General features: G+C 51.1%; 2 protein-coding genes across 2 annotated transcripts; both read right to left on the bottom strand.

The window, feature by feature from the left end:
* Positions 1-1,600: 1,600 nt before the first annotated feature.
* AATF (apoptosis antagonizing transcription factor) lies at positions 1,601-38,409 on the bottom strand. Its single transcript, XM_054287458.1, has 12 exons — positions 38,319-38,409; positions 36,795-36,983; positions 36,163-36,606; positions 35,474-35,611; positions 25,309-25,423; positions 24,809-25,013; positions 23,996-24,160; positions 22,811-22,894; positions 15,933-16,000; positions 14,776-14,856; positions 11,589-11,660; positions 1,601-2,600 (listed from the first exon to the last, which is right to left on the bottom strand). The coding sequence occupies exons 1-12, from the start codon at positions 38,401-38,403 to the stop codon at positions 2,537-2,539; spliced, it is 1,710 nt and encodes a 569-aa protein (XP_054143433.1). The 5' UTR covers positions 38,404-38,409; the 3' UTR covers positions 1,601-2,536.
* A 9,247-nt stretch (positions 38,410-47,656) lies between these two features.
* Positions 47,657-51,360, bottom strand: LHX1 (LIM homeobox 1). The gene is made up of 5 exons (XM_054287365.1): positions 51,191-51,360; positions 49,748-49,974; positions 49,141-49,418; positions 48,353-48,518; positions 47,657-48,036 (listed from the first exon to the last, which is right to left on the bottom strand). Exons 1-5 carry the CDS (start codon positions 51,358-51,360, stop codon positions 47,657-47,659), a joined length of 1,221 nt encoding a protein of 406 aa, XP_054143340.1.
* Between the last annotated feature and the right edge of the window lie 9,588 nt (positions 51,361-60,948).

Below are 60,948 nucleotides of genomic sequence, written 5' to 3'. Positions count from 1 at the left end.
ATGCCAAGAAAAGACATACCAAAGCTGTAAGCTCTCCAAAGCCCAAGATCAAAGTGCCATCATCTTTTAATGTAAACCTTTTGTTGCATCAACAGTCTTAAGAGGGATGAGAGACATCAAAATAAAAACTGAGACAAACTGGGGCTTTGTAGCTGTTTTTTGTTTTAGTCTCTTCTCTCAATTTGGGCCATGAAATAGGTCAGCTCCATTACTGATCAGCCTTCCCACAAATATTTAAAACAAATTGAATTGCACACCCAATACCCATCACAATTACGCCAGGCACAATAACTAAATTAGCAATTCAACAAAATAATTGGAAATGCGATTCTCTCCATTCCAGAGCCTCCCCCGGGGCCCTGGCCGATCTATGGGGGGAAAACTCTGCTTTACTAATTCTGCAGCTAATTAGAGACACACTTGTAAATGAAGTTGTTTGTCTGAAAGTTGAAATTCTTCGCTGTGGCGGGGTTGGGGGGAGAGGATTAACACAACCCTCTGTCCCTCCCTGTGCACAGCCCATCCCCAAAACACCTCCAGTGCTCTGCCAAGGTGCAATGCCCGTTTGTGGAGGTACTAATTAGCAGCTGGATCATGAATTAATAAAGAATTATTATTCTTTTTGGGGGGGGGGGGGGGGGGAAGAAGGGAAGATCTCACTTGCTGTTAATTGGCAGCTTTAGGAAAACTTGGTGGGAATCACCCTGGTCCTTTCTGTGTGCCCAGGGAGCTGTGCCCGTGCTGGACACCATCACCATCACCTGGGGACACTGGGGGTAAAGCAGCTCCAAAAATATCTGTTGGAGTTTTTGGGGAGGCCCTGTGCCCTCTGCTCCCGCTGTGCCACCATGCCAGAGCCCCTTGGGGCTGCCCTTTGCCAGCAGCACCTCCACACCAGGCACTGTGGGAATCCCTTTTCCAGCCCTTTTCCTGCAGCACTCCCACCCCAGGCACTGTGGGAATCCCTTTTCCGGTCATTTCCTGCCCTTTTCCTGCAGCATCTCCACACCAGGCACTGTGTGAATCCCTTTTCCAGCCCTTTTCCTGCAGCATTTCCACACCAGGCAGTGTGTGAATCCCTTTCCCTGTTCTTTTCCTGCACACCAGGCAGTGTGTGAATCCCTTTTCCTGCCCTTTTCCTGCACACCAGGCACTGTGTGAATCCCTTTTCCTGCCCTTTTCCTGCAGCACTCCCACCCCAGGCACTGTGGGAATCCCTTTCCCTGCCCTTTTCCTGCAGCATTTCCACCCCAGGCACTGTGGGAATCCTTTTACCTGTCATTTCCTGCAGCATTTCCACCCCAGGCACTGTGTGAATCCCTTTCCCTGTTCTTTTCCTGCACACCAGGCACTGTGTGAATCCCTTTCCCTGCCCTTTTCCTCCAGGCAGTGTGTGAATCCCTTTTCCTGCCCTTTTCCTGCAGCACTGCACACCAGGCACTGTGTGAATCCCTTTCCCTGCCCTTTTCCTGCACACCAGGCACTGTGTGAATCCCTTTTCCTGCCCAACCAGAGCTGCCCCTGCAGCAAGGTCAGCGCTGCAGCAGGGCCGTCTGTCCCCCTCTGTCCCTGCCTGTCCCCTCTGTCCCCGTGTCCCCAGGCTGTCCCCGTGTCCCCAGCCCAGGTGGAGGCAGGGCAGGGATGGCAGAGGCTGCTGGAACGCTGATAAGTGAATTCCAAAGCGCTGCTCAGCGCCGCTCGCGCTCTTATCTGCTCCAACAACACCGAGAAGTTATCACTGGGAGAGTGCTTCTGTTCCCCTTTAACACCACAGCCAGAAAGGGAAGGGAAAACCTCCTTCAGAGGGGTTCTAGGGACACAGCAGAGAATGCAGAGAGCTGGCTCTGCTCCTGGGCTGCCCAGGACCCCTCTGCCTTTGATTCTGACCCATGGAGCAAATCACCAGCTCTGTACAAGTCAGGAGAGTTTAAGCAGAATAATAATTAGTTGTCACTAACTATTAATTCTACTAAAAAAATAGAATTTTGGGGTTTTTAGAATGGGGGCTCTGAGTCCCAAGATGGAGGAATTTGGGTGTGTTTTGTCCTTCTTGCTCCTTCTTCCTGGCCTCCATGTTCTGGGTGATGGTGGCACTTTTGGATTGGTTTAAGGTAGGAACACACTGTCTAACACAGGTGATAGGTATTGGGAAATTACTGTAAATAATGTTATTGGAAAATTATTGTAAATAAAATACACACAGTTTTTAGTATAAAAGACAACACTGCCTCTGAGGGCAGTCAATGTGCCTCTGTCTGACCTGCTGGACAGACCTCAGCAGCCAGGGAAAGAATTTTATAGATAACAGAAAATAAACAACCTTAAAAACCAGAACAGAAGAATTCTGACTCCTCCTTTGACTGCCAGGCTGGGAAAAGAGACTTTCTAAGGCATCTTGGGGTCGTTCTGACCACAGAGATTCTGCTCCTGGGCAGCCTGAGGGAGCAGCTGAGGGCGGGAGAACACAGGGGCTCAATCCAGCCCCTAATTCTGCTCTGCTTCTTCTCCTTTGTGACACCAGGAGCTCCATCCAGCTCTAATTCTGCTCTGCTTCTTCTCCCTTTGTGACTTTTCCAAACAGAGACCGGTACAGCTCCGTCCTGTGGAAAAAAGGGAGAGGGAAAAGTCACTTTCCAAGGTCAAAATGGAACCAAAAAGCTGCCACAAACCCTCCACTCCTTCAACAGCAAAGGAATGGTGTAATTAAAAATGCATTTGAAAATCCTTATTAATAAATACAGGCAGAGGTGTGAGCCCAATCCCAGGCAGGGCAGAAATATGGAAATATTGCAGTGTGCCTGGATATTGGATCTCCAGAGAATGAGGGTTTCTATAAGTTTGCCCTTTACAGACAGGCTCTTCAAGTAAGAAAACAAGATTGAATATTTTAATAGGATGTTGGGGCCGTGAGGAGGATTCAATCACACAGCCAACGTGGGGCTGTAATTTAGTTTTCATACATTTTCTTGGACAGTACTTGAAAAACAATGAAAATGACCCAGCAACAAGATTCCAATTAATATCCCATGTGCAGCAATTCTGATAACAGGAGCAAATTTCCCTTAAAAAAAATTAAAAAAGAAAAGTGGGCTGGTGTTATTTATCTTTAATTTTAGAGGCAGAGAACGTGAGCTGGGAGAAAGGAGGGATGTTCATAAAGCAGGAATTTCTGGGATGGAGGGAAGAGCTGCATTTTCTCTGTCTGCATTTCTGGGATGGAGGGAAGAGCTGCATTTTCTCTGTCTGCATTTCTGGGATGGAGGGAAGAGCTGCATTTTCTCTGTCTGCATTTCTGGGCATGGGGAAGAGCTGCATTTTCTCTACTGCAGCTCCTAAAGCCTCGTGGCTGCACACATGGAGGGGAGTGTTGGGCACACAATGGGATTTTCCCTTCCATCACAGCAGTATTTGGGTTTGGGCCTGGTTTTGCTTGCAGACACCTCCATGGGAGGGTTTTCTGTCATTTCCAAAGGAGGAATTCCATTTTTATCAGTGATGGCAGAGAAAGCTCTCCAGGAGGAAGGGCAGGAATGGAATCTCAGGGCCAGCAGGGCAGGATGGATGGATAAAGTTTGGTCCTGCCCACAGGGAACAGCCTCAAACCTTTCCTAAAACCACCCTAAAGGATCTGGGGAAATCTGGGGAAATCCCTGTCCCCTCTCCAGGCCCTTCTCCTTCCCCATTCATTCCTTTTTCCAGCCCCAGCAATGTGAGGCAGCTCAAAACCAACGTGCACAATTTGGGGAACCCCAGGGAACGACTCCAAGGGAGCAAAGCTTCTGTGTCAGCCCCATGAGCAGCCAAACCCCAACAGTGCAGCAGCTCTGCAGCCTCTCCCACTGGGGGAGCCCCCCTGGGAGAATTCCTGGGGTTTTTATCCTCATTTTGTGGGTTTGGTGCTCTCTGTGGGTGCAGGAGTTCGGGGATGGATGCAGAATTTGCTCCAATCCCCCAGATTTTAAATCCACAGCTGTTTCTCAGGCAAGCAGGGCCTGGAGAGATGTCAGGGAGGAATTTGCGTTTGCTGGCACTGACATGGGAACTGCAGGTTTGGGGTCAGGGGGTTCCCTCACCCTCCCAGGAATGGGATGGAGCAAAATCCCAATGGAAACTTCCGGACAATGACACAGCAGGGACAGGCAGCCTGGCACAGTGACAAGAGAAGGACAGAAATCAGGTAACCCAAACACAGGGCAAACATTTCACCCTGAAAATCAAATATTAAATATCAAACACCCCAACCCTTTTCCCCCCCTCTCCTCATCAGCCAGGCTCCCTTTCTCCTGCAGCCTCTCCCCTCAGCAGGATCCAACCATGCAGAGAGCAAAACTCATCAATCCTCCAGGTTTAACCTTGTCTGTGTCTCAATTCACCAGGGTAAGTGCACATTTTAATACTTCCAGTCCCCTTAAGGCTATGCATAATGAACTTGGATTTTGGTTAAGAAAATATCAAATTTCTCTCCTCCACCCACAGCAATGACACACCAGGGGTACCTGGGGCTGGCAAAGGGGATTTAGGGAATCACCTGGGCAGGGGATTGGGCACAGCTCCCACCCAGCACAGCTCCATCCAGAGCTCTCCCCTGAATTAAAATTTAACGCACCCTTTATTGCAACCCACAAAAGCAAGTAATGAGCACTAACATTTTTATTTCTTTTAAACTGTCATTTAGGCTGCAGAGGGGATAATTACCTATTTCCACTGTAGTAAGGTTTTATCACCCTTAGTGAGGCATTTTCTAATTTAATATTTTTACTGTATTATCATAAAACCTGTTTCTGGAAAAAATTATCTGGAGCCACACAGCCATTTGCCATAAAACATGTGTGTGTGAGAACCTTGGCTTGATTATTTATGCATCTCTTCCAGAGCAGGGATGGCCCCTCCCCATTGGACACTGCTGCTTCCAGGTCAGCAACAGCATCAAAAATGTTTAAATAAAAGCAGCTACAGCCAGCCCAGGTGCTGAGAGTGGCTCCTGTCCCCCCAAGCCCCAGGTGTAGCTGCCACAGACATTTTACAGGCACAACAGGGAGAAAGGAGTGCCCTGGATGAATATGAATAGCACATTTCATAAATCTCCATCAAGCATCAAAATATAAATCCCAAAAACTCTCAGCAGATCCCCAGGAATCTCCTGTGGCCGCCTGCAGCAGCAGCAAACACTCCAAGGGGACACCAAACATGAGCTGCACATGGGAGGGGAGCAGCCAGTGCTGGGCTGCTCTGTGGAATTAGTCATGTTACGCCCCTTTTAAAAATATAAAAATATAAATATATTTATAAATATAAATATACTTATAAACATAAATATATACCATATTTTATATAAATATATATTATTACATATAAAATAAATATAAAAATATATATTGTTTAAAAATATTTTTATATATAAAATATATTATATATATATTACAAATAATATATAAAATATGTATTGTAATATATAAAACAAATAAAAATAAAAGAATATATAAAATAAATAATATAATTATATTTATACATTATATTATAATTTTATATAAATATATTTATATTGTATAAATATATTTATATATTAAGTATCTATCTATATGTAAAATATATTTATATTTATTAAAATAGAAATATATAGTTCTGTAAAGCAGTAGAAGAACAATACTAAGGGGGAAAATTCAGTTTCTAGGGGATGCTTTTTTATTAAAATAGCAATAGTGCTCCAGTCACTGCTGTGCTCCTCAGTAAAAACACCCTCCAACCAATTTCTCTGCCTTTTCCCAAATACCTTTTACTTCTTCTCTTCTTCTCCCCAAAAAAAAAAAAAAAAAGATAATTTAGAATATGCCACAAGCAGTACTGAAATGAGTACAGTCCCCATTCCTACCGCCATCCTCCACTGGGAACTATGAATTTTTAATTCACAAAAACTGGAAAAGATGGAACAGAAGCACCTGTGGAAATCACAGCTCCTGATGGAAACTGGAACTGGCTGATGCTTTCCTTGGAAAACTTTCTGTCTGTGCCAGGCTGGCTCAGAGCAGGGGGCTGCTGACACAAATTTGGGGTTCAATCCATGGATCATTCCCTGAAGAACTGCACTGGATGATCCACGTCCTCCCTTCTGTGAAATGTTCTGTCCAGTGCTGTGAAATTCAGATTAAAGTGCCCAGCAAGCACAGCAGGTACCAGGAGGACAAAACAAATCTGAAGCCTTAAACGTCTCAATAAAAATGAGTATTTTCCTCAAAAAAATGAAATGAAAGGAAGAGGAATTCCAGGGGAGCTTGGTTTGCAGCACTCACTCACCTCCGGCCCAGCCCTGGGCTCAGGGCACACCCATGGGGCACAGGGGAGCCTCTCACACCCTGAGTTTGGTCCCAGTGCCATTCCCACACACCCATGGGGCACAGGGGAGCCTCTCACACCCTGAGTTTGGTCCCAGTGCCATTCCCACACACCCATGGGGCACAGGGGAGCCTCTCCCATGCTGATTTTGGTCCCAGTGCCATTCCCACACTCATGGGGCACAGGGGAGCCTCTCACACCCTGAGTTTGGTCCCAGTGCCATTCTCACACCCATGGGGCACAGGGGAGCCTCTCCCATGCTGAGTTTGGTGCCAGTGCCATTCCCACACCCATGGGGCACAGGGGAGCCTCTCACACCCTGAGTTTGGTCCCAGTGCCATTCTCACACCCATGGGACACAGGGGAGCCTCTCCCATGCTGGTTTTGGTCCCAGTGCCATTCCCACAGCAGCACAAAGCACAGGGAACCAGCAAGCACAGGCACCCCAGCAGCTCCCCTTTCCCCAGGACATCCCTCAGTGCTGCCTCCCAGGCTGCCTGGGATGGCTGTTTGGGCAGGGCAGGCTCTGGGAGCGCCCTGTGCAGAGGGAGCCATTCCTCGTGCTCCTCATATTCCGAGGACGATTTCCCCCTTTCACAGCTTGCCTGCTCCATAACGGATTTGATGCAGGAGAAGACAAATTGTCTCACAAAGGAAAAGCGACAAATCATCTCGCAGCCCTTAACAGGTTATTTTTTTTTTTTCCCTTTTAAGAGGGAAATTTCCATAGCAGAGGCTCCTGTGTGTTTGCCAGGGATGTCAAACATCAGCTGTGGGGACAGGAGGGGCGCACCCAGTGCCACCAGTGGGGTCACACTCAGCCCAGTGCACCCAGTGCCACCAGCGGGGGTCACACTCAGCCCAGTGCACCCAGTGCCACCAGCTGGGTCACACTCAGCCCAGTGCCACCAGTGGGGTCACACTCAGCCCAGTGCACCCAGTGCCACCACTGGAATCACACACAGCCCAGTGCCACCAGCGGGGGTCACACTCAGCCCAGTGCACCCAGTGCCACCAGCAGGGTCACACTCAGCCCAGTGCCACCAGCGGGGTCACACTCAGCCCAGTGCCACCAGTGGGGTCACACTCAGCCCAGTGCACCCAGTGCCACCACTGGAATCACACACAGCCCAGTGCCACCAGCGGGGGTCACACAGCCCAGTGCACCCAGTGCCACCAGCTGGGTCACACACAGCCCAGTGCACCCAGTGCCACCAGCGGGGTCACACTCAGCCCAGTGCCACCAGTGGGGTCACAAACAGCCCAGTGCCACCAGTGCCACCAGTGGGGATACACTCAGCCCAGTGCCACCAGTGGGGTCACACACAGCCCAGTGCCACCAGTGCCACCAGTGGGGTCACACTCAGCCCAGTGCCACCAGTGGGGTCACACACAGCCCAGTGCCACCAGCTGGGTCACATCCAGCCTGGCAGCTGAGCAGCCCCTGCTGCAGGCCCAGCCCTTCCCAAAGCCCTGGGGAGGGCCATGGGTGCCACTCTGCACCTCCAGGGCTCACCAAGCCACAGGCTGGGGGCATTCTGAATAAAATCGGGCACGGAGAGAGGAAATTCCAAGGCCAGGTTGGGCACTGGGGCTGGAGCAGCCTGGGACAGAGGGAGGTGGTGATGGCACTGGATGGGCTGGAAGCTCTCTCCCAACCAAGCCAGCCTGGGATTCTGGGATTGCAAAGCTGTGGTGCCTCAGGACGCCCCCAGGCAGGCTCAGTCTCACAGGATAAGGTTTTTCCTTTGGTTCCAGCCTGCCCTCCCCTTATTTCCCAAGCAGGACATCCTTTCCATCCTCCCTGCTCCTGGGCAGACCTGGATGCATTTTCCCCACACCAACAGGGTCCCTGGGGTTTGTACCATGCAGCAGGAGCTGCTGGCTCAGTTCTCCCTGCAGGAAGGGCTTTGCTTCCTCCCAGGAATTCTGTGGTGCTGAACCCCCTGGATTGACAATCGCAGAGCCCAAATTCCTCCATTAATCTGCTCTCATGTGTTTTAATACCCCAAGTACAAAGTGAGCCAAGTTAAAGGCTGGTATCTCACCAACCTTTTTTTTTTTAATTTTTTTTTTTTATTAAACTCCTATGTCATATAAGTAAATTAATCTTTTAATACCAGGATTTCCTGCTATGTACCCCCCTCTGCTTGCTGTGACAAAGCAGCTGCACTTGAAGGGAGAATGCTGATTGGGAAAATGCACAGAATGCACAGGGCCTGCCTGGATGCAGGGAAAGGCTCTAATCCAAAGGCAGGGGGATGATCTGGCTGTGAATTCAGGCTCCCAGCAGGGCCCTGGGGACAGGGGGACATTTCCTGCCCTTGGATGGGGCATTGAAGGGAGGGATTCCCACCTCACATTGTGGGGACACTGCTTGGTTTGACACAGCCCCAGCAGAGCCCCTGATCCCCTCTGATCTGGCTCATAGAGGATGCACATTCCTCCTCCCCAACGAGATCCACTGCTGAGGCACAACCCTGTCACAGACATCTCTGATGGAAAACCCTTTCCTTAGGATTTGTCCTCCTGAGAAGCTGAGAGGCCTCAGGAACAAAGTGTAAACAATGGTTATCAGCTGCTGTGGAATGGAACAGGTGCATCTGGGATTGGTCTCATGGGGTTGTTTCTAATTAATGGCCAATCACAGTCAGCTGGCTCAGACAGAGAGTCTGAGACACAAACCTTTGTTATTCATTCCTTCTTTTGCTACTCTTAGCCAGCCTTCTGATGAAACCCTTTTTTCTATTCTTTCAGTACAGTTTTAATATAATATATATAATAAAATAATAAATCAGCCTTCTGAAGCATGGAGTCAGATCCTCATCCCTTCCCTCACCCTCAGACCCCTGTGATCACGGTGACAGCACCCAGCCTGCACAAAATGGGATCCATTCCCCACCTGCACACCCCCAGCAGGAATTGCAGAGTGTCCCTCATGTCCTGCCTGTCCCTCCTGCAGGAGAGGCCCCTGGGCTGCTCAGAGCCCCGTGCCAGGGTTAATGATGATGTATGGGTGCCCTCCCCCCCGGGCTGTGGGGAGGGGTCACACTGCCAGCCTGGGTATCAACAGCAAATTACAAACCATGTCAATCCCAGCTAATGCACAGCTGTAATCCTCTTTAACAGAGATCAAATCAGTGCCATGAGTTATGTTCATTCTGTAATCTGATAAGAAATAGAGTGAGCCTCTAATAAAAGAGTAATGAGAGCCCTTAATGATGCTGTTAAAAGGTAGTGCCAGTTAAAATACTGCTGTTGTTCCAGCTGATTAGATCACTGTTGCATATTTGCACAATCTTGTTTTACCTGTCACAATAACCTGAGCTGTCTGGGGAGATAAAGGTGTTGGGACCAAACATCTGTGTCCTTAGAGGATGTCTCTCCCTGCAAGCCACTGTCCTCCAGAGGTGAAATGAGGATGTTCATCAGAGTTTGCAGTGATCTGACACCAGCCCTGGCTGTGGAGTGCTCACAGGGACAGAGCTGGGGGTGTGTGTGTCACAGCTACAGACAGACAGACAGACAGACAGACCCATTTCACACCCAGCACCGGGAAACCCCTCCCAGCACAGCTCAGTGCCCTGCTCAGCACAGGGGAATTAATTTGGGGTCTTGCATTTGAAGTGCCTGAGCAGAAACAAATAAAACTGGCTCAGAGCACAGTCACACCTCTGTGAAGTGCACATGTGCATTTCCCATCCTGTAATTCCCACTTGCCAACAACAGAATTACCTGCCTCTGCCACAGAGGGAAGCTGTTATCAGTGCTGCTCCCCTCTGCAGCACACAGGCCTGGCCTGCTCTGCTTAATTCACCTGCAGATGCTGAATTCTTCTTGCCCTGTGTGGTCCAGCTGTGTGCTGGACAGAGATCTCGTGGCTCATGCCAGAGAAGTGAGCTCTGATTTTCAAACCAATGACTGAGAGCAGCAGATCTCTTCATGTGGGGATGGCTGAACCAAAACACCCACAAAAAGCTGATTTTCAGACTCCCACTGCAGTGTTTGGGATGTGTTCAGTGTATGGATGCAAACACAAATGGTGTAAACTGAGGGGAAGACAAAAATTAACACCCAGCTCTTCACAAGAATTCCCACTCAAATGTGCAAGGGCTGCTGCAAAGAGGAGGCAAGAATCTGTTCCCACCTGGAACAGGATATGAAATTATTGTTTTAAATCACAGCAGAGGGAAATTCAAGCTCAACATTGGGACTGCATGGCTGGAGGAACAGCTTGGAGCCACCGCATTTCCTTTTGTGGTGAGAGGATCCAAACAATACTGGAAAATCAGAGCAGCTGGGCTTTGCTCTCACTTGAAAAAGAAAAAAAAGGAGAGAAAAAAGCCCAGAGTAAAGCAACTCAGAGAGAGATGAAACAGCACAGGTGCTATGGACACAAAACTCCTCATCCATAAGCCTCTGCAATCCCCCAAAAGGCAGCAGGTATTTGGTTTCCTTTTCACAAACAGACAAATGACATCTCTCCCTCACAAAGCACAAACATGTTCCACAACCCAGGGGAAAGATGTTTCTCAAGCTTTCTCCATCCATTCACTGGAAAAATTATTCCACCTCCTTCCCACAAACTGCTCAGCTTGTGGAGATTTGGGTTTAAAGTATTGCTGGAGAAATATGGGTGGGGATGTGGGAGAGCTGTCTGCAAACCATGCACAGAATTCCATTTTAGTGCTTTCTTTACTAATTACCACATTAAAACCTTACAGCCTCCCAATAAAATTCTGTACTCTTTAAACAGAGATAAACACAAGCAACATAAAAGTCCTGAGTGAATCTTGAGAGAACTATTGCAGTTATTAACAGAGCTAAGAAAATGCACATTAACCAGAACATAGGAGTTGCCATTTCTGTTAGAACAGAAGCTCTTTTTAAGCTCTGATTCCACCTGAAGACACCAAGTGGCTGAGCTGTGTATTCCCAAACTGATTCCATGAAATGGGGAAATTTCAACATTTAGGACTTTTGGAATTAGAACTCCTAATTTGAAATTAGGAGCTCTAAAGCAGGAATCAAACCCTGGGTGCTGAGATTTATGACAATTTCTGGTTTGTACCACAGTAATTACAGAGTGAAGGCTCAGCCAGGCTGCCAGGACAGATGTGACCAAGACACCCAGGCTGTGATGCCAGTGACAAATGGGGAGCTGATAAGAAGGACTGGAGAGGGTGACAGGCTGAAGAACAGGTCAATACCACGCTGTCATGGAGCCATTTGAGCAGCATAATTAATCTCTTACTCACCTGGCATCATCATTCATTGTGCAGGGGTCAATAGGTGCCATGAAGCTCACCAGCTTGCTGTGGACGTGGAACCTGGGGAGAGCATCAGGAACTGCTCAGAGGAGCAAATGCTGAGCAGGAACAGCCCAGGGGAAAGCAGGGCTCTCCTGGGGGCTGATCCCTGAGAAATCACCAGCTGGAGCTGGCAATTCCCCTGCTCCCCTCTGCTGAACAATGAGGGACAGAAATCCCCTCTCATCCCAGCCAGGGACAGGACAGCAGCCCCAGACAGACAGACAGACAGACAGACAGACAGCCCCTCCCTGCCACTGCAGCATCCATCTGCACCCCCTCCTGCCCTGCTCTGTGCTCTGCAGAGCCCCCAAGGACAGCAAACCCCACTCTGGAGCCATTTCCAGAGCTGGGAACTCCCACCCTGGTAACTGCACATGGAGCATGGAAACCCAGGCAAGGAGGGGACAGGACAAGGGCTGTGCAGAGATGGGGCATGTTCCCACCACCAAAACACTGCTGCAGCTGCCCAGAGAGAGAATCCCCTCCCATCTGCCACCCTGGGCAAGGACTTCATTATTTATATTCAAAAGCCTGACATTAAATTTAACAGGGCACTGAGGAGGTTTTAAACCCAGTGTCCAAGGGCGGGGACGCCAAACCCAGGCACTGTGTGCACTGCCTGCCCCAGCCTGAGGGCTCATCCAGGCTGCTGCTACTTACAGAGCCTGACAAACAGCAGGCAGCAGGACTCACCAGCATCTGCCCAGCATCAGCTTCCCCCTCTGCCACCCCTGCCCTGCTGCTGCTTGCAGTGCAGGAACAGCCCCTGGGGATGCTGAGCTCAGAGGGCTCCCCATGCCCAGCTCACACTGGGGCACCCTGCAGCCTTGTCCTGGCATGGCAGGGATGGAGCCAGGAGCAGGCACAAGCCGTGCTGTGGGCACAGCCTGGCACCCAGAACTCCTGCCCACTCAGCCCCAGCTGTTTGCACACAGCTGGCTGCTTTTGGAAAACCCCAGTGCAATGGGAAATAATCCATTTGAAATGGGAAATGTTTCACTTAGTGCACAGAAGGACACCCCAGCCTGCAGCAGCAGAGCTCAGCAAACACTGCCAGGAGAAAGGTGTGCACACATCCCTCCTCCACAGCCACCTGCAGCTCTCTGAAGTCTGATTTTTGGATTAATTCATTTCCCCTCTCAATGCCCCAATTTCCCTCGTGCCCAGGGGCAGACTGACTGCTTCTGGAAGCACCTGAACATCCTCAGCCCCTACACTGCACCCAAACAGGCTGTAATACTGAAGCTTTGCTAAAAAGGAATTATTAAGGAGACACATGAAACTTGGTATTAAATATTTGGTTCTCCAGGACCTCGAAGTCCCCCATGTAAGCAGTGCTGTCCCAATTTTAGAGAAGAACAGAGGGTCAGGGATCTGTCTGGGGTGACACCAAGTCCCTCAGTGGAAGCACCAACTATTTACAAACCCATTTGGGCTCCACTGCCCAATTCTGAAAATGCAGGAGCTCAACTGCACCTCAATCCCAAGCACACACTATGAGCCTTTCTTGCTTTTATTGTTATTTTCCCCGCAGGGTCAGCACAACTTTTAACTAAAATGCAAAAAGAGGCACCTGAGGTGTCAGAGCTGCTCCCCCAGGGCTGCTGGGGGCACAGCCTGCACACCAGGAGAGCTTCCCCATCACTCCTGCAGCTTCATGGGGCTGCCTCACTTGTGTGATGGTGTCAGGAGTTTTGACTGAATCCTGAATATATCCAATTATGTGTGATGCTGACAGAAAGGAATATTGATAGTCAATAATTATAGGCTTTTCAGGCCAACAAAGTAGCTCTTCCCTCTTTCAATAAATTATCTTATGACATCTATCTTAAAAATTGCTATGCCAGGCCAGACCCAGCCTGACTCCAGTGACTTTCTATCAGATGCCATCTCAAGTCAGGATTTATAGTTTACTCACAAAGGATGGTTAATGTGCTGGATTTTTCAGGAAGCAGAGCAGCTTTTCAGCATCCTCCCTCCTCCCCCACAAATCATGCTGATCTCAGGGAGCTCAGAGAGGGGAAACACCTCCTGCTCTCAGGGCTGCCTCCCTCCCCACGAGGGAGATTCCAGCTCTGAGCTCAGCCCAGTGAGTGACCCAGGAGGGAAATGGTTCAGACAGGAGGGAGCTGCGATGTGAGTTACCAAGAGAGACCTGACACCAAGTTCCAGCTGGCACTCGGGGAGAAACAGAGATTTACCTGAGGTGTTCCTGCACATCTTCCCTTGGAGGTGCTGCCCACATCTCAGTCAGGAAACACAAATTGCACCAGAGGGGTTTGTTGGCTCTCTCTGGAAATTCCAGCCCCAAAAGGCTCAGGGACGTGTGAGCACCTTTCCCTGGTGTTTCCACAGACCTGAGTGGGGCAATGCTGCCAGGCTGCATCCACCAAGCTCTAATTCCTGGCTCCAGGAACACCAGCATTCCCCATTGATTCCAGGCTCTAATTCCAGGAACATCAGCACTCCCCATTGATTCCTGGCTCCAGGAACACCAGCATTCCAGGCTCCAGGAACACCAGCATTCCCCATTGATTCCAGGCTCCAGGAACACCAGCATTCCAGGCTCCAGGAACACCAGCATTCCCCACTGATTCCAGGCTCCAGGAACACCAGCATTCCAGGCTCCAGGAACACCAGCATTCCCCACTGATTCCAGGCTCCAGGAACACCAGCATTCCAGGCTCCAGGAACACCAGCATTCCCCACTGATTCCAGGCTCCAGGAACACCAGCATTCCCCACTGATTCCAGGCTCTAATTCCAGGAACACCAGCATTCCCCATTGATTCCTGGCTCCAGGAACACCAGCATTCCAGGCTCCAGGAACACCAGCATTCCCCACTGATTCCAGGCTCCAGGAACACCAGCATTCCCCATTGATTCCAGGCTCTAATTCCAGGAACATCAGCACTCCCCACTGATTCCAGGCTCCAGGAACACCAGCATTCCCCACTGATTCCAGGCTCCAGGAACACCAGCATTCCCCCCTGGCTGCCCACAGCAGGAAATCTCCTCCAAGCCACAAATCAGCCCAGACCCCCAGAGCCAGCTGGGGTAAAACACACCCAGAGCTGTCAGATTTTTCTCTTCCAAAATGAGGATTTGTGTGTGCTTGCAAAGGTGTCACTCACCGGATTCTCCTCCCTTTGCTGGCTTTCCTGTCCACTTTCTTCTTTATTTTGCTCCGTAACTTCTGGATGGCCAGCCACTGCCTGGGGAATGCAGAACAGCAGGAGCACAGCTCAGAGCCACTCAACACTCCCAGAAACACTCTCTGATCCCCAACTGCATTAAAAGCTCCACTTCCCAACCACAACTTCCTCAAGTCAAAGAAGTTTCCAGCAGGGAAAAACTTCTCCTGGTTATAAATATTTTTTTAAACTGGAATGAGAGTCATCTCACCTGATTTATACAATGGAAACTCGACATCAGGGAAAAAATCTAACAAAATCCAATTACTGCAATCTTAATATAATCTTAATTACTGTAATCTATTTTATTGTAAAGTCAGATAAATGTACAATGCAATCACCACTTAAATGTAATTTTGTCTATATCGTGTTAAATCATAGTGAATAGCTTTCCATAATATTCCAGACGTACACAAAATAAGTCTGACATTGCACTAAAATCTGGGTGGTATTTTACAAGGAGAAAAGTTGTTTCACCATCAAAACATTTCTTGATGCATTTTCTTCCTCTCCCTATAGAAACCCCCCAAAATTGTTTCAGGGAAGAGCCCAACTCCAGCTTTCCTTGGCTTTTACATTTTCCTGAATTGGAGCCCGTGGCTATTTCAATGTACAGTGCTCATGAAGTGGCATTTGGAAGCTTCTTTACTTTCTAACTCTAGAATTAAACAGAGAAATAAGAGCTTCTCTGCATTAAATTATATTTTAGTTCTGCATGCAGGGAGCATTCATTGTGCATTTTCATTGTACAGAATCCTTTTTTACAGGACGGATACACAGGAATTGCTTGAACTGATGTCAGAAGGATTATTCTGCTCAAACAACAGCAAAGCTGAGTTAACAAAGAGCCAAAGCCAAACTTCAGCAGTGGGCAGGCAGTTTTTGTGCCACTGGGAGACAGAAACACCTGGACCAAACCTGGAAATACCTCCGGAGGATCACACACAGCTTCAAGCCAGACTGGTGATCCACAACCTCTGCTGGAGAGGAGGATTTCCTGAATAACGGCACCGTGGCTCCTCCCAGCTGAACTGGGCGCTGTGCCCTCTGCACTGAGCTGTGCTGAAGGGACAGGGCTGTCCCAGCCCCTCGCTCACCTGCCCATGGCCACCTGGTCGTTGGGGTCCAGGGCTGTGGTTTTGCGCTCGATCAGCTCTCGCAGGAGCTGCAGGGGAGACAGAAACACATCTGAGACAACAAAACCCACCTGGAACAACAAAACCCACCTGCAACAAGGAACACCCACCCGAAACAAGCACAGCTGTGCAGCCAGCTGCCCCAGGTGTAATGGGGCAACGTGCAGGAAAAGCTCAGCCCCAGTGCTGGGGAAGGGCAGGGGAAGTGAAACAATTCCCCAACAGAAGCTGGGCAGTGATGCTCGCTCAGAGAACAGCACAGCAAAATCCCTTTTGTGGCTCCAGCAGGAATGCTAAGGCAGCCTTTTCTATTTCTTTTCATGCCCTGAGGGCTGGGGTTTGTCCTCCTTGCCTCCTGCAGCCAGAGGATGTTGTGAGGAGCCTTTCCTGATCCCTGACTGGGGCTGTGTGTTTATCACCACTCTCTGCAAACCGTGCCTGCTGTGCCTTGGGCACTGGCCAAGGCATCAACACGAGGAACAGAAATAAACCCTCCAAAACTGAGGGGAGCAAACTGCTTTATGGACACCTGCCAGTGAAGGTACAGCTCAGAAACACCTGGAACTGGCCCACCTGGAACCACAATCCAGGCAATTCCAGGCAATTCCAGGATGCTTTTCCTCCACCCTGTACCTTCCTCTCCTTCGAGGCATACACCACATTATCAGAAAAAAAGAGTGACTCAAACATAATTAAAAACCTGCCACTACTTTTTTTTTTTCCTACTTGCTTATTTTTAGAGATTATTACCACAGCAATTACATTTAAAAATTCCAGGAGCCAGGCCACTGGTTTATTATCACTAGAAAACAGCAAGCAACTTCTCTGCCCTGTTTATCTGATTGATTCCCAACATCTTTCTGGCACCCAATCTATCAGTTTATCTCTGCCACTTCATCACAGTCACTTCTGGCAGCTAAATACAAGATCCAAATCCAGTGTTACACAGACACACGACACAGCAAACCTGTGTAGCACTGCCACTCTGCAAACAGCTGCCCTCAAGGCTAAGCAGAAATGGGATCTTGCTTTCCAGTCAATATTCTGTCAGAAGCAAGGTGGGAGGGAGGCTTGGAGCAGCAGCCACAAGTGGTGCAGAGAGCTCAGGGTGGTTTCTCCTCCTGTGTGCTCTGATCCTGACCCTGGGTGTCACACACAGCCACCCTGGGCAACAGCAGCAGGGCAATTCCTGCAGGGCTGGGCTCCTCCTGCTGGCACAGAAATCCTGCAGCACCATGGAGAGCCCCACTTGTGCCCACACAGTGCCAGAGGGCAGGGTTAGATGAGATTTTGGGAAGGAATTCCTGGCTGGGAGGGTGGGGATGCCCTGGCACAGGTGCCCAGAGCAGCTGTGGCTGCCCTGGATCCCTGGCAGTGCCCAAGGCCAGGCTGGGCAGGGCTGGGAGCAGCCTGGGACAGTGGAAGGTGTTCCTGTGATGGGGTGGAACAAGATGAGCTTTAAGGTTCCCTCCAACCCAAACCATTCCACAATTCCAAGATGCATTTTTGGGGCTGGCACCTAACCCTGAACCAGTTCTGTGCTCCAGATGTTCTTCAGGGCACCCCAGCTGTGGCACTGGGGGCACTGCCTGGAGAGCAGAGCGAGGCAAACATGAGGGAGAAGTAAATTAAAAAAAAAAAAAAGAAAAAGAAAAAAGCAGGAGCAAGAGGGAAATTAGGAAATGGAAATAAAAGCTGTGAAGCATCTTGTTACATCTAAATAGCAAAAGTCTCCGAGCTGAGGTTATAAATCATGCTAACAATGGTTACTAAAATAAAAGTGGATGTAGCCAGAGGCTACCACTGAAAAAGTCAGGCCAGGCCTGCCTGGCTGCCTTTGGTCTTTAAGGATTTGATTAGTTTTCTGTTTTCTGCTTTCTGGTTCAGAGTCCTGCATCCAGCCCCTGCTCCAGAGCCAGCCAGAGCCTGGGACACAGAGTGAATGATAAATTCATTTACTGAATAAAGCAACACTGTTTTCCCAGCACAAGACTTAAAGCACTTCCCAAATGGTAATATTTCATTAAGCCTGGCGATTCTGCTTCAAATTTATTAGCCAAAACAGAAAACTCTCATCAGACCCCATATATTCCATTAGGAGTGATATATGGTGTCTCCCAATGTCTAATTATTAACTAGGAAGTGTGAGTAAATCACCATCAGCCTTAAGCCCTGATGTGTGAAGACAGACTTAGGCAATCCCAGCATCAAAAGGCTTTGATTTGAAAGAGGATCCTGCTTTGCTTTCCCTCCTTCACCTCTGCCCTGAACTGGGGAAAGCTCAGTGTCCCAGGGCACACACACAGTGCAGGGAAGAACAGCTCCATCCCAGGCTCAGCTCAGTGTCCCAGGGCACACACACACAGCACAGGGAAGAACAGCTCCATCCCAGGCTCAGCTCAGTGTCCCAGGGCACACACACAGTGCAGGGAAGAACAGCTCCATCCCAGGCTCAGCTCAGTGTCCCAGGGCAGCACAGGGAAGAACAGCTCCATCCCAGGCTCAGCTCAGTGTCCCAGGGCAGCACAAAGAAGAACAGCTCCATCCCAAGCTCAGCTCCCAGTGCCAGCTGCTCCTGCCCAAGCTGGGAGCACCAGGACAAGCCATGGGAGCAGAGGGAAGTGTCAGGGATCTTGGTTTTGCTTCGGGCTCTGCAGCAGGAGCTCTCCTGGCACACAGCAGCACTCCCTGCTGGATGGGGTTCCCTACAGAATCCCCCAAAGCAGCTCCCCTCGGTGCCAGGCAGAGATGCACACCAAACCCACTGGGCACAGTCAGAAATGCCATCAGGGTGTTGTTCCAGGGCTCATTTCTCATTTTAGAGGTCAATTTTCATTGTAGAGGCCAGGTCTCATTTTCATGCACTATCTATCAGTGTTTCTAATGCTGCACTCACTGACCTTTGTGATTTGCAGAGCCCTAAGAATTGCCAGTGGAGACAAAGAGCTAAGGAGAGCTGAAATCAGCCTCTGACAAAAGGCTGGCTTGTTTTACACCTTACAGAGCAAATCAAATTTAAAAAGAAGTCCATCTACAGATGCCCTGTAACAACATTTGGATTTCTACCAGAGAAAATTTAAGTTGCAGCTCAAATATTATTTTAAATCCCCTTGAAATGCTTTTTAAAAACTTGTTCTTATATTTAATAAAATGCAAGTGGAAATCATTGGGCAGTCTCTTTTTAAAGCCCATTTTATTCAAATTCAGGTTTGTGTAAATGCACAGATTTGCCTATTTTCGAAGAACCCATTAAGAGAAGCTCCAAATCAAGCTTTAAAATGTGTTATTAACCATCCAGCCAGCCATTTGAAAGATACATGCCTGTGATAAGAGTATTGTATTGCCATTAACCTGTGGGATGGTTCGAGACATCTCTTATTCACACAAAACTCTAAATGCATCTAATTAAAGCCACAAGATCAGCTGTCCATATTAATCACTCACCGGTTTAATTAAGGTAAACCAGCTTGTCACAAAGCCAGCCTTCTCTATTGCTCACCATTATTGACTTTTAATACTTCTCTGGATTGGTGACTCCTTGTTTAGGGCACTGCCAAATTCTGGGAGAGGACACCAGGGTCCCCCAGGAGCTGCTGGGGACACCAGGGAAATCTCCATCAGTGAAATTTTCCAGAAAAGCACACAGGGGGGGTTAAGGATGCTGATTTTGGGGTAAATCCCAGCTCTGAGAACCCCCCCTGGGAGGATTTGGTGATTCCTTGGGTGCTCCCTCTCCACTCTGGTGCCCACAGCTGTGACAAAATGCCCCAAACCAGAGAGAGCAGAGGCAAGAAGGGATTATGGATATTCCCAATTCTCCCCAGGCATACCTGCTGCCAGGAGTGATGAACATTTGTTCTGGGAAGAGCTGCTACCAGTGGAACACTTAGCATATGAACACTAACCTAATTCCTGTTGGAAATAAACCAATTTCCACTCTCTCCTTTACCAGAGGAGTATTTCAAGCTAACAATAAAATCTCCACTGTAGCATGTCACAGCAGCAGCTCCCTGGTAGCAGGCTGGAATTTTAAGTCTTAATGCTGCAATATCAGCTGTGATGAATCCTGCGTAAATATGACTCCTAAAAATAAAAAGCCTTTTTCTTCCCTAAAAACCATGCATGAAGGAGGATTTCAAGGAAAAGGAAACCTCCGGCCTCTCCCTGCTGCCAGTAATGAGGAGCTTCTGAAACACTTTAACTATTCCCACCCAAATAAAAATATTTCACTGCATTACTCAGCTCAGCTTTCCATCACCATCCAATATGGGCCATCACAATAAAAACTGAAACTGCTTATAAAACGAGTGAGGAGCAGGAGAAAAGGCAAAGTGGGATGAACAGGCAGAAGAGAGTTAAATCCTGAATCATCACAAAATTCCACCAGACCCACCTGCTGAATTTTACTGAATATTAGACCTGGACAAGAAAATGGTTTTTCCAGAAGAAAAACAGATTAATTAAAGAGCTTTTTATTATAATCTATAATAAAACAGTGTAACTACTTATTCTGTTATCATTAACTTGTGCACATTCATCAAATCTGGTTCATTTTTACTTGCCTAATTTCACACTGACACATAGAGGAAGCTGATTTCCAGTGCAGTTCTTTATCTGAATGTTTACCTTTTAAGCAGTAATCAAAACAAATGAATAACTATAAAATGCTATTTAGAAGAGTGAAAAGGATGCCAAGGCAAGCCTGGACGCAGATTTCCATAGGAAGGAAGAGGCAGGTGCTGAAATGCAGGCTGCAATCAGTGTTATGCACAGGGGTCAGGGGTTGTGAGCACCCTGAGCCTGCTGCTGATCGCTGCTGCAGGAGCAGCTCCCTCCCAGGGTGTATTTCCATGCCCACATGCAATCCCCCACACACAAAGCAGCGCTCAGCTCTGACCCAGGGAAAGCAGAGCCATTCAGGGCCCTGGCAGCCCCATTGTGCTCTGCTCTCCCTGCTCTCAATGCAATGTTCAGCTCCAGCTCAGCGCCCTGACAAATAAAGGAAAGCACTTTATGAATCCAATTTAATTGGGAGGTGACAGAAAACACAGAGCCATTTTCCTCAGACTCATCCCTGATCTGGCTCCAGTCTCTGCCAAACCCCACCGAGCACAGAACACCAACCAGGGCACCCCAAACCCCTGGGATCTGCACAGGATGCATTTTGGGCATGGAGGAGAGGGAAAGGCTGGAAGGGAAGGAGAGGAGGAGGGAGGGGGACCAGAAACAGCCCAGCAAGAGGGGAAATGGATGTGCAGCCGCCTGGCTGCTCAGCAGATGTCTGCCTGTGATGTACGAGGCCGGCGGAGGCTGTCGGAGCTGCTGCCAAGCCCTGCCAGGTGATTAAAGCCTGCTCCAGCCTCAGCACTGCATTTCCAGCCCCTGGGCTCCCCAGGTGCCACCCAAGGCTGCCTGTGCTGCCAGATGCTGCTGGCTGGGGCTGCCCCTGCAGCTGGAGCAGCAGGGAAGGCAATCTGGATCCCAGCCCCTGTCACCCATCCTTCACCTCTGCCCGCGCCTCAAACTGCTCCAATTTGCTGCCACCTCCCTCCTGGGAAATGGCCAAGATACAGCTGTGCCTGGCAGAGCCATTTGTTTTACTCAGGTGACTCTCTTCCCTCAATGACCTCTATTAGTTTAAGTTTTAATTTAGATTAACCCCAGCACCCCAATTAACCAGGGAGGGGAGAAGCTAAGCTGGGCCTGCTCATATTTCTGAAATCACCATTTAGCACAGTTACAGTTATTAGAGGGAAAGATGGGGACACTCATCCATTGCTGTTTTCTTTTTTAAAAATTAACATTTCATGGCCAAGAAGCACCTTCTCTGCACAGGTCCTTGGACTGTCAACCTTAGCTGTTTCTCCTCTCCATGATTTTGTTACTCCAACTTCACTTCTTCTGTGTTCTGAGGGTCCAATTTGCCTCCAAAGCTGGGCTGCCGGGCCACTTGCACCCAAAATTCCACCTCAGTATTATCTCAAAAGATTTATCTTTATTAGGATTTATCTTCAATCCCTGCTGCCAACAGGACACGGATTCCTGTCCTGTCCCATCACCACTGGCATTCTCACATGGCAACAGCTCTCTCCTACTCCCCTAGAACTTTACTGGCCACTCTAATAATTATTCAAATTTTTAAAAATCTGTCTTTCCAGTGATAAAATGATATTTATTTAGTCCTGGAGGTCAGGCTCTGTGTGGATCACCAAAGCAGGCAGAGGTGTCACACACTGGGAAGGGCTTACAGTGACATATTCCTCAGTGTGTGACAATTCCAGTTCTCACAAAGCTGGCACTGTCTTCATTAAATGAGCTACAAACACAGTGTTTCCCTGCACTGGGTGCAGATTACTTGCTTCTAAGAATTCTGCAAATAAAGGAATAACTGGCCTGGATCCAAGCTGGCCCAGTTCCAAGGGAAGCGCTGGAGCAGCCCAGGAGCTCTCCCATTCAGCAGGTGAACGAGATGGTTTAGGCTGAGACAAGAACAACTTTCAGTGCTCCTGAGGATGCTCTGGGATTGTTTTTCCTAAGGGGGCTCTGCCCACAGAGAACAGAGAGGATTCAGAGCTTTTTCTCCTGTGTTGTTCCCCAGGGAGAACAGGCACAGCTCCTGCAAGCTCACACCCACAGGACAACTCCAAACTCACACAGCCCCAGAGCAAAAACTGAGAGCAGAGTGCCCTGAGGGACCTGCAGAGATTGTGGGTGCTAAAACAGGTACCTGAGTTTTACAGGTAAAGAGAAATACAGAGCCCAGAACCAACTGCATTTTCTCTGTGAGCATTAAAACCCAACTGGAGCCGTAACTGCAACACACATTCAGCATCACCTACCTGGTGATAAAAGTCATCATCATCAAATATCTCCTCATCAATGTCCTTCAGGTGCCTGTTGGAGTCTGAGGCAGGGAGGACTTCCTGCAAGCATCAAGGGAACACTGAGAGCTCACATGTGCACATTTCTGTCCCTGGCTCCAGAGACATCACCTGCAGCAGCTTGTAAACACACTTGATGATATGGAGGAATGGGGAAAAATTCCCAACATAACCAGCTTTTAAGGAGCAGGAATACATTTAAAGGCAAGGCAGAAACGCTGCCAATGCCAGAATAGATTTATGATGCCTTTACTGGGAAATAAATAGGACTGTGCAAAGTCTTTCTGGCAAAATACTACAGATATTTTTAATGCAATGGCAAAAATACATCTTGCAAGTCCAGTAATTCTACCTGATCTCTCAGAATTGAGTATTTATTCATTCTTAAATACTAAATTAATAAAGGGCTTACTACTAACATATTCTGTAGGTTATATGCAGTATGATTTTAAAAGGGACTTTCTGGGTTAAAGACTGCAGAGTGAAAACCAAGTTTTGCTGCCTCTACCTCAAAAATCAGATTTAATGAGCAGCACAGCAGGGGCACAATCCCAGCTCAGGAAAGCCTGTCAGGAACTGGGACAGGAGATAATCACAAAACCAGAATTTAAATGTTTTTCCTTGGCCATTACACTGCAGGAATCCACACTCAGAAATTTGCAAATTTCTGGCTTGGCACTCTATTATTGGCATGTGTGGCTGCAAAGGGAGACCATTTTCTGTGCGAAAAAGAAATCATTTCCCCTGTGTGAAATCATTCTCCTGGGGTCTGGTATCAGCCCAGAGGTGGCCCTAAGGGGGCTCTAAGGGCATGCTCGGTCCTCCCTGGTGGCAGCTTTAGTTTTGGAGAAACCCAGCAAAGTTTGGAAATGTTCAGGTTGCTACCCCAGTGTCAGCAACCAAGGGAGACCATTTTCCATGGGAAAGAGAAGTGTGGCTCCCAAGAGAGACCATTTTCCCTTGGAAAAGAGAAGTGTGGCTCCCAAGAGAGACCATTTTCCATGGCAAACAGAAGCCACCCTCCTCCACCCAGCTCCCAAACAAGCACACCCCATGGCGCCGCCGAGTTTCCCAGGGTGAATCAACGAAACACCAGCTCTGCAGAGTTCCCCAGGATGAATCAATGAAATTCCCCCTCCTCACCTCGCTGTCAGGCCCGGGCTGAGGGGCTGGGGCGGGCGGGGGCTCCTGCCTGCCCAGCACGGTGTACAGCGAGCGGCGGGTCTGCGTGCGCCGCAGCAGGCGCTCCCTGTCCAGCAGCACGTGCTCGATCTGCGCCAGCACCGAGCGCTCCAGGGCTCCAAACCCCTGCAGGGCACCAAGCACTGTCAGACAACACACACACACACACACACAGCCTCTCCTCGCTCTGTGTCCCCATGTCAGCTCAGTGCAGGGATTGCTGGGAGCGTTTTTTATTTGTTTCGCCCTTCCCGACCTGAGGCGAGTTGATGCCTGGCTTTATAAAGTGCCTTTGCTGTTCTGGCTCAGATTAACTTCTCCGTGATTAACACCAACTCAGAGATGTGAGGAGAGCCTGGATCTCTGGGTGAAATGATTACACACTGTATTAAAGCCTACACTTCATGGAGGAGGAGAGCCTCAGAGGGCCCTGCTTCTGGGAGGAACCACAAACAGCTCCTGCAGCAAAAGAGTGACAATTTCCTGGAGATTATTGGATGTGAGGGGATGTCTGGTTGAGAAGACACAGAAGCTACCAAGAGACACCTCCCACTGTCCCAGGTTGCTCCCAGCCCCATCCAAGCTGGCCTTGGACACTTCCAGGGATGGGGCAGGCACACCTGCTCTGGGCACCCTGTGCCAGGGCCTCCCCTCACTCACAGGGAAGAATTTATTCCATGTACCCCACCCAAATTTCCCCTTTTTCAGTATGGACTCGTTCCCCAGATCCCTGCTCCATGGGAGCCATGTCAGCACACACAAACCAGGCCTTGCCTTGCCCATTTTGCCAGTTGCCAGCTTGGTCTTGTCGTGCCACTTCTGCAGGGTACTGTTCCTGTAGCTCCTGAAGTCCCTGTAGCGCTTGGCTATGAACTCAGGATACTCCTCAAACTTCAGCTTCCTCTTGGGGAGCCTCCTCCTCTTCTCCTGAGCCTTCTCCACTGGCTCCTCATCGCTGCTGCTCAGGATTTCATCCTCACTGGAACAAGAGCACTCAGGATGAACACCCTGTCCCTCCCCAAGGCAATGTGGGATCCTTGCTGGCCCCTCCACACTGATGGTTCTGTTAAAAGCCCCATTTAGGCCCTGTTCCATAATCAGAAATATTCCAAACCAGACTTCCCACAAAGAATTCAAATAACAGAGTGTCTGTCACCCAGGCCCAGCAGCACCTGAGAGAGCAGCAGGGTGAGGGTGCTCAGGAGGGCCGGGCATTGTCCTGCCTGCTGGAGAACAAAGGGTTCGGGAAGATTTTATCTCTTTTTTGCATTTACCTCTCAGCTTTTGCTTGCTTTCCATCCACCAGGTGCCTCGTGCCTGGGTACTGATAAAGCAGCTCATCCTGAAGCTCCACCAGCACTTTCAGCAAGGCCTCCAGGGCTTTACAACCTGCAGAGCCAGAGACACAAGTGATGAGATCTGATCTATGGGGGAAACTTTAAACCATGACCTGGCGAGTTTAATGAGAGGACTCTGATCAGAAAAGCAGAACTGCAGGCCCAGAGACCCTCAGGAAGAGAGAAAGGGAAGGAAAGATGGGGTGGAGGGGTGTAAATTGGTCAATACATGGTGTGAATGTGATTTTTACTGGGATGTGCAGTTCCACCTCACACACACAAATCCTGAAGGGAGATGTGATGCTGTGTAAAGGTTTTTGCAGCTGACAGTTCCTGTGTCCATGTTCCAAAGGCTGTGGGCTCTCCAAGGTCACACAGCTCCAGCTGACTGTGGGACAGGTTAGCTGCACACTGCCACAGCATCTGCTCCTCAAAAACAGGGGCTGTGTGTGGGGAGCAGGAGCTGGGACCTGGATTTGTGGGTCTGTGCGGGGAGCAGGAGCTGGGACCTTCCCCAGAGCTGCCCCTGCTGCCTCCTCTGCCACGGAGCCAGTGGGGCTGCCCTGATAACTCCCCAACCTCCCTTTGCACGTGGCACAGAAAGAACAGGGAGAACTTTTCCCCACTCCATTGTTTTCTTTATTTCTGCTTTCAGTGGGGGACACAGGGATCACGGGCAGAGTGAACAGCAAATCTTCCTGAGGCAGACAGAGGCAGAAATCAGCCCAGACACTCAGAGGTCTCAATCTCTGCGTGCTCCCACTGTGATATTGCTCAGCTGTCACCACCTCCAGATAAATGATGGCCTGACCTCAGGAACAGCAGTGTCAAGGAGAAGATGCTTTAAGATTTCTGTTGCAGATCAGCTGCTGGACTGGCCCTCCCTGAGCCCATGGTTCATTATAGATCCACCCTGACAACTGCGCTATATAAACCTATTAACGGATTAGGTTTGCTGCACTTGTAAATCAGACGTGTGTGAGCATCAAAACAATTCCACCAGACAAACAGACAAAAGCCCTTAAAAATGCATTTGTTGTAGGTGTCTGCAGCTAAAGCATCACTTGCAGGAGCCAAGTGCCCCCACCCTAGCCTGAGTGCACAGCTTACACCAGCAAAATCCTTCCCACTGCCTGCAGCACAGCCCAGTGTCCCCTGAGCTTCCCAAACTGTTTATTTTCTCCCTGCTGCCTCTCCTCCAGCAGCAGTGCTAATGCACCCCAGGCAGCTTTGATCCTGGCAATTACAAGTGGAGCAGCACTCCAGCCCTTCTGGGGTACAGCAGCAAGGAAATAAAGCAGGCTCAGGCTGCCCCAGGCCCTGAGACACAGCCCAGCACAAGTGGGCATGGGGAGCAGTTCCATTTGGAGTGAAGGGGCTGCAGAGGGCAGGGAAGACAATGACCGTGTGTCTAACCAGGTGGGAGGGCTAATTACTCCAGGCAGTGCCTTCATCACAGCCTCTCAGAGCTGGGTAATTTCCCTGCTCTCAGTTCTTGGGTATTTAATGGCATTATTGGATGGCATTCTCACTTCTGCTGCTGGCTGCTTCAGTATGCTGTAAACTCAGCTTCAGAATCACCCTCCTCTGCTCTCTGCCCATCCAGCCCTGCCCTATCCATCCCACATTTCATTCCAGAGGGGGCTGTTTTCTTCCCAGCCTCCTCTCCATCTCCTCTCCCACTGAAGCCCCTTTGCACTGCCTGCCTTGGGGCAGAGTCTGGCCCCACCTGTGAATGAAGGCAGCACAAACCCAAACTGATCCATGGATGCAAACTGGGTCATGAAAGGACCCTGGACACTGACTGACCCTCCTACCTACCCCCAGCAGGATTTTTGTAATGCTGCTCCTCGTCTGGAACTGGCACACAACAAACCTGGCTGGAATGTAACCTCCAGCTCAGATGGGACTCAGTGTCAGTGGTGAGACACTGCCCTGGAAGAGTCCACAGGAGCCCCTTTATTTTGTGTCCAGGAGGGAAAAGTTGTTCCAGATCCATCAGGCAGCAGATGAACCCACCCAGAACGCTGGGAGCCAGCACCAGTAAATCACAGTGTGCCTTTCTCTCAATATTCTTACATCTTCCCTTCATGCAGCCCCCAGCCAGGCTGGAAGCAGTCCTGGAGCATTTAGCTCCATTCAGGGACAGCACTGCCGTGGATCAAAGTGCCAGGAGACCCACCAGAGGTGAAACCTGCCCTGCTGCTGCCCTCAAAGCACACAAACTCAGTTCTGTCAGTGCCAGGGGTTGTGGGCACACTGTGGAGTGGGGACACCTGGCTGCAGGGGCTGCTGTGCTCATCCACGCTCCAACCCCAGCATTCCCACAGCTTCCCACTCAGGAAAAGCCCTGCACTCCCTTCCATGAGCTCTAAAGATGGGGTCTCATTCCACCCTCCCAAGCAGCTGCATGGGACACTGAATCCTTGGGAAAACCCCTCCCAGGCTGTTCCAGCAGGAACCACCACCTACCCAGCACACAGCTCCACTGCAGAGCTGTGCCAGCATTGGAAATTCAGGACTTTTCCCCCTCAGTTCAATCTGGGGCTCTGGCATCACAGGAATATCACAGGCATGCAATGCTTTCCATCCTCCCTGCCCCTCCACAGGCTGGGGAAGCACCCACACAGGAAAGCTGGGGCAATGCTGGCATTGGGATGAGGGGATGCAGAGCAAAAGCTGGGCTGGGAGTGTTCCCCTGCCTCCATGGAGAGTCCCAGGGAGCCCCCATGACCCACAAATCATCAATGAGGGGATGCAGAGCAAAAGCTGGGCTGGGAGTGCTCCCCTGCCTCCATGGCCAGTCCCAGGGAGCCCCCATGACCCCACCACACAAATCAGAAGGAGAAGAGGAACCCTCCCTCTGATCTGCACGGCTCCACACAAGGAGAAGCACCTCCACCTGGCACACAGGTTTATCCCAAGGAGAGGGGGAACCTTCCCTCCCTTCCAGGGCTGAGGGACAGGAGTTAAACTCCAGGTCAAAATGGCCCTGGATGAGCTGGCCCTGGAACAATGCTCCCCACTCACAGCCAGCAGCAGCCACTTGCACTCGTCATCCCCAGCAATTAATCCCCCACCAAACACGTTTGATTAAATCTTTTCAAGCAAATCCTTTGCTTTGCTTTTGTTAGTTCACTTCTTGTCAACATCTATTAAAATATGCCTTTAATTCTCCCACAATCTTAAAAAACACCGATTCCACTGTCTTCAACTTTAATCAACTGTATGGCCGGCATTTTTCATTTCATAATAATGTGCTGTTTGGAATTCAAGAGGCAGGCTCAACATCAATCATTCGGCAAGAATTTTTCCACTGCAATAAATATGCAAATGAGGAAAGCCAGTCAGTCGTATTTCAGGCCCGACTTGCTAGTGTTTTAAAAAAGACACAAATTTATTAATTGCCGTTGGCCAGCGGAATCCTATTACTTTGGGCATTGATTACAAAGCTGTGTGAGTGATTATTGTGCAACTCGCAGGCTATCCAGGCATGAGGAAAAATTATTAAAGCAAGGCAGAGATTATCAACTCGGAATAACAATAAGCCTTAACATTTTAGGCCTCTAACTTCTTCAACAAAGAATTACGCCGCAGCTCCAGTGTATCATAATTCTGAAGGCTGTCAGTATTACTTTTGGAGCTTGCTCTGTATTCCCAGCAGCAGGGAAAGGAGGGGGAATTCCTCCAGGTGGCACATCCCAGACACGGGGCTGGGGATGGGAGCCTGGATTAATCCCAGGGTGGAAGGAACCTCAGAGGAACAGGCAGGATGGCAGCAGCCCCAGCCGGGCACCCCCGAGCATCCTGGGGTCCCACAGCAACATGGCACAGAAATTAAAGAAATGATTCTGGTGGGTACAGCAGCTCCAAGAGCCAGCCCAGACTCAGTGTGATTTTTTACAGGTGGGGTGGTTACATCCCCATTTCTCACACATTCAAAGCACTGGGAAATCTGTCCAAATGGGAGCAACACTCCTTTCATGCTCCCCAAAGCAGGGAGTTTGGGGAATTTCACCAAATGATAGAGGAAAAGGGCTGACTTTGCTGCTGCCAGCTCCACACCCAAGCCCAGTTTGCTGCTTCCATTGGAATGCAAATGATGCAAGAGCCTTTGCAAAGAGAAAATTGCATTCCCTGGGCACAAAGGAGCCGGGGCTGCACCCCCCTGCCACAGCAGAGCTTCAGCTGACTCCCAAAGAGTCCCAGAGCAGCCTCAGTTTAGCCCTTTCACTCCAATATTACTGCATCTGACAGGGAGGACAACAGGATCAGACACAGATGAGTTTGCTAAAAGTAAAGAAAAGAAGTGGATTCAACAAGAGAATAAAGGCTGGGTGCTCAGGGGTTTATGAGAGGGGACTGGGGGAGGGGGACAGCTGAGCAGGAGAGAAAGAGAAACACCTCCATGAAGTTCATGCTCTGCTGATTCACCTCAACCATCATCCTCTGATATCAGCCCAAACCAGGGAGGGGCTGGGGCTGGCAAAAATGAGATTTATAAAAACTGATGCTTTCCATTGCTGGAAATGCAAAGAAGCTGACAGCACACATTCCTGCCTCTGCCAGCCTGGAGGCCCCAGGTACGTGGGCAAGGAGGAGAAAGGAAGAGGAAATGTGAGATTTCATGAGATTTCACAGTTCTGTCTGGATATTAAGGCCAGAAGGGAACATTAGCCCATCCACACTGACCTCCCCACATAATACCAGGCCATTAATTATATTTATCATGACAAGCTCTGAGTTTCCATCTCAAGGTACCCAATTGCCAATTAATCCCAGTTAGCTGACATTTGCACACGCTTGTCTGGACACTTTTAAAGCCTTTGTTTCCCTGCATCTTGTTTGTGCAGCACACAGACTAACATGCACAAATATTTAGCTAAATTCAGTTTGATTAGCTATTAATCTTGAGAAACTCAGGTGTAGGCAAAGCTGAGTGTGGTGTAATCCCACGGGCTGGGGTTCAATTGGATCAGGGCACCAGCCAGGGACTGTCCCAGCTTTTCCTGCACCAAAATTTAAGGCAGATTTCAAATAAACCTCAGACATCACTAATGAATAACATACATGGCTGTGGAGATCACCTATAAAATCAATTTACCACACCCATTCATGAGAAGGAGAGGCCAATTCTGCTCAAAAATACTGAACAGCACAAGCCAAAAGCCTTGGCACTCTGTGGGGGAGGACAAGAGGTTTTCCTCTGAAAATACCCAAAACTGCATGTTAAATAAATGTCCTGCATTTCTCCACTACCTCCCACACAGAATTCCTGAACAAACCACAGACAGTAATGACAAACCAGAAAATTTCTTCCTGGTACCTCTCACAGCCCAAATCATCACAGACTTCATGACCCAACTTAACACTCACACAGCAACTGCAGAGCTCCAAAGCTGAGCCCTCTCCATCCATGGCTCTTCCCTCTCATATCACACCCAGAATGGCCCAGGAGCTGCTCATCCTACACAGCTTTTGGTACCCCCTCCCTACCAAAAGCTCTCCATGCATATTCCCCAAAATTCAGATAAAAGGACCTGATTCCTTCATTCCCTTCAGCTGAGAGAAGAGTATTCATTAATGCCAACAGGCTTTGGCTCAGCCCCAGAAAGAGCTGAACAGATTCTCCATGAGATCAGAGAGGACACGTGGAATTTGGGGACACCTGCATCCAGAGGAGAGCTGGAATGTGGGGACACCTGCACCCACATCCATTTCCATCCCACCCAGTCCTGCAGGAACTGACAAGGCTGATGCTTTTTGTATTCATAAAGTGTCCAGACCAACACAATTCAATTAAAATGAACTACCAGTTTTAAGTGGGCTAGATCTGATCACAATAATTTACACTCAGGCTTGAAACCCGGTTCTGCTGTCACACATTTGTGCAGGCTCCCAGTAAAATCTTCAAAGCAAGAATATATTTAAGTCCACGATCTTGCCTAGCACCAATTAATCCTGTAAGTGCTCTATGCCTCTGGAAACTGTGTAATCTGCCTGTGCCTCAGTTCCTCCCCCTCCCTGACACTCACCCTGCTCTGCATTAATGCATTAACATCTCCAGATGGAGGTGTGGATACACTGGAGCTCTAAAAGCCACCCAGGAATGGAGGGGGGAGCAGAATTACCAGGGAGTTTTGCTGCTGAGTCCTGCAGGATTCCCTAAAAGATTCCAAGCCTGTGTCAGTGAATCCCATTTCACCACAGAGCTGTTGCCACCCAGGTGTGCCCAGGTGAGGGGAGAGGGGAAGGTCTGCCAGCACATCACAGTTTTGGGTATTTTCAGAGGAAAATGGAGGAAGGAACAGCTTCTCTGGCACCTGCAGCACACTGGATTTATCCAAAATTAGTCCCTGCTTAATCAGTGTCCTCAACATGGCTTACCTGGATGTGGTGGAGGATGTAAATATATTATTTTAAAGACTGGGATTAAGAGAGATCAACAAAAATCCTCATTAAAAAGGCACTGAGAACACACTCACACAATAACTGAGATAAACAGAATCTTTCCTTGTCTCTTAAATTCAAAATATTGCAGAGCCAACCCAGAAGAAAATGAAGATACTGAGGGTGAAGCACTCAGACAGAGAAGTCTGAATGTGCTGTTTAGTTCCAAACCACAGAATCTGCCATGGGACAGGAACCCAACCTGCTGTGCCAGGGCCCAGCTCAGGAATTATTCCAGATGGGAGCACAGCGTTCCCACTCACCACAAATTTCCACCCCAGAAACAGCCATTTCTGGGTCCCTCAAAGTTTTAGCAACAAAAATCCAACAACTTCATTTCCCAGAAGGCAACAAAGCCCTGTGGGGCTTTTTTTAGTTTTTTTTTTTTTAATATGATTCACTTTATTCAGGTTGATTACTGATCACAAACCTCGGTGAAACTTCACCCCAGCTCTCCAAAGTGTAAATAAGTTAATATCTGCTGCTGGTTCCTGCACTGAGCAAATCCATCCCCACACATCCTACATATCTACTTTTACCAAACCCACTATCTCCTCCCTTTCTTGAAATTATCTGCAGCTTATGCTGAGGAATAGAAATGTGGGATTCTGGTATTTCTCTCAATCCACTGACAGATGGAGACAAAGCCAAAAAAATCCCCAAAACCCCACAAAAATGCAGTGAGCAGTTTGCATTTCAGGGACCTCCTGAACTCTTGCAAAAGGGAAGCACAGCCACTTGTCCCTTTAAAATCCTGCAACTTCCATCAGTTTCTGGCAAAAAAACTTCCTCACCTTGGTTTCTGTACATTCTTAACTCATCTCACCAACTATAAAGTGAAAATAACACAATCTGTTATTTAAGAGCTGAAATTCCCAGCTCTTTTTGAAAAGCATACAGTATTAATCACTGAAGTGTTCCCAGTTTAGTGTTTTTAACCAGAATTAGAAAGGAAAAGCTCCGGGCCTGTACTGAGAAGCTCAGAGCCTTTGAGGATGGAGAGATTTAATTCCTTAAAGCCCTCGTTACCTCCTTGTCCCTCAATTATTTGTGGGTTTTTCTGTCACCCTATCAAGATTTAACACAACAAGCCCCAAACACTGGAACTGTTTAATTCCTGACACCCCACCAATGTTTATCCCACCTCTGCTTTGGCTCTGCCTTGCCCTTGAGGGGATTTTGTGGCCAATTTCAGGAGCTGCCCTGCCAGGCTGGCAGCACAGTGAAATATGGGTGGCAAGCCTGCAATCTGTGCACAGCCCCACACAGAAACTTGCACCTTGCACTCCTTTCCTATGTAAATAACGCAGGGATCCTGCGGGAACATGCCAGGGATTGGAATTTTTAATTAATGGGTCTCTTTAATGTGCAAATCAGGAGCAGATTGCGAATTCTGACTCGCATTGATTATGAAAAACATTAATTGAACGTGCAAGACCCCAAACAGAGGCAACATCTCAAGCCCTGGACCAGACTGGGAGACGCAGAGCAGGGAATACAAATCTGTCCTGAGGAACAGCCCAGCACCCTGGAATTGTGAGCTGGGAGGGTTTGTGTGTGCAGGACATTAAACACTGGACATTTGTGCTGCTTTCAGGGCTCAGCCACTCTGATCTCAGCACTAAAAACCACCCAGACTTGGGTGCAAAGCAGGAATAAACATGAGCTCCGTGCCCACAGTTTGGTCTCCCGTTTGTATGTAAAAAGGGTGACAGAAAAGAAAAATCTGGGATATAATTAAAGATTTAAAAAAAAGGGAAATAAAAAGTAAGACAGCACAAACAAAGCAATGCTGTCTCTTTAAACAGAAATTCATCCTATATAAATTATGGCCATAAACTTTTCCTGCAGTGCAGCCTAATTAATTCTTGTTCTATACACAAAGGGAAATGCTGGGTGACAAATGGGTGTGAAGCCTGAAAGCTGCCAGGTCTGCAAAACATTTTCTACTTCAATTTATAAGCAATTTTGCAGTAAATCATCTACCAGAACCTGAGATCTCAGGAATCTAAGGTTGTCCAAAGCATGTTGTAACATTCAAAGGGAAAAAAAAATCATAAAAGATTACAAAAATAATAAATTAAACATTTTAGGCATTGTAACCTCCTCCGGTCTCAAAATCTGGAAAATAAGCATGACCTTGCCATTTTCACCCAGGTTTGGCTTTAAAACTGCAAATGGATGGAGAATTGCTGTCTGCTCTTTAACACAATTACACTCTGGCCCTTAGGGAATTCCAGCACCACAACAGGGCTGTCCTGAGTAGGAGATACCCAAGAGGAAAACACACAAAGGACCATTTTCCAATTCAAAAGATTCAATCTTCCTTTGAGCACAGCGCAGAAATTTCATGAGAAATGGAAAGATTTGGGGGAAAATGACTGGAAACACTCTTGTCCAGGAGCTCTGAGAGCACTGGGAGCCTCCTGACTTCAGCATCCTGCATGTTCACCCAGGGTCTGGGATTTTGGCACCCAGTCTTTTGTGCACCTGGAGCACCAAATCATTCCCTCCTGCTCAGTGAGGGTGATGAAAACATCCCAGATTTATTCTGTGGGTTTGGGCAGAAGTGCTGAGGCTGCCCTGAAAGGAGAGCATCATCCAGGCCATGATGAGCCCCAGTCCTGCCCAAGGCTGAAGTGCAGCAGCAGTGGTGGAATGTTCCTAAATCCAGCATTTCCCATCTGTCAGCCTGAGATTTCCCCTGCTAACACTGCCCTGTCACTCCAGCTCTGTGCTCTGTGCTCACAGATGAGGAGGAACCCAAGCTAGGAGGAACATCAGAGAACATATCCCTGCCCAGATGATGGGGAGAAGGTCAGGAGGGGACCATCCAGCACCTCTGAGCAGTGCAGGCTCCCTCAGAGCCCTGCACAACTGAGGGCTCAGCCTCTGCAGCACTGGGGACATTACACTCCATGCTCCTGGCTGTATTTTGCTTATGGGAAATACCAAAATGTCAACCATTGTTTCTGTTAAAGGTCTTTAATGATATTGCATCTTAGACCTGTAATGAAACATGGAGCTGGGGCAGCCTGTAATGCATCTCATTAAGGACATTAATAACGTGTGTTCCACTGAAAGGTCAGCACAGCCTTGGTGGGAGTTTGCCTTTTTGTCCTTAATCACTTCACTTCAAGCAGCAGAGCCAACTTTGAAGCAGAAAGCAGCTCACCTGTAACTGCAGGTAAGCTGGCTGCCCTGAGGCAGAGGAGCTCAGGCAGAACTTGCTGCAGGGCCAAGGCTCAGGGCATGTCTGATCACCCAGACATCTCCCTGCCCCTGCATTCACCTCTAGGCCAGGAAAAAGGTGTCCAAATATAAAAATGGAACAGACCCACACACACTGAAACCCAGTACTGTGCACTCACCCACTGCAGCATGTGATGATTTCACACTGGAGAATCTACCACAGATCTCATCAGAACAGACTCAGGAATGAACAGATGGAGCGGCTCCATGCTGGAATTCATGGGCACAGCCCCTCCTTTGGGCTGCCCTGCTCCTGCTTTGGGCACACCCCAGCATTCACTGGCCCAGCACACACCTGACACAAGGTGTCTCTGGACAAAGCACCCAGCTCTGCCCTGGACAGCAATGGGGAATTGTTTGTAAGGGTCTGAGCAAGGGAGAAAGATTAAAAGGCTCTTACAGTTCTCCACAGCGTGGTCAAAGTCCTGTCCCCCCTCCTTCCTGAACCTGGGGTAGGTGTCTGGCTGGGGCAGCCTGTTGGCTGTCAGGAGCACCTTCTGCATCTTGATCCTCCCCTCCATCAGCTGATCCCACAGGGCTTCAAACAGAAAGGAAATGAAAGACTCAGTTAGCAGGACAAAGCACTGGTTCCTGTGAAGGGCCTGGCAGCTCAGGCCTCTCCTCCTGCCCAGGGCAGCCCTGGCAGGCACTGGAGCACGAAATGGGAGCCACAAATTGTCCCTGGACAAGGCAAATCCCAACTGCAGCTCTGTGACCCACAGACCAAACCCCCCCTTTGCTTTACTGCTTCTAAGATTTGATGGTTTAACAGCTCAGACAGAAGAAATGGCATTTTGGGAGTGACACTTTGGAAAGAATCAAAGTGATCACAGCAGGAGCAGCGCAGGGAGCTCCCAAACCCAGCGGTCCCATGAGGACACTCAGCACTGGCTCAGTTGAGCTCATGGATAAATACACTTCCCACCAGGAGCTGTTCCAGCAGCAGGGACACCAGAACATCTGGCAGAACATCTGCACACACAGGGGCTGCTGCAGCTGCACCATGCTGAGGGGCTCAGGCTGCTCTCACACAGCAAACACACACAAACATGCACAAACACGCACAAACACGCACAAACACGCACAAACCTAGCTGGTTCCTCACAGCTTTGCCCTTCTCCACTTCCTCAGACTCCTGTCCTCTGGAGAAGGTCAGCACTCCCCCATCGTCTTCACTGTCTTTGGCTTCTTTTCCATCATCGTCGTTCTCACTCCCAAATTCCTCCTCCTCTTCCACCTCCTCCTCGTTTCCATCTTCCATGTCAGCATCATCTTCATCCTCATCCTCGTCTTCATCCTCCCCTTCACTGCTCCCCACATCGTCCATGCCCTCTGTAAACTTCTCAAAGTCTGTGATGTTCTGGGAGCTGAACTTGGGTGCTTTGGCCTCTTCATCATCCTCTTCCTCATCCTGCAGGTCCTCCTCCTGCTCACTGCCAGCACTGCTGGGCTTCTCCCTGCCCTTGGTGCCAGCACTGTCCTCCTCTTCTGAGCCTTCACTGGCACTGTACCAGTCATCCAGTGCTTCTTCAGCTGATAAATGAGAGAAAAAAGTTATTTACTTGGCAGAAAAGCTCACCAGCATCAGCTCAGGTCTGGCTATTTGATGTCCAGCCCAACTGTGGCTGTTCCTTGCCCTGTGACAGGTTTGCCATGCTCAGTCACGAGCTGACATCATGCTCTGCCAGCAAAAAGGGGGGGAAAAAAAAGAGATTTCTTACCAGATGCTTCTTCAGACAGAGCATCTCCCCAGAGCTCCTCCTGCAGAGCCTTCCGAGACGTGGCCTTCCCACTGTACCTCTTATCAGCCTCCAGGAGAGAGGCTGAGGCTCTCTTCCTGATATTGCCAACAGGCAAAATGTCATCCGTGCCCTCATCCTCAAACCTGTCAATCACTTTAGCAACTGTAGCTGTGGGGGGAGAAAAGGGAAGGGGTGTTTGAAACTGAGCTGAATCCCAGCCTGGAAGGAGCCCTGGGAAGAACCAAAGAGCTTCCCCCCTGCACTGCACAGGGGAGCAGCAGCTTGGGGAAGTGCAGCAAAGGCACACAAATAATTCCCTGCAAGGGGGAGAGACTCCTGCATGAAGCAGAACATGAACTAAGCCCATCCAAGCCCTCCCAGGGATGCAGGAGGGTCTCTGAGCCCTTCGTGACTCTGCAATGCCTTCACTCACTTCATGCCTGCAGGTTAAAGAGGAAAACTCCAATTCAGCACTCTGGCCTCTTGCTATATTTACAAACCACATAAACATTTCAGAAAAGCTCCACAGAGGAAATCATTTCACTGTGGTTGTTGCCCTCCTTCACCCCCATCTCCTGCAGGACACAGAGCAGGGCAGCCCAGCCCAGAGAACACATCCCACTCTCCTCCCTCCCTTCCCACTCACGGGCAAGGCACCCTGTGCCAAACTACAGGGGCGGCTCTGTGGGCAGTGAGCGACTCAGATCCCCGAGTGCTCCTAATGAGTGTTTGGAAATGTTAATGCCCCGCTTGGAGTGTTTGTGAGAGGCACAGGGGGCAAAAAAATCTGCTCATAACCAAAGCAACAAAGTACAGCCACTCCAGGCAGCACAGGATGGCAAAATGCTGGGCAGGAGGGGCAGATCCTTCCAGCCACCTCCTGGGATCCTCTTGGATCCACCACGGGATGCAGCTCTCCCCAGAGCAGCCCCGGCTGCCCCTGGATCCCTGGCAGTGCCCAGGCCAGGCTGGACGGGTTTGGAGCAGCCTGGGACAGTGGAAGATGTCCCTGGGGTGGCACTGGGTGGGCTCTGAGACACCAAACCCAAGCCAGTCTGGGATTCTGCGAAATCTGGGACAAAATTATGGTTACTAAAATGGGCAAACGTCTCTGCTGACCACGGTGACTTCTCCAGTTATTAAAACGTTTCTTACAAGACACTACCGCTCTCACACAGACCGCAGCAAAGAACCAGGCCGGGCCTAGCACAGCCCCGACCCGGGGGTGGCCCCAGCCCCCGAGAGAACCCCGATCCCGAACACATCCCCGAACCCACAGGGGGTTGGATGAGCCCCATGGCGGAGGAAACCCCCAGACCCGAACAGCCCCGACCCCCGAGACCGCCCCGGGCCGGGGGCACGGCGGGAACCCGACCCTCCCCAAGGCCCCGCGCCACGTGCGGCCGCTCCGGCACCGCTCCGGCAGCGCCCGGGCCGTTCCCGCCGGCCCCTCCCGGCCCCGCCGGCCGCGGTGCCATCCTCCCTGCCCCGGTACTGCCGCACCTTCCTCCGCATCATCCTCGGGGTCCCGCGGGGCGGGCCGGGGGTCCAGCAGCTCCTGCAGCTGCAGCGCCAAGGGCGCCGCCATCTTGGGGGAGAGCGGGGCGGGGCCGGGGCGGGGCCAGAGGTGAGGCGGGGTTGGGGGCGGAGCCTGCGTGAGGGGGAGGGGGCGGGGCCTGAGGGGCGCCCGGGTCCGCCGGCTTCCAAACGGGAATAAACCCGGGATCCAACCGGGAATAAACCCGGGATCCAAACGGGAATAAACCCGAGATCCAAACGGGAATAAACCCGGGATCCAACCGGGAATAAACCCAAGATCCAACCGGGAATGATCCCGGGATCCAGCATGGAATGAGCCCGGGATCCAAACGGGAATAAACCCGAGATCCAACCGGGAATAAACCCGGGATCCAAACGGGAATAAACCCGAGATCCAAACGGGAATAAACCCGGGATCCAACCGGGAATAAACCCAAGATCCAACCGGGAATGATCCCGGGATCCAGCATGGAATGAGCCCGGGATCCAAACGGGAATAAACCTGAGATCCAACCGGGAATAAACCCTGGATCCAAACGGGAATAAACCCGAGATCCAACCGGGAATAAACCCAAGATCCAACCGGGAATGATCCCGGGATCCAGCATGGAATGAGCCCGGGATCCAAACGGGAATAAACCCGAGATCCAACCGGGAATGATCCCGGCATCCAACCAGGAATGAACCCGGGATCCAGCCGGAGCCCCCCTGAGCCCCCCGCCATTACCAGGGGATTCGCAGCCCGTGTGGGCAGCAGGGCTGTGCGAGCTGGGGCTCACAGTACCGGATCCCAAACCAGCGGCAAAGTGTCATTAATAACCCACAATATGACAACTATTGCTTTAAATCAACGTCAAACTTTCTCTGCCTCTCCAGCTGTGCAGAACTGAATTAATTCTCCTCCTGTCCTGTGTTAGATATTCTGTGGCCTCTGCTGGAGTCCCTCTCACAGCAGTGAGGTCCCGGAGCTGCGTTCTCAGGCCAGGCCTTGCTCACAGATAGATCCTCACACCTGAGTTACACCTGAGTGACACCTGAGCTACACCAGCCACGGGGAATTCAGGAATTTTGGCTCCTAGGGTCGCACTGTGGCCGAGGAGCAGCAGCCAGGCGATGCAGACATCCCTGCAGAGAGCATTAGCAGGGACAGGTTCTCTGGGCTTGCCCTTTGCCAGCCTCTCCCGGCTCCTTTCTGTGCTCCTAAGGTGGCCCCAAAACTCCGGGAATTGCCTGGAATTGGGGAGACTGGCACGGGTTTTGTTCCAGGGCAGCAGAGCCCCCTTTCAGCCTCTGCAATCCGAGCTGCAGATGGAGCCCTGAGCTCCAGACCCCACAATGAGCTCCAAATTTGGGCTTTCCACATCCACATTCACCTGCGAGGGCTCCAGCAGCTCCCTGTGAACCTGAGCGAGCTGATGCTCATCGCCTTCTTGTCCTCCCTGCCCCAGAGGTGCCTTTAAATGCAAATAAAATAAATAAAAGCCATCAGGATGTGGCTGGTGCTGGGAGGACGGGGCCGGGATGCAGCCGGATCCATCCCGCCGCACAGCTCATGCGGGCGCTTCTCCTACAGAGGGCAGAGGAATATCAGGAATTCCCATCGCCGGGAGAAACCTGGCAGGCACCGCGAGGGAGCGGCTGGAAAAGCCTAAACATCGCCGTCCCCTTCCCAGCCCCGCTGGGACCCTCCCTGACACTGGTACCTTGATGACAGAATAAAGCTGGATTTATAGAAAACCCAATGTTTACTGAAAACGCACATTTTCACAGCAACCCAAGCTTTAAAATACCCAACAGCAAAAAATCCAACTCAGTTTTGAGTTGTATTTATTGTTGAGTTTGTATTTATTTTATCACGGCAGGATGGATGGCTCTAATGCTCTGCATCATCGATGGTGGGGGTTACCCCTTCTCCAGCAATGAGAAATTAAACACTGATTTTTATTTGTTTGTTTATTTATTTATTTACAAAGAAAAATTATTTATTTATTGGAAAACCCAGAAAACTTATAAACCAAGAGGCATGCACAGTGTATCTTCCTTGCCTTTGCTTCTAGGTTTTCCTTTTTTTGTACTCTTTGAGTTTGTTGGTATTTTGTTCCCAGATGCTGCCATAAACAAAGGGAGGAGCCTGGAGAAATAAATCCGTGGAAAATTAAGTAGCAGGAACAAGTGCTTACCTGTGCAGTTACTTCTGAGTAACTAACCACTCACACAACCAGAGAACTAGCGCCAAGACTCCCCTACATAATTGCATTTTCAAACCTCTGCACTCTTGGAGTGAAAAAGGGATGTTCTCTACCCTCACAAATAATGAATTGCCCTGTTAATGAAGGGAGAGAGGCTTTTAGTGATGGTTAAATAAAACAGACCCAGCAGAATTAATAAAAAATACAAGTGAGTTGCATTAGTCCTTTGGAGTAAAAAATGAGCTCCTTGAATTCCCAGCGTTTTTGATACCCAGGCCACCGAGATCAGGATTTCACCCACTGAAACTAATGGGACAATTGCTCCATATAAATCCCAAAGGCAGCAATGCATTCAAATCCACATCCCACAGCTGTGAGCCCAGGGGGCCTGGCAGAGCTGGGCTGTTCCTGCTCTGTGCCACATCCATCACTCACACCTGCAGAACAAACCTGTGCTCAGGTGTGGGGGACCCCTCACCCCCAGCTCTGTGCCACATCCATCACTCACACCTGCAGAACAAACCTGTGCTCAGGTGTGGGGCACCCCTCACCACCGGGTCACCCCCAGCCCGCTCCCACAGCCACAGGACCTGTTAATTCACAATTTTTCAGGAGGAGATGCAGTCAGTACAAAGCCACATCAAACGGCAGCTGCAGCCCGTGGAAGTCGGGGATTGTTAAAATATTTCGCCCACAGAGTCGCCTTTGCCGCTGTTTATTCTCTCTCCTCTGCCTTTCACTTAGCAGGGTAATTAAATCAGACTCCAGGGCTGGGTTTTAATTTCTGGTTCACATGCCCTCCAACCATGCTGCCTTGCCTGGGACTCAGAATAGAGCAGGGAATATTTGTACAAAATCTGTATCGATACATTTTCATTTCAGACGCTCGTGAAAGGCTTTTTATGCCTCGCGGTCGGTTCAGAGAAACCCTTGGCCTGTTTAGAAACTCCATCAACCTCACTGACATCATCTCTTTGGCATTTTCCCTCTTAATTTTACTTTTTTATTCACATGCCTCTTTGCTAGGATGGGAATAACCTGAACACAGAGCAGATAAACAAGGGAAGGTGGAAGAGGCTGGGCTGTAAGAATTTCCAATTTCTCCCACTCAGCGTCTCTCGCTGCCGTGCCCGTGGAGCTTTTGGGAAATTGTCAGATGAGACGGGAGCGCTGGCAGGGAAGGGCTGTACATCCTCCCGTGGCTGTACAATTACAGGCTGTTAATATGAATCCACCGTTCAGAGCCATTCCTTCACCAGAGCACAGGAATGGGCCGGGGTGGGAGCGTGGAGCCCCTCGGGCACTGCCATTCCAAGGAGCCCATTCCAAAGGCATTCCCACAGATCCATGGGAATTACCCACCCCGGAGTGGCCTCTGCTGAATTTAATTGACTTACTTCATCAAGAGCAAAATTTGACCCATATACAGAGGGCCTCGTGCTGGCCAAAAATAGCCACGAGCTGGGGCTGATCCTGCCAATGCTTGGGTGAACAAATGTCCTTCTCCAAACTGACCTTTATGGTTTCAGTCATGCTAGTTCAGTTAAAATTTCCTTTTTAAACCAGCAACACAATTTATCCATGAAAAGGAAAGAAAAAAAGTGAAAAGAACTTGGGAGAAACAGAAAAGAACACAAGCAAACCCCATCCACTAAAACAAATTACATAAAATTTAGATTATATACATAAAAAAACTCTCCTTATAAATATTTATTAGTATTTTTCTTCTGTGCTTTTATTTACTTGAGTACTTCTGCTATTCCTAACCCATCCTTCATTCAAAAAACACAATTGCTTTAAAGATTTTATCAACCCTTAATGGTTCCTACATTGAAAAATAGAAAGAACAGAGTGTGTCTGAAGAGATGCACAGCCCAAAGATCCTTACAGCAGATAAGAATTTTAAAGGCCACCCAAAGGCACTTTAAAAACTAGACAAAAACTGGTTTTAGAAGGAGCAAAATGTCTGATTTTCAAGCAAACCACCCTCTGTGTGCTCTCCTATGCACACGACAGACACCAGGGTAGTGTGAGGCAGCCTCTCCCACAGGCTTCACTCCCAGAAATGCCCCAGAGCCCCTGGAATTCCTCTCACCCGGCTCTGAGCAGCCAGGGCAGGATTTCCACAGGTTCTGTGCTGTGCCACAGCTGTCACCCTGGCCGGGCACCCTGGACAGCCCAGCCCTGCCCTGCAGACCTGGGCCAGGGATTTCCTCCCAGCCACGAGGGATCCCAGCAGCCCGAGCAGGGTCAGATCCCTCAGGAGGGAGCTTGGGGTGAAACCAAACGGCAAAAATGGATTCTGAGATTTCCCAAACTGTGAGCAGTGCCCACATGGCACTGAGACAGAGCTGTCCCTGGGTTTGGTGACATCCTGGAGCAGAAGCTGTAAGAGAGCCCAGCCACAGCCATGTCCCAGCAGAGTCACCAGGGGATGTTCCACAACAAAACCACGAGATGCCAACAGAAACAACAACTGTGATCCCGTGTGCCGAGGGACCAGCCCTGCAGGGACACCCTGAGAACACCCCAAGAACACCTCACAGCCACGGCTCCACAGCCCCAGGGACATGGAGTGAGGGATTTGGAGGCCACCTCACCACGAGGCCACATTTCCTGTGTTACAATTCTGCCTTTAATGAGTGACCCACTCTCACATCAAACTCTGCTTTCCAAGCACGAGCTCTGTAGCTAAACCACCACAAGTACTATCAACAAATAAACAAATCCCAGATTTATAATCAAAATATTTTCAAATGGACACACTAATTTCATTTATAACTTCATGTGTGTTTTGTTGGCATGAGGAACGCTGAGCACTCCATGCCATGGCAGAGACAAAGAAAGGATTTCCCAGAACCTGCTCCAGCATCACAATTCCTTGTTCCCAGCTCACCAGCACAGAAGGATTTGTATCAATTGTTTAAACTTAGTAGTTGTGAATTTATCTGTTAGGGGTAGGAACAGAAAGGGAGATGGCAAATGCTTCAATTTCATATTGTAAGAACATGCAAAGCCTAAAGACAACACAGTTATTCAAGAGAAAAATCCAGACTACATCAAAAGGGACCATTCTTGAGAGGACACTGCAATATCTGCCACTTCCCAGGATAGCAGGATAGCAAAAGTATGTCAGTCACCACTGACAGTTTAAAATTATATTTATTTATCAATTTGTATCCTGTACCCATCGCTCAGCGCCTGGGTACAGACAGTAAAATATTACAAATAATTTATCTACAAATCATAATTTAAGTACATCCTTACTCCTGGGCTACAGATCTTCCCAAGTCCCTCTCCATCAACAGCAAACAGATCCCAGCAGGGCCCAGGGGAGGGAGGGAGTGGGCAGAGAGGAGCCTTGGTGGGACAGTGTGGGACATTTGGGCCAAAGCAGGGCTTTGGAAACTCACAGCATTTTACAGACTTTGATCACCCTGCAAATTCCCCTCCCAGAGAGCAGCCCCGCACGGACAGTACTCACAGCAGAGCCCGGAGCCCTTCTGGGGCTGGAGCAGCTCTCACAGGGGCTGTGCACGGATCTGCAGCTGGGCCCAGCATCCCCGGCCGTGCCAGGCAGGGCAGGGGCAGTGCCAGCTCTGCCCTCGGCTGGGACACGGCCCCGAGGTCACCGCAGGCAGCAGGAGAGACCAAAAGAGAGCAGTTACTGCCCAAAGGGCTCCTGGGGAGGCCCTGCACGGACACAGAGCCGGGCTGTGCACAGACAGTGCAGGACCCCGGGATGGCCCCAGGCCCTTCTCCCGTCCGTCCATCCATCCCTCCATCCATCCATCCCTCCCTCCATCCTCCCACCCACCCACCAGGGAACGCCGCCGGAGTCAATGGAAATGCTCTTGTAAACAAGGACTTACAAGAAGCCAACGTGACAATGCTTTCAAAAGGAGTTGGACTGTGCAATTGTTGCTGGATTAGGGGCTTCAGACGCACCGAGCTCGCTCTGAGGAGAGCAGAATTCCAATCTCCACGGGCTGGGGCTGGGCCTCGGCCATGGGAACGGCTCCTGGGCTCCCCCAGACCCAGCACAGCCCCGAGGAAGCGATGGGAGCATCACAAAAACACAAACTCTCCTTTTTACAACCTAAACCAAGCCTTGTCACTGCCTGAATGAACACAGAATTAACTGTACAAGGACCCAGAGAGAGAGAATGAAAGAAAGGGAAGAACCCCTCAAAATTTCCTACAAAACAAACCTATTTGGCAAAGTCCTCATTTAAAATCATTGATTCAACAATAAAGCAGCAGCCCAGCCCAGCAGCACAAACAGCAATATTTATCTTTCCCAGATAAGTAGAAGTTTGGAATAAATAAATCACCCATTCCTCTGCTTATATAAATGCAAACCAGAGCAACAAAACATGGCAATAGCAAAAAAGACAAACAAATGAGTTAGACACAGAGTCCAGGAGTTTAAGAAGTCTCCCCTGTATTTAATAAAGCATGAATTATTTTTTTAGAAACACTAACAGATCCCTTGCGGATAGTTTTTTATCTTTATATTGTTATTATATCAGACATTTTGTGTTTAAAGTGAACTATTGCTTCATCTAGGTGGCCCCTCGGCTGGGCATAGAAATTAGCTATAAAACAAAATCAAAAATCACCATTGAAAATCACAAACTATACAACTCAAAAGCATTTGGAGCTGGTTCTTTTCCCACCCCCAGTCCGAAGAGAGAAATAATGGAATCACTGGGAACGGGGAGTTCTGGGGGTTACCATAAAATTCTGTGTCTGCATCAAATGCAAGCGAAGGCAGCCCAAGCAGAGGAAGGAGGAGATGCAATCCCAGCTCGTCCCTTTCCATTAACCCAGCAGGTGGAACATTCAAACCAGGGCTCTGCAGAACCCAGCCTGACTCTTTGTCCCCAGCACAGCTCCAGGTCCTCTCGGAATCAGCGGGAATTTTGCTTTTGAAGAACTGAATATTCACGGTTGATAATTAAAACGTGAAATTGGGCATTTCTCAAGGCTCCAGGATTTTTTTGTTTCATTTTTCTCCAAGAGAATGAGGCTGCATTGAGGGCAAAGCAAAATATTCTCTCCCACTGCCTTTAGAGAACTTCAGAATGAGCAAACGCCGCCAAAGCACTGACTCTGCCTCAGCTCTGAGAAAAAAGGATTCAAATTACTTCCAGGACATTGAGGCTATGCTGTGTCCAAACCATCCAATTAGGAGAAAAAACCCCAAAATTACCTTCAGAGAATTAACTAAAAGTGGATCAATTGCAATCCGTATCTTTGCAAGTGTTTTACATTTTCAATGCGTTTCTGTTTATGCATAAAATCAGCATTTCCAATGTTCTATCTTAGCACAGAGCACGAATAACTGAAGATATTGAATAATTTGATTATTTCTGAATTTTAAAATTTAAAATGCTGTGGAACAGGGTATTTGGACTTCAACAGCTGAGCCTGGAGATGGAAAGAAAGGCTGGAGCTGCCTCTGGCCGCTGTGTGCAGCGACACCAGGGCTGAGGCTTCCCCAGAGCCAAAGAGCTGCCAGGATCAGCAGCAGCGCGGATCATCCCTTCTCAGGGCTCTTTTACTCCAGAGAATCAATTTCCAAAAATTGCTCAAAACATCAAATGAAACACGAGTTATCTAAACATCAGATTTTCTAATTTTATTAAAAACGCACAAATTTTATCCAACATGTTTTCTTTCATACAGTGAATGGTCTAATATGCACTGGAGGTCACACAAGCTTAGGTTCATTAGAACAATAAAAGACATATGAGAAATTTAATATATAAAGAAAAAAGTAGCAGCTGTTGACTGCATATTTGACCATAAAATTTAAATATTTTGGACTTTTATTTTAAAGACACAAAAATAAAACCTGTGTGGGTCTATATAAGTCATATTAACAATTCCATGAATGTTCAACAGGACTAAAAATTAGCAAAGATGTTTGTTTGTCTTTTTTTTTTTTCTTTTTAACCTTGTAACACTTTTAAACACTTTCTTGGGTTGCTGGTGCAAAGCACCTTACAGTATTTGTGCTATATATTTACTTTATTTGGCAACTGTCTGGGTTTTGTGGGTTTTTTTTTTTTCTTTGCCTTCTGTAAACAACACCTTTTACAAACTAGCACAGTGAACCACAAGCCCTGCAATCTGTTAGAACATCTACAGAAAAGAAAATGAACTATTTTGGTTGGCTGCTCAAAATCTTTTGCTTTTGAACAAGAGGTTTTTCTAAAACAGGATTTGTTAGTAAAACATTGAGCTCCTGAATTTAACATTAGACGTAAACAGTTGACTGTTTTTAGTTCAATAGAGTCTTTTTGTTTAGCTTTTCTCTCTCTGCGAAGGTAGAATACTTTTTGTTTGTTTGTTTGTTTTTTCAAGTCATTTTCGTTAGAGGTCTGGGTGGTGACCTTTGCTATGATGAGGAGGTTTTGTACGTGTAGCTTTGTGAAGGTAGAAGAGTTGGTGCTGAGGGCTTAACATTTAGTATTTGCTATTTTTGGAAAAAAAAAAAAACAACCAAAACCAAACCAAAACAACCGAAACAAAACAGAAAAGAAAAAAAGAAAGGAAAAAGGAAAAGTTATCCCACCTGATCGTCAGCAGGCTGAAATGGCTGAAGCTAAAAAGAGTTTCTTGTTGTCGAACTTTCTGAGAGACAAAAATGAACAAACAGATTCATAATGCCAGAACCATCCTTAACCGGGAACGCTATAGAGAGTTCTTGAAGCTTTTTTTCCCCTTTTCTTTGACCTCTCCTTCATTCAATTATTTTTTAATTTTTTTTTAAACGAGAAGTTTCTAAGGATTGTGGCTCTTAGGATGACATCCAACAGGGTAATCAAACTTAGCCATCCTACGGAATGGCAGCACTTTTACTGTACAGCTTCCCCAGTTTCTTTGTCAATGGTACAAAAAAGTCCCCTTGCTTGTTTGATACAACCATAACATGGAGATTGTCCTGGTCTAGAGCAAAGCTTGCCTTGGAGCGATTGGATTCAGTTCGTTCCCAAGGTAAAATTGTCTTAGGGCGGGAGAGATGTTATATGAATTCATTTCTGTACACCATAACAATAAGCAGACTAGATGATCATCACTTACTTAGACCCAGTTCGTTTAAAGCTACCACACAGCCGCTTCGTTCATCTCTGGAGGGTGGGACAAGTGATTGCCGTAGTTAGCACCACCGTTGACGGATATCGACGAAAATGGGGGGCTGGGGCCAAAAACTTCCGCGGACATGGAGTGCAAGGAGCCGGGCAGGTTGGGTTCGGGGCTGGGCGAGTCCCCCGGGGGGTGCGACATGATGTCGGTGAAGCGCTGAGCCTCACTCGAGGGGTGGTGTCCGGGCAGGGGGTGGTCCATGGCCCCCAGCGGGGTCCCTGACGGCCCCGAGGAGGGCACGAACGGGAGATCCACGGGGGTCTGCGCTTGGGACGAGGGCGGTCCTTGCGGGAAGAAATCGTAATTGCTTCCAGGGCCGTAATACTCGCTCTGATAATCTGGCGGACAAAGAGAGACAGAGGGACGGTAACAGGCGGGCAGGTACCGAGCGGGGACGGCACGGGCATGTTCGGGGTGTCACCCACGAACCCGAGGGGAACGCGTGACCGGGCTGGCCGGGCTCCCCCTTCCCGCCGAGCAGCGGGGACACCGACACAGAGCGGGGACACCGAAAACACCGGGGAGCAGCGGGAGAGCGCCGGGATCCCGCCGGCAGCGCGGCCACGGCCCCTCCGGCTGCGGGGAGCCCCGCGATGGGCGGCGGAACCGGGCAGAGGCCGGCACGGCAGAGGCAGGCGGGGGAGCCGTACCCACCTCCGTAGAAGGAGAAGGGCCCGTTGGGGATGAGCTCGCCGGGCTCCAGCCGGTCCACGAGCGGCCGCATCCTGCGCGGGCTGCGGAAGAACGCGTGTCGCCGGGCGCCCAGCGCGCTCAGCTGCTTCATCCGCCGCTCCTTGGAGCGCCGGTTCTGGAACCACACCTGGCGGGGCGGGAGAGGCGCCGGTCACGGGAGCCGCGGGTCCGCTCCCGGGAGCCCGGGAGGGATCGCGCTCTCCCTTCCCCTCCATCCCCATCCCGGGCTGCGCTTTTCCCTTTCCCGGTCTGTGCCCGGTGCGCACCGAGCCGGCTCCAAGCGCGGCCGAACCCACGCGTGACGGCGGCCCCGCTCCCCACCGACTGCGGGTCAAGAATGATCGAGTTAATTCTTATTACCCTGCCAAGATTACTGCTAATTACCCTCACACTGAGCCTCTCCAATCTAACCTCGTCTTTAATGGTCCTTTAACCCCCCATTACCCCAGCGCTGCGGGTTTATAAACCTTTTAATAATTCCAGCGCGTTGTCATTCTTATTTACCCATTAACCCCTCACATTTCTGGTTATTAATTTCGATACTGTTTGCAGCTTCTTTAGGATTTCTGCGAATAAACCCGCGGCTCCGTCCCCGGGAAGCACGGGAAGCCCCGGGAAGTCTCGGTAATAACGATTTCAGAGGCCGGCGGGGCTCCCCCGCTCCCCGCAGTGCGGAGGGTGCCGGGCACCGGCCCCTCCTCGCCCTCGCATTCCCCGGAGCCGTGCCCGGGGCCCGGAGGCGGCGGTACCTGGATGACCCGCATGTTGAGGCCGGTCTCCTGCGCCAGCTGCTCCCTGATGTGCCGCGTGGGTTTCGGGGTGGCCGCGAAGGCGGCTTTCAGAGTCTCTAGCTGTTTGGCTTTGATGGTGGTGCGCGGTCCCCGCCGCTTGGCCCCCAGGTTCTGGTCGTCGTTTTCGTTGCTCCCCGTCTCCTTGTCGGACACGTTGGCGCTTTCCGAGTCCTTGGCGTCGTCCTGGGAGGGGTCTTGAGAGTCGGGGGACAGGCTGGGGTCACTGCCGGTGGTGGCTGGGGAGAACAAACCCGGGTCACGCTCAGCCGGGGGAAACACCGACCGCGAGGGACGGGCCGCGGCAGGACCGGGGAGAGGGAAAAGGAGGGAAACGAAAAAGGGAAGAAGAAGAAGAAGATAAAAAAGAAGGGAGACAAGAAGAAGAGGAAAAGAAAGGGGTGGGAGAGTGAAGGGAGAAGAGAGAGGAGGAAGACAAGGGATAAGAGAGAAAGGAGGAAAAGCAGAAAGGAGATGACAGAAGGAAGAAGGAGAGGAGCGTCTCATCCCAAGGAGCAGCCGGCGCTGAGCGCATCCCCGCCCTCATCGCCCCGGCCGCGCTCCTCACCTGAATGCAGGCTGTTTTCTTTGGCAGTATTGCTGTTATTTAGGTAATCTTCTTTGCAGACAAACTTGTTCTCGTCTATGATGTAGAGCTCCTCGCCGGTGGAGAGTTGCTTGTTACACATCATACACGTAAAACAGTTCAAGTGGAACACTTTGCTCCGCGCCCTGCGGACCAGGTCGCTGGGGGAGATGCCCTGGGCACAGCCCGCGCACTTGGTCCCGAAACACCTGCGGGGAGAGGCGGCAGCGTCAGCAGCGCCCGGGAACGGGGCCCGACCGCGGCCTCCGCACACCCCGCTCGGCCGCGGAAACCGGCGTTAAACCAAACACGGCAATCCCTGCAGAGCGCTCCCTCTCCCCGATATCGCCGCTTTTCAAAACAAAAATCAAACCCGGCCTGGGCAGCGGTCGGGATCGCCGAACGCCGGGGCTGCGCTGCCCGGGTGTCCCCGCGCCCCGACACCCGCACGAAGGGCGCTCTGACCAACAGCCCGCGGCAATGCCACACGTTCTGTGTGACCAACAGCCCGCAGGAATGCCACACGTTCCGTGTGTCGGTACCGGCCTCGGGGGCACTCCGGCCGGAGCAGCCGCCGGTGCGGGCAGGGCCGGCGGGGAGAGCCGGGGGATGGCGGGGCCGGAGCCGGAGGCCTCCCGGCCCCGCTCAGCCCCGCAGGGCTCTGGGAACCGGGACCGGAGCGGTGCCGCGCCCGTTCCGGAGATGAAGCGATGGAGCTCGAAGCAGTGCCGTCCCCGTGCCCAGGGAGAAGCGGCGGGCTCGGAGACGCGCTGTGCCGGTGTGCGGCGGGGGCTCCGCGGCCTCCCCGGCCCTGAGCCGGTCCTTGCCCTTACCGCCGGTGTGCGGCGGCGGGGCCGGGCGGGCAGCGGTACCGGCGGCCGCTCCGAGCCCGGATTGATGCCGGAATGCGCGGGGAGAGCGGCGGCGAGCGAGCGTCGGTCACCGCTTCCCTGTCCATCCATCCATCCATGCACCGGCGGAGGGTCGCTGCCCTCGGGCCGGCCTGGCTCCGGTGCCCGGGATGCGCTGGGCCCGCGGAGCGCCCGCACCGCGCCTTCCCCGCCGGTGGCACCGGGAACAGCGCCGGGCTCACGGCCGGGCCAGCCCCGCTCTGCTGCACCGGCCCCTGGCCCGGCCCGCAGCGCCGCTCGATAGTTCGGAGGGAACTTCGGGCAACTCGAGCTCGGCCGGGGGACGGGAGAGCGGCGACATCAACGGGCCCGACCCGGGCCCGACCCCCGCCCGTCCCTGCCCCGGGATTCCCGGAGGAGCCGCCGCGGTTTGAGATGTTCGCGTGTCTCGGGGAGGGAAGAGGCGCTCGTGGGTCCCGCTGACAACGGGGAAAACAACAAAAATAAAGGGAAAAAATGGAGGTGAAAAACGAACGGAGAGGAGCGGCGGGGGCAGGCGGAGGCCGGTACTCACCGAAAGAAGTCGTTTTTGCAGTAAAGCTTGCCTTCTCGCGAAAAGCATTTCTCTGTCAAATTGCATTTACATTCACAGCACTGAACACACTTCACATGCCAAGCCCTGTCCAGTACATTCAACAAAAACCGGTCCAAGATCGGCCTTTTGCAGCCTGCACAGTGAACCATTGTCTTTGGTTAGTTCTGAGGGGGGCAGCGGTTTCCCAGGTATCAAGGAAAAAAATAAATAAAAATAATTCTTTTTTTTTAGAAAGACGACAACACCGGCGAAGGTTTGGTTTTTGTTTTGTTTTTTTCTTTCTTTTTCTTTTTTTTCTTGTTTTTGTGTACGTATCTTTTAAAAGCCTTGGAGAAGTGAAGAAGGATAAAAAGAAAGGGAGGAAGAAGAAAAATCTTCGTTCGAGTGTCCTAGAAGGGGTACACAGGAGAACCCCCCACTGCCCAGCGCTTCGACACAGCCGCAGGATCCCGGCCGCTACCAACCACACGGATAATAATAATAATAATAGTAATAATAATAATAGTAACAATAAAACAATTACGGCTATAAAGATCGGCGCTCAGAAAAAATAAAAATTAAAAAAATTAAAAATAAAACCGCCAAAAAGCGAGCGTGATGAGTTTTTCTAAGGTCTGAGGTAGAGCAGTCAGGAGTCAAAGTGCTTTTCCCAATGAGAAATCAAAGGAGGAAAAAATATAACAACAACAACAATAATAATAATAATAAATAACGAGCCGGGGCATGGAGAGGCGGTGGCGGTCACACGGGCTGTGGCTGCTGCCGCGGCGACATCGCCCTGCGCGTCCTGACGCGGGGACGGGGACACGCTCCGCCGCTCCTCGCTCCGCCGCTCGCTCTCCTTCTCTCTCTCTCTCCTCGTTCTCTCTCCCTCGACGTCTCGGCGGCACCGTCGCGCCCGGCTCTGTCCGTCCGTCCGTCAGTCCGTCCGTCCGTCCGTCCTACCTACCCGCGCGCATCGCTACCCGCGGCGGCCGCCCGTGTCCCCGGCGTGGCATGGCGCGGCGGTGGCGGAGCGCAGGGCCCGGGCGGGCCGGGCCGGGCCGGGCGGAGGGCGCGGGGCAGAGGGGCGGCCCCGCCGTCCGGCCGCGCAGGGGCTCTGCATGGTCCCGGCGCCGCCGCCGCCGCAGCCTTATGGACCGCGCGCCCACGTCAGCGCCCGCCGCGGCCAATCCGCGCCGCCAGCGCCGCCCCCCCGCGCCCGCCGCGCCGCCGCCGGACGGGGCGTCCGCGCCCCTTTATAGAGCCGCCGGGGCGCCACCGCCGCCTCCGCCCGCCGGCCCGCCGAGCGACCGACCGACACACCGACAGACACACTGACACCCGGCCCGGCCCCCGAGCGCGATCTGCGGTAGGTGTGTGACGGGGCACGGACGCGGGCACGGCGCGCACGAGGAGCCGCGGCCGCTCGGTGGGGTCTGGCACCCCCGCGGGGTCACGGATCCGTTAGACAGACCCGGCCGCAGAGCGCCGCGCTGGCACCGGCCACAAACGAGATCCCGCCTCGCCGTGGCTTCCCCGAGAGCGCGGGGTGCAGCGGAACCCCGGGCCGGGCCGCTTTCCCCGGGAGCAGCGCTGCGGCGGGGCCGGGACCGCGGCCCGGGACGCTCCGGCGGGGCCGCCCCGGTGGGGAGGGGGCGGCGGGCCCGGGGCCACCCGACCGCCGAGGGCACGGCGGATCCGCCGCTGACTTCGCCGTGCTTCCGTTACCGGCGCTCGCAGCGCGCGTCCGGGACCGAGGAGCACCGGCCACCGCCATGTGCCTTCTCTATTTTTCCTTTTTTTGGTAAATAAAAATTAATTCGCTTTTACCTTCCAGGGGCCGGTCGGTAGCGGGGCGGTGCGGAGGGACGAGGTTTCTCTTTCCTTGGCGCTTTGCTGCCCGTCGGGAGCCGCCGCTCCGGGGCGGTGTCACCGCCTGGCCCCGGCCCCTCCCGGCCCCGCTCCCCGTCCCAGCGGGCCGAGCCCCGGGACGGAAGGGACCGAGCGTGCCCGGGGGTGCGCACAGCGCCGAGAGCCCGGCCGGGCGCGGGGATGGATGGCGGAGGCCCGCAGCATCCCCCGCCTGGATCCACTGCCCTCGCTCTCTTGCACGTCTGTTTTCCTCGTCCTTGAGAGGGGAAAAAAAATTAAAATAAATAAAAGCGGGAAGGCATAAATTGGAAGACACAAGAAGGAAGGCAGCAAACGCGCTCAGCGCGGGGGGCAGCCGAGGATGCCGAGCGTGCCCGGGCCGGGAGCGGCGGTTCGGGGCTGCGCTGGGCCGGGCCATCGCCTCGGAGCTGCCGCGGGTGTTTGAATGCCCCGGGCCGGGTCCCGCTGTCCCGCTCGGCCCCGTCGGGGCTCCCGGCGCAGCTGTCGGTTCGCTCGGGGATCAATGGGGCCGGGCCCGCCCCGCCCGGTGCCCGCACATGGGCGCTTCTCATGGGGCGGCCCCGCTCCGCCGCCCGGGCAGCGCCAGCTGCCGTCAGGGCAGCGCTGCCGGGACCATGTGGCGCTGGGATGAATGAGGGGAAGGCGGTGAGCAGCTCGCGTCCATCAAGCGCCAGTTTTTCACAGCGATGCTTTTTTCTCCTTTCCCAGGCGTTAGCGAAAGCATCTGGTTCTGCCCCGCTGCCGGGGGCTCAGGCCGTGCCCAGCCCTCCCCGGGGGGGCTCTGTCCGCCCGAACCCCCCGAGCCCCGCTCGGGACAGGAGGGGACAGCGGGGACAGCGAGGCGTCCCCTCTGCCCCACCCCAGCGGGGATCCCGGCCCGAGCAGGCGTTTGAGGCCAAATCCCCCGCGCTTGTGTCCGAAAATCAACCCCGGCACCCCCGGGCAGCCCCGGCTCCTGCACCCCCGGCACCCCCGGAGCCCGAGGGGGAACCCCCGTGTGCCGCCCCCTCGGAGGGCCGGCTGCTGGCACGGGCGAGTTTTTGGTTTTCGCTCTATTTTTCAATTCGCCCGGGTCCGTTCCCCCTCCCGAGCCCCGCGGGGAGCGGCCGGGATGCTCCAGAGCAACCCCAGCCGGCCCCGCTGCTGAAAGGAGGGACATAAAGAGAGTAAAAAAACAAAATAAAGAAAGGAAAAAGGGAAATCAGCAGATGTTTTAAAAGGGGATTTTTTTTTCTTAAGGATGGAAATTACAAGAGGGGAAAAAATTTTAAAAAATAGTGTAAGTAAAATAGTGACTTGTGAGAGAGACCCAAATAAAGAGAGAGGTAAAATAAAAGAGTAAAACAACCCCAAACAAAACCGCCAAACAAATCCAAACTCTAATTCATTTTAAATCTAATACCGAAGGGAAAAAACCAAGTCCCTTTCAGGCGAGTTTAAATTTGCATTTTATGGGTGTCGTTCCCGTGTTTTTAGTTAACCATCACCCTGTTTATCATCCCCTTTGGCCACCGCTGCGCTCAGCAATGGGATTTCTCTCTCCTTTAGGGGTGCCGGTGCCGCATCAGCCCCGAGCGCACCGCGTTCCTCGCGGAGCATCCCCGCATCCCCAGCCGGGCACGAACTTCCCTCCCGTGCACCGACAGGCGCTTTCCCCACATCCATCCCCCGGCAGCGCTGAGTTCTCCCTCTTTTCCCATTCATTTTAAATTTGATTTTCTCTTTTCCCTCCTTTTAAACCTTTCTCCAGGACCGCTCGGGGCCGGTGACCGGCGGGGCCCCGACGGGGCGGGGGCGGCCCCGAGCTCCCGTTCCGACCCCTCCGCTCCGCGAACCGGGGCCGGGGCTCTCCAGTGTGGGGGACAGCGAAGGTGGGTGCGGGTCCCACCTCCCCCCCGGCCCCAGCACCTTCCTCCGCAGAAAGAGCGCCTCCGCCTGATTAAATATATATGCGCTTAATGCTCTGGCCAAATATTGAAGTTAAGATGTAATTAAGCCTTTAGAACATCCCCGCACCATAAACCCCACGGCTGGACAGGATCCATCCCCAGGTTTGTTTTAAAAGATCTTGGGAAAAAAAAAAAAGAAAGAAGAAAAAGATCTTTAAATTATGTATTAGAAAGTCCCAGTTTATCCTGCCACACTCGGGTCGATGCTGAGGGTAAACACCACCGCACTGTCGCCCCCCGGCTCCGCTCGCCTTTCCCTTTCCTTTATTTTTTCTATTTATTTTCCTTTTCCTTATTTATTTTCCTGCCCCCAGCCCCGTGATTAACCCTCCCGGGTTTCTGCCCACGTCGCTAAATGTTGTCGCTTACACTCCGAGCTCATGCATTGTTTATGGGAAATACGGTTAATAAATAATTACAAATCCGAGGAGCGCGGCTCTGCCTCTGACTGACGGGAAAGTGTCCGGGGGTGTCCGGGAAGGGCCCGGGGGTGTCCGGGGGTGTCCGGGGGTGTCCGGGGGTGTCCCCGAGCCCGGGGCTGGGGCCGAGCCCGGCGGGATGCGGCTGCGGGACAGCCGAGCGGGATCCCGCACTCGGTAAAGGGCAGATAAAAGGCGAATAAAAGAGAAAAGAAAGAAAAGTGGAAAGGTAGAGGGGGCGAGGGGGGGCTATAAAAAAAGAGGGTGAAGCGAACCCCCGGAGGACGCAGCGCTCCCGGCTCATCCATCTTCATTGTCTCCGTGTGTGCAAAAGCAACTCCGGTCTAAGGAAAAGCCACTATCAAAGCCATGGCTTTATTTTATATCCTATAGATCAGGAGGGAGGCAAAGCTTTATTTTCGCCCAGAGACAGATATTTTATTTCTCTCTTACGGTTTTATGTGTGAGAGATGTCAAAAAGGTAAAATAGATTGCTAATGCATAGGCAAAACGAAGCTGTTTTGGCATGCTCTGTGTCAGGAGGGCTCCCGGGGAGCGCGGGCTGGGGATTTAGGGCTGATGGGGGACTCGGGGGGATTCTGCTAAAACATCTCTCTCCATAAATCCAGCCGCATGGTCAGCGCGGGCGGCAGCAGGAGTTTTAAAGGGGAAGAGTTGGAGCGCGGCGGAGCGGAGCGGGGTCCCGGGATCCCGGCTCGGTTCGGTCCCGCCGGGATCCCGGCTCAGTTCGGTTCGGTCCCGCGGGGATCCCGGCTCGGCTCGGTTCGGTTCGGTCCCGCCGGGATCCCAGGGCGCAGCCGCTCTCCCATCACCGCTCCCGAGGCGCTGCCCGCGGCACAAAGCGCTCCCGGCTCACCGCGCCCCACAACCTCCTCGCCTGATTTTATGTCAATATTCCATTCTATGTTTTTCCCCCCAAAACGAGCACCCATCCCCCGACCATCGCTACAGCTCCCGGAGCTGCGGCTGCTCCGCATCCGCCTCGCCGACCCCGCCGCGGATCCGCACGGACCTTTTCCAAAGTTAAAATATATCTCCCCAAGCTGCAACAATTTTCATACTTTTTGACCTCGGGGATTTACTTAGCACGTTAAGTTCAAGGCTCAGAAGCCCAGGGCTATTACTCATTTAGGCACTCCCACCACCAACACTTTTCACCACATATTTTATCATTTGACTTCCCGGCTTAAATTCATGTTATGGCAAATAATGGATGGTAATACTTTCCCCCTTCCCCATGTTAATTGTCTTGTCTGACAGCCTCCGCATTTGGAGTGATTTAAAGCAAACAAGGGTGCGGCGAGAGCAGGAGACAAACCCGGCACGAACCCGGCGGGAGCCCCGCAGCTCCTGGGCTGGATGCAGGGCACAACCAGGGCAGAACCTCCCCAAAAGCATCGCCCGGGCCTCGCTGGGTCCTGCGGGGCCGAGGCCGCTTCTCCCGGTGCCCGCAGCCCCTGGGGGGACTCACCCCAGCCTCGGGCCCCTCCGGCTCTGCTGCCCACAGGATTCATTCCTTCCTCGGCGTGGCTGGAAAGGGGAATCACACCGGAGCGCTATGTGCAAATTAAAAAAAAAAAAAAAAAAGGCAAGGTGTACTTGATTAGGAAATTAATTATTTCAGTACCCCCAGGATTATGTTGTTTTTCTAAGTTCTGTGTGATTTACTAATTTCACAGTGGCTGAACTTCCCTGGGAGCGGAGTCAATCTGAGCGCGGGCGGATCCCGCGGCTCCTCGGCAGGGCCGGAGGGAAGGGGGAGCCCGGAGCTCTCCCTCTGCTCCTGCTGCGTGACCCGGGCCAAATTCCTCATTTCTGCTCTTTCTGGGAGCGGGCAGAGCTCCCTTCCCACCGGGAGCAGCTCCTGGGAAAGCAGCACCCACGGTGCCCAGCCCTGGCACTGCCCTCCGTGCCCGAAGGGAGCAGGGCTGCTGCACCACGCTCCTCAGGAACTGCACGAGAGGATTCTCAGCACAGAGGGGTTTTTGTCATCAGCACAATTCAGGTTTTGGTGCTGACATCACTGTCGTGCAGAACGTTTGGGGAAAAGAACCAAAATCCCACCAAACAGGATTGTGGCAGAAAAATGCAGCTGCAGGGGCAGAGCCGGGCTCAGGAACATCACCTGGGCCAGGCAGCTCAGGAACATCACCTGGGCCAGGGAACTCAGGTCCATCACCTGGGCCAGGGAACTCAGGTCCATCACCTGGGCCAGGGAGCTCAGGTCCATCACCTGGGCCAGGCTGCCCTCACAGGGGACACTGAACGCTCCTGGCTGTGTTTGTGTCTGCCAGCTCAGTCCTGACTAACCTGCTCTCTATAGATTCTGTCATTTGGTACAGTGCTAGATCATGCCCTATTTATGTGATTTTCTGTTTTAAAGGATCTGAGAGGCCGTGGGGGCTCTGCCCTTCCTTCTCCCACGGCCCAGTCCCCCAGGGCAGCTGGGTCAGGGCAGTGGAGCCCAGCAGGGCCCCTGGCTCCTGGGTGCACATTCAGAGCTCTGTTTCCTTCCCCTCATCCCTGAGTGATGCTCAGGCCTGGCTGACTGCACCCAGCTCCTCTCAATACCACACACAGCCACCATCCCACACCCCCGAGGTGCATCAGTATGCTGTGCTCAGGATGAAAAAACCCAAATCATTCTGGTCTAGAATGTGAAATCTCCCTAGTTCCAGGTAATTTTTCCAGAAGTTGAGCTCCATCCCCACGGGGATCCTGCTGGCAATGCTGTGCCCCACACAGGACAGAGTCACACACTGGCACTACCAAGGGCCAACTCTCCACTCTCAGAGGCACTAAAAAACAAATATAATTCTAAAATATCCATCCTTGGCATTTCTGTGGCTCATCATAGCGTGTCACCAAATTCTGGGCCCCAGGATCTCCGTGCCAGCCCAGCCCCAGGGTGCTCCTCTCCTCTCTCCAGAACATCCGCCCCAAACCAGCATCACCCTGAAGGCACTGGAGATTTTCCCATGTCAACACTTAAACCTTTCCCCAAACCCTGGTGAACAGATTCACCAATGCCTTCCTCCTGCCCGTGCAATGTCCCCATTGCCACTGAGAACACCGGCTGCAGGAGCTGGGATATCTGTGCTGGTGATGTCCCTGCACATGAGAACAGAAATTCAGGCTCAGAAAGTGTGAGTCTGCAGAATTCCCTTCCAATGTGGTTCTTTCAGTTGTGGAAATAAAAATCTACATGGCTGTAATTAGTCAATATTTGTAAAGCCTGCAAGGTTGCAGAAGGAATGGCTGAGAGAAACTGGCGTGGTCCTGAGATAAATGCATTAATAACAGCAGCAGTGGCTGCTGAGGAGCCTGCTCCTAATGATGTACAATTTATTTCCTTAAGGGCGTGCTAATAAACAGAACTGCTTTTCAGAATCTGCTGTATTTATTCCACATACACCCTCAGATCAAATAAGTTCCTCTCCCCACAGCCTCATCTTCCTGCTCTGCCTCTCTGCAATCCCTCATTAACCCCTGCTGTGCTGAACCAGGGGCACAGAGCCCTGCCCAAGCAGCACCCCAGGTCCTGACACCATTCTGGGACATCCCAAAGGGTCCCCTGGCCTCGGGGATGGGCGTTTGTCCTCATGCCAGCCTGGGTTTGTGGGATTTCCTGATGGATCCCCGAGCCATGGATCACCTGTGCACTCCCTGAGTGACCCAAACCCACCCCAAGGTGATTCCCTGCTCCCAGCTCTCCTTAAAAACCCACCCAAGGTAACTCCCTGCTCCCAGCTCTCCTTAAAAACCCACCCAAGGTAACTCCCTGCTCCCAGCTCTCCTTAAAAACCCACCCAAGGTAACTCCCTGCTCCCAGCTCTCCTTAAAAACCCACCCCAAAGGTTCTTCCCTGCTACCAGCTCTCCTTAAAATCTCACCCCCAAAGTTATTCCTGCTACCAGCTCTCCTTAAAAACCCAACCCAAGGTTGTTCCCTGCTCCCAGCTCTCCTTAAAAACCCACCCAAGGTAACTCCCTGCTCCCAGCTCTCCTTAAAAACCCACCCCAAGGTAACTCCCTGCTCCCAGCTCTCCTAAAGCCAGAGCAGCAGCTCCAGAGCTCAGAAGGGAGCCGTTCCTGCCCCCTGTGCCCAAGGTGGGCGCGCAGGAGCAGCTCCGGGCTCTGCACACAATCCCTGCTCTGCCCCCACACAACCAACGAGGTGCCCACCCAAACAAACCCTTCCTGCAGGAGAGGAAAGGCAGGAGCACCAACAAAACACCCAGACCCTCCAGGTTTCTGTGGAAACCCCTGCCTTGGGCACCCCGGGGCTGTGTCCATCTGGACACACATTGTCCCCACATCTGTGGAGCCAGGCTGCTGCTCACAGCTGAAATAACCCGTCACTGTTCAGAGTTTAGGGAAAAAAAGGAGGAAAATGTTTGGAAAGAGTAGTTTTATAATTCTAGGATTAACAGAAAGTCCCCTTTTCCTTGGGGATCCCCCTGTGAGGTGCAGCTCATGCCAGGGAAGGGAAGGGGGTGAGGCTGGGCCAGGCAGCTCCTCCCAGAGCCCAGAACTAGGACAGGAGAGGGGGAAGCCACTTGTCACTTGAAAATTCACATTTTTCTTATTCCTGTGAGAATCAGGAACTCCACATTGCCCCCAGAACTGGGAAATGCACCTTAGGAGGGGAGAGCTCAGTGTGGGTGAAGGAGACCCTGGGCAGGGACGAAATTCCAAGATAAAGAAAAAAATCACCTGCAGCAGGAAGCCACATGAAAACCTGCTCATATTTCACTGCCCTGATACGTTGCTGCTTTTTTGTGCATTTAAAAAAATCAATGAAACTCCTGAGTTAATAGGAAAACAAAAAAATTACAGTTAAAACAACTCTGAAATGGTCATACAACCAAATCTATGCATTAGATGTTAAACCTTCTATCAGAGAGCTCAGCTGGAAGTTGTTTTTTTTTCATAAATCTGCAAAATATAATTAAATTGGTGATGGTAAAAAAAAAATAAGCCTGGTCCAAACCCTTATAAGGATATTTCAGCCATGCTGAGGTTCCTTTTCCATAAATGTTAAGCAGACATCTGTAAACATAATTGGAATTTACTGCACACGTGAATAACTGCATATCAATGAGCTGGGCCTGGGGTTTGGGGAGGGCTGCAGGTGCCCCCCCTTGCTGATGAGGCTCTGGCACATCCCAGCTCAATTCCAAATGTCAATTCTCTACATTTTAATTTTTTTTTATAATAATTTTTTTCCCTGGCTGTTGCCTTGTTACATTTATCATAAAGGCTCTGTAGATGAGCCATCCTGTGGAATCCTGAGCGTCCCCAGGTTTGTTTACCAGGCTGATAGTTATTCTTTTGGAAAATGCAGAGTGCTATTGTCAGGCATTGCTTAATATTAATGACAGAGATCTGGGCATCGGGGAGAGCTGAATGAGCACAACTTCACTCCACCATTCCTCATTTCTTTTTCCACATTTTTTCTCCCTTCCTTCCCT

The sequence above is a fragment of the Melozone crissalis genome, unplaced genomic scaffold (assembly GCF_028551555.1).
Source record: "Melozone crissalis strain CALT ecotype California unplaced genomic scaffold, PUWL_Pcris_2 ptg000057l_1, whole genome shotgun sequence".
NCBI lineage: Eukaryota > Metazoa > Chordata > Aves > Passeriformes > Passerellidae > Melozone > Melozone crissalis.
This window is presented reverse-complemented; position numbering and strand designations above follow the sequence as displayed.

What these genes read in the sequence shown, in the direction of transcription:
- AATF (XM_054287458.1), bottom strand. Translation starts at nt 38,403, where the DNA reads ATGGCGGCGCCCTTGGCGCTGCAGCTGCAGGAGCTGCTGGACCCCCGG. An exon ending in CGAGGATGATGCGGAGGAAG is followed by an intron (nt 36,984 to 38,318) that starts GTGCGGCAGTAC and finishes CTCCCCCCACAG; the next exon opens with CTACAGTTGCTAAAGTGATT. An exon ending in CAACTGGCAAAATGGGCAAG is followed by an intron (nt 24,161 to 24,808) that starts GCAAGGCCTGGT and finishes GGTGCCCTGCAG; the next exon opens with GGGTTTGGAGCCCTGGAGCG.
- LHX1 (XM_054287365.1), bottom strand. Translation starts at nt 51,360, where the DNA reads ATGGTTCACTGTGCAGGCTGCAAAAGGCCGATCTTGGACCGGTTTTTG. An exon ending in TGCAAAAACGACTTCTTTCG is followed by an intron (nt 49,975 to 51,190) that starts GTGAGTACCGGC and finishes CTCTCCCCGCAG; the next exon opens with GTGTTTCGGGACCAAGTGCG. An exon ending in AGAAAACAGCCTGCATTCAG is followed by an intron (nt 49,419 to 49,747) that starts GTGAGGAGCGCG and finishes TGTTCTCCCCAG; the next exon opens with CCACCACCGGCAGTGACCCC.